Below are 72,089 nucleotides of genomic sequence, written 5' to 3'. Positions count from 1 at the left end.
ACTAAGGAGACAGAGTCTCCCAGAGAGGCCAGAGCCCACACCGCCCAGGCACAGCTGAGGAGAAGGGCACACAGCTGCTGCTCTGACCAGCTCTCTGTCTGGCCTGGGGCGCTGCTGAGACGGGGTGGCTTCCACTGGCTCCAGCCTGGGTGAGGATTTGAGGACCAGGACTACAGTCATTTCTTCCACCAGGGGGTGCTATCTGACATCTGCAAACAATCCTCAGAGCCTCCTCCCCCAGACACATTCCAGAAACAGACTCCCAGGGGTGGTCCTCTAGCTGCAGACTTGGCAGATACCTTGTGTCATTTGCAAATGAAAGTTCGCCACCCCTAGGTGAGCGGCTCTCCACCGCCAACATCTGCTGTCATGCATCGACATCAAAGGCAAGATTTCTTTTTTTTTTTTTTTTTTTTTTTTTTTTTTGCCTTTTCTAGGGCAGCTCCCGTGGCATATGGAGGTTCCCAGGCTAGGGGTCTAATCGGAGCCATAACCACCGGCCTACGCCAGAGCCACAGCAACGCAGGATCGGAGCAGTGTCTGCAACCTACACCACAGCTCACGGCAATGCCACATCCTTAACCCACTGAGCAAGGCCAGGGATTGAACCTGCAACCTCATGGTTCCTAGTCGGATTCATTACCCACTGCACCATGACGGGAACTCCCAGAAGGCAAGATTTCTAACGATGTCCCCGGTCTCAGGGCTCCACATCACCGGACAATCCCTCGGGGCTGTCTGAAATTGCCTGGACCTGGTTCTAGACCCTCCTCTCAACTGCAGGAGAAGCAGGGAGGAAGCAGAGCTTCAAGAAGCTACTGTGCTATGAGAGGCAGGCATCCCAGCTTGGGCCCTGCACATTCTCTCAATCTCAGTCTTCCCAGCTGAAGAAATGGGCATGACCACAGCAATAGTCTCACAGGCTTGTTTAGTGGGTATTCTGACAACATGTACATCAAAGAGCTTAGAAAAGACCAAAAGGCTAAACGCAGTTCAGGAGGTGACATAGGATGAGGACAAGAGTGATGGTGGCTTGTTCCTCGTAACAACCTGCTTCTTCTCAGAACAAGCAGTGAGGAGGAGCTTTCATCTGGCTGAGCAGTGATGAGAGGGTGTAATAGTTGGCTAGGGCGGCCATAACATGGAACCACAGATTGGGCAGCTTAAAAAACAAAGTTATTCTCCCACAGTCCTGGACACTGGGAGTCTGAGATCAAGGAGTCATCGGAGTTGGTTTCTTCCAACAGCCTCCGTCCTTGGTTTGCACAGCCGTCTTCCCGCTGTGTCTTCACAAGGTCTTCCCTGCATCCGAATCCCTGGCTCCCTCTTTATTTTTGGCCAAGGTTGCAGCAGCTTGATGTGGGATCTCAATTCCCAGACCAGGGATTGATCCCCGACCGCAGAGGTGAAAGACCAGAGTCCTAACCCCTAGACCACCAGGGAGCACCCCCAATCTCTTCCTATGAGGACTCTAGTTACATTGGATTAGGGCCCATCCGCATGACCTCATTTTGCCCTAATTATCCCTTTAAAGGCTTTAATTCCCAATACAGTTACACCCTGAGGGACCGGTGGTTAGAATTTCAACAGGTGAATCTGGGCAGTGACACAATTCATCCCACAACAGTTGGGGGTGTAAGGAGTAAAAGCTGATGGGACCTGGAGTAATCGTCCCAAGTTCAAATGCCTACAGAGGCCAGGAAGATAGAGAAGAAATGAGTAGGGCAGGCAGGGCAGGGCAGGGAGCAGGCTCTGGGCAGAACCCATCAGCATCTAGAAGAGAGACAGTCACCCTCAGCCTTGGCAGACTCTGTCATGGAAGAATCAGACATAGCGTGTTCAGTTTTTCTGATTTTGAAACCAGAAATCTGCTTTCTCATGTGAAATCTCCTGATTTTCAAATATAGGCTTTGAATTCAAATTTTTTTTCTTAATTTATTTTTATTTTTGTCTTTTTGGGGCAGTACCTACGGCATATGGAGGCTCCCAGGCTAGGGGTTGAATCGGAGCTATAGCCGCTGGCCTATACCACAGCCTCAGCAATGCCAGATCTGAGCCTCGTCTGCAACCTACACTGTAGCTCATGGCAATGCCGGATCTTTAACCCACAGGTCAAGGCCAGGAATCGAACCTGCATCCTCATGGATGCTAGTCAGATTCGTTTCCACTGAGCCAGACAGGAACTCCTAAATTCAGATTTTTTAAAAACAGTATGCAAAGTGTGTATTTACCCCTGAGGACCGGATCTAGTACAGGGGCCATGGCGTGAGCCTCTGAGACAGTAAGAGAACCCTGTACCGGGCCCAGCAGTTAGTATCCAGGGCCCAGACTCACAGATGTGGCCCCTTCTAGGCAAAGTGCCACCCAGGTTCTGATGTGTTTTTAAAAGCTGATTGTTAATGAGCTGGAAAGGAAAGGAATAAAAACCATCATGAGCACTCTAAGAAAGCATTTCTAACTCATGGATCATTTACTATTGATTATCGAAACGAATGCTATTTGAGCATGCCCTATGGCTGGTTTTAAAGCCTCTATATCTTTGAAGTTTTTAATTTATTTGGAAGCACTATAATAAGCAGCACATGACAATTACTTCCTTCAGTACACTCTGTAATCAAGATAAATTATCTTGCTATTGATGTAAATGGGATATGAAAATCTATAGCATTCTCCCGAGGAGTATAAACTCCACATTATGCTCACCACATTTGAATTTTGCAGTGAAATCATTTTGGGGTCAATCAAAAATACATTCCCCCAAACTTTTATTGCCAACCATCCTGAGTCACCTCCAGAAATAATTAACAAGCAATACCAAGACGGAACTATTTAGCCTCGTGTTGGGCTGCATTGCTATTATTACTCACATCTTGCAGAGCACATCATGGTCTCAGACCTATGGCATCATTTGACACGCGCAGGTATTTACATCTTATACACTTTTTGTAAATTTTTTTTGTTTTTTGTTTTGTATGGCCCCACCCGTGGCCTATGGACGTTCCCAGGCTAGGGGTCTCATCAGAGCTACAGCTGCCGGCCTACACCACAGCCACAGCAACGTGGTATCCAAGCCGTGTCTGCCACCTACACCCCAGCTCACTTCAATGCCCGATCCTTAACCCACTGAGTGAGGCCAGGGATGGAACTGGCAACCTCATGGTTCCTAATTGGATTCATATCCACTGCGCCATAACGGGAACGCCTTTATTTTATTTTATTTTTGCAATTCTTTCTTTTTTTTTTTTTTTTTTTTTTTTTGTCTTTTTGCCTTTTCTAGGGCCGCTCCCATGGCATATGGAGGTTTCCAGGCTAGGGGTCGAATCGGAGCTGTAGCTGCTGGCCCAACGCCAGAGCCACAGCAATGCGGGACCCAAGCCGCATCTGCAACCTACACCACAGGTCACAGCAACGCCAGATCTTTAACCCACTGAGTGAGGCCAGGGATCGAACCGGCAACTTCATGGTTCCTAGTAGGATTCGCTAACCACTGTGCCACGACGAGAACTCCTATTTTTGCAATTCTCAATCCCCATTGCCAAACAACCTCTTATGAAAATTCAAAATACAATTAATCACATGTGAGGTTTTTGGTCAACACATTAAACACAATTTACATTATTTCCCCTTCTCTCGTTTTTCTTTCTTTTTTCATCAAGTGCTTGGCTTCTTAGTCCGTTTTCCTCTAGCGAGTTTCTCCTCCACCAGAAAATATGCTGCCCGGAGCGCCTTTGTGCCATAGTCTTTGTTCTATCCCCACAGCCCATCCCTTTCTTCCATCAGTGGCGTTCACAGCCTTCCTTCTTGGGAATTGGCTCCATGCGCTTCTAGCAATCTTGGAGTTCTTTTATGCATCTAATCTCTCTGATTTTCTATTTCATGTATTGTCCTTTTATTCAGCATCTTCATTATAAAATCTCCCTCTTAATCCTCTCTCAGCCACACCTTTTCAAGTCATGTCTTCCCACTTCAATTCTCTTATCTCACCTGCTTAAATGACAGAGCCAGAAAGAGAAGACAGAAGGAAGAAGAGCGGGGAGGAGGAGTGACTTCAAATACTTCAGAATATTTGCCCCACTATATTCACTGGGATCTTACTGGGCAGAAGGATTAAGGGTGGCTTATTTTATATTTATGTTTCAGAATTTTACAAGTTGCCTAAGATGAGCATATACACTTTACTCCAGTTTCCCTAGAAAGCAGAGCCTGTGGCAAAGCTGACATCCTAAAGCTTTGTTGCAAGTATAATCCCAGAAAGCAAATATGAGGATGTCAGAGCAAGGCAGGGGAAAAGGAAAAACAAATAAATACTAAGTGGTGTGATTCCAAGCTGTCACAAACCCCCAACACAAGGCTGCTGACTGCTCAGTCACTTGGGGCCTCTTCTGAGTCAGCACAGCACCTCCTGCCTGTGGACTCCCTCTGCCTCCTCTGCTGCACCCAGGCCCTCCAGCTCTCCAGAGGTGTGCATCTCATTATCCAGCTCCTCCTGCAGCCCCTGGGAAAGCCAGAGTCTCTGTGGGCCGGGCCAGTGGGTACATAAAGTGCAACTATTTCTCCTGCCACATGGCCGGCAGAGCTGCTGGTGGGGAGCCGAGGCAGCAGCCGGACCTTCCAGACATATGACAGCTGAGCTATTGTTAGGGCTGCTCAGGCCAGGAAGCAAGACAAGCAGCCAAGCCCCAGTGATTGAATTTTCTTATATCTAAGAAAATAACAAGAAATATTTCTTTCAAAATATGCAATTAAATTTAAAAGTCTCTACCCTTTTAGTCTTTGCTTGCTCAAGGCTCCTTCAACATCCTCACATCCTAAATTGAAGCTGGACATAGTACTTTAACCCAGAAGTCATAAAACGCAGAGCTGAGTTCCCACTGTGGCTCAGTAGGTTAAGAACCCAATGTAGTGTCCTCGAGGATTCGGGTTTGATCCCTGGCCTCGCTCAGTGGGTTAAGGATCCAGCGTTGCTGTGAGCTGCAGCATAGGTTGCAGATGTGGCTCGGATCCAGTGTTGCTATGGCTGTGGTATAGGCAGCCACATTCTACCCCTGGCCCGGGAACTTCCATATGCCACAGGTACAGCCACAGAAAGGAGGAAAAAAAGAAAAGAAACACTGAATCCACAGAGTCAGGCCAGTGACAGTACTGGTGGAATAAGCCCAACAGAGGCCATGAAAGTGCTCAGGCTTCAGCAAGTAGACAAGACACACCCAGAGGTCATAAGTGCTCAGCTCCAGCCCGGGTTGTCATATCTGCTGATTTTTTTGCCAAAAAAAGTTAAAAGTTGAAAGTCAGGATTTATCTGCCAAAATCTCCTCATTTTTCATTGTTGACAACAAGTGTACATTTCTTTCTAATCCTTTGGGCCAAAAACACATGTCAGCTGGCCACGGCATTCATCTATTTGTCCACCACCTCATGACATCTGATCTTAAAAAGTGTGTCAAACATGGAAAAGCTTCATTTTCCCAACCATAGCATTGCCTCATGATGATAACTCTTCACATTTATTGAGCACGTTCCATGTGTAAGAGGCTGTTGTGTTGTACTCAATTTCCTCATTTAATTCACAGAGCTTCAAAGAGGTCCCCAACATGGGAGGGCCAGATGAAGATGGACCCCACTACTCATTGCTCCCCTGAACACTATTCAGCCCTCTGTTCCCATTTCTCGGGGCTTTTTCTGAACATGCGAGTGGTCTTCGGACAGAGCCTAAAGGCTCTCTGGTCAGCCTGGTTCCCAGTGGCCTTCACGTCCCTGCTTCCAGGCCACCATCTGCAGCCTTCTCCTCTGAAAACTGTACTCCCTGGAGGTAGAGACTGTGTTTTAAGCGTATCTATCCCCAAGGCTAATTTCATGTAAAGGAAGAGATCATCAAACCCATCAACTAGAAACTTTGCTTTCTTTTTTTTGTCTTTTTTTAGGGCCGCGCCCAGGGAGGTTCCTAGGCTAGGGGTCAAATCGGGGCTGTAGCTGCTGGTCTACACACAGCCACAGCCACACCAGTTCCGAGTTGTGTCTGCAACCTACACCACAGCTCATGGCAACGTCGGATCCTTACCCCACTGAGCAAGGCCAGGGATCGAACCTGCATCTTCATGCATCCCAGTCAGATTCATTTCCACAGAGCCATGATAGGAATGCCTAGAAACTTTGCTCTTGAAGCCCTGAGCAAGGCTGATGAAAGCTATTGGTCCCCACCCCACCCCTTATAGGCACCATTAAACCAAATGCTCCATCTGATTTTAAAACATTCTTGTGCCACTTGAAGCCCATCCATGAGCCTTAAACCTCCTGATCCAATCCCACATTCCATAGATCAGTCATTTCTGTCCCACAGAACTGTCTCAGCCCATCATGAGTTGGTGACAGATCAAGGATTCCTGACACTTGGTGTTTTATTTATGCTCTGTGGTTTACCGGGAATAAAAACCAAGGCCACTGCCCCTCCAAAACGGGGAAGAGGTACGAAATTTCATCTCGGGATGATGAAAACTTCTGGAGATGGGGGTTATACAAGAGTGTGAATGTAATGTCAGTGCATTTTTAAGTAAAAATGGTGAAAATAACAGACACTGAAAAACTTATGGTCTCCGGAGGAGACAGTTTAGGGGTTGGGGGGGATGTGCTTGGGTTATGGGATGGAAGTCCTGTGAAACTGGATTGTTATGATCATTATACAACTACAGATGTGATAAATTCACTCGAGTAATAAAAAAAAATTGGTGAAAATAGTAAGTTTTATATGATGTATGTGTTTATCACACACAAAGGCAAATTTTGCAAATTAACAAAAAGGAGGACTGTTTTCTAAGGGCACGAGAGTACATCAAGGAACTCCTGGCAGCCAGGCCTCAGGAAGAAACTGGAAACTGCTATTTGCCTCTCATCTCTGCGCCTCTCTTTACAGCTTCTCCCTTGTTCTGTTCTTCCAGCCTATGCCCCCTCCACAGCTCCCAAGTTATCATTGCCTCTGGTGAGAGACATTTCAATTGTCAACTGGAATTTCATGGCCAATTCCAGGCTGAGTGGCCAGATCGCAAGGGTCACCTAATGTAACCATGGCAACCATAGAAGGTGTCCATCACTGGGGCAATGGAGAAGAAAACAATGTGGATGAATATCGTGGAAATGAAACAATTAGAAGCAACGAACTCTAGGGACACAGAGCAACACAGATAGAGCTTCTGTTCTTGAGTAGGAAAAGGAAGACACAGAATGAGAGCAGGATCAGAGCCCCTCCAGTTTGAATGTACAGGCAAAGCGCTAGGATCCTGTTATAACGCAGCCTATTTCAGCAGGTGTGGGGCAGGGCTGCAGAGTCTGTGTTTCTAATAATCTCCTGGAGAAAGTGCTGGCCCGAGGGCCATGCTCCGAGTGGAGAGGCTCAAAGCACAAGCTCAATCATGACTTAAGACACAACAGCAGAAGAATTTGACCTGGTTCATTCAGAAGTACACATTCTCCAGAACACGTCAAACACAAGATGGGTACCTAGGAGTTCCCATTGTGGCTTAGCAGGCAGGTTCAATCCCTGGCCTCGCTCAGTGGGTTAACAGATCTGGCGCTGTTGAAAGCTACCGTGTAGTTTGCAGACATGACTCAGATCCAGCGTGGCTGTAGCTGTGGCGTAAGCCGGCAACTGCAGCTCCAATTTGACCCCTAACCTGGGACCTTCCTATGCTGCAGATGAGGCTGTTAAAAAAAAAAAAAAAAAAAAAAAAAAAAAAAAAAAAAATGAGGGAAGGATGTAGGAGTGGGATGAGGAGACAGGGAAAGCAAAGGTACAAAATGAGAGGGGGACCTTGTTGAAGGGACAGTGAGAATGCGCTAGAGCTGAGGAATATGAAAACCCAAGCTCTGGGCCAAAGAAGGGGTCGGGGGCGGGAGGCAAAGCAGGAAGGGAGGGGAGGAGTGATGAAGTGGAAGCAGCAGCTAGGCCACTGGGCCCCTCTCCTGTGGGAGCGCCCCAGTAAAGGAAGCTGAACAGACGCCCCAAACTGAGGTTCCCACCCCCTGGTCTGAGCCACCATTCACTGGGGAGCTTCCCGGCCAGGGTGGCTTGGCAGGTTTGCCTGGGCAGCCTTGCAGGCTTTCTGCTCTATACCCCTTCAGGGCCACTTGGAATGACAGCCCAGTTTTCACCTATAAGAAGATGACTTGGTGAGGGTGGTGAAATTTAAAATCCCACACTTCCTACATGAAGGCATTCAGTGTCTTTCCAGCATGTCTGAAAACCATCTGCATGGATTTATGCTAACAATGTGATTTGTGTGTACAATGCAAAAAATAAAAATCGCCAACATCAGTAACAAGGAGGCTAATAACTAAATATATTAACCCTTTTCTCCAGGATTTTCCAAAAAAGAGAGAGCTGAGGGCCAACAGCCAGTGACGCTGATAGGGCTACAACCAGGCCAGAGCAAGGGATGGTACCTGGCACAGCTCAGGCGGCCACAGAGATGTCCCCACATGGTGACATTGTGATCAATTCCTCCTGGCCCCAAGTCTCATTCTGTCCAATACGTTAAAGAGTCTGAAACACAAAAGACAGGAAGAAATAGCCTACATGTAGCAGGCTGCCAAATGGGGGCCCCTCACTCTGCCCTCCTCAAAAACTCCATCACATCTCTGTGTTTTCCTCACTTTCACCTTATTACCTGGCGAGGAGGGAAAATGGTATTTCAAACAAATCATTCAATCCAAGCAGCAATTTTTCAGTTCCTGGAGTCTCTCTGAAGTTGAAACATGAGCCTACATTTAAATGGATCACAACCCACTGATTCATTCAGGAGTGAAATAATCCATCATATTGTTACCAAATTCAGTGACCTAGGTTCTGTGTTAATCATCAGAGAGGCACTTACTGAGCACCTGCTGTATGCTTAGCAGCGTACTAGGCACTATGATTGACAGAAAAGAAGTGTTGGGCTTGGACTTTGTCTATTAGGTGTCCAGGATTTTGTCTATTAGGTGTCCACTATCTATCTAGAGAGAAAGGACTAACATACACAAAATAGAGCAATGAATTGTGTCCCTAAACATCCAGTGGATCCACTTCATGCTTCATGCTTCAGGCATGGCTGGATCCAGAGATACAAACAATGTCACCAAGACACTGTTGCCCTACAGACAGAGCCTTCCTACACATGAAGCTCTCACAGAAGGAAGCAGAGCCAAGAAAAAGAAGGCGAAGAGAAAAACTGGCAGATTCTGGCTGGACCTGGTCTTCTGAGCTATTATAACACTAGAGAAGAGAAAGCCCTTCTCTCCCTCACAGCTATGAGAAGAGAAAGCCCTTCTCTCCCTCACAGCTATGTCAATCCCCCAGGCAAATTCTGATCTGCTTTCTCCGGGTCACCCGCCCTTTCTCCCCACGTGAATCACTGGCCAGGCTACTGGTCAGTCTTGAGTCCTGTAACCATGCCTAAAAGAGCAAAGGGAGCCATCTGATCAACAGGCCCATCAAAATCACACGGAGTAGCAGGCTGTGAGTATTATTAAAGAAAAATCTGCAGGTTATCAGATTACCTACAAAATCACCTACACCACACTTCACGGGTCCTTTAATCCACAAGAGAGATCAGGGATCGAACCCGCACCTTCATGGATACTAGTCAGGTTCTTAACCGACTGAGTCACAACAGGAACTCCAGAATGTTTCTAAAAGTGGCAAAATTAAACACAACAATGAATCTCATTTGGGGTCTACTATATGGCAAGCACGTACTAGGCCTTTTATTATACAATATGTAAACCCAAAATTCAAGACTTTCAAGAGCTTCATGACCCATCCTTGCCTCCACTTTCATCTCTTGCCATGTGTCCCCCTCCTCCCATCCCTGGGTACTTCTTTTTCTATGATTTCTTATATTTTCCTTGGGACCCTTCCTCTTGCTTCTCCTCCTGCTGGCATTCCCTTCCCAGCTTGTCTGAGAGTGAACTCTACTCAGCCATCAGTATCCACCATGAATGCCTTTCTCCTCCTTGATGAAGGAGGCTGTTCAGTGTCATCGCTCTCACACAAGACTGAGCTCCCCAGGACAAGGAGTGACCACCACTGTGTCCCCATTGCAGAACCCAAGTGCTTTGTGGGAATCTGGCAAGTATTTCATTCATTCATTGAGCAAATGTTGGCTGAGCACGGACCCTGTGTCAGGCACTAGGGCAAGGGTTTAATATAATTAACTGACCCAAACAGACAAGAGTCTCTGCTCACAAGAAGTTTGATTTTTTTTTCACGTGTAGTTGATTTACACTGTTGTGTCAATTTCTGCTCTACAACATGGTGAGACAATCATCCATATATATATATAGCTTTTCTTTAAAAAAAATAAAAACTAGATAGAGACTCCTGTTTTAATCTTTTTTTTTTTCTTTTTAGGGCCACACCTGTGGCATATGGAAGTTCCCAGGCTAGGGGTCAGATCGGAGCTACAGCTCCAGGCCTACACCACAGCCACAGCAGTGCAGGATCCAGGCTACATCTGTGACCTACACCACAGCTCATAGCAACGCTGGATCCTTAACCCACTGAGTGAGGCCAGGGATCGAACCTTCAGCCTCATGGTTACTAGTTGGATTTGTAACCCGCAGAGCCACAACAGGAACTCCTATATTCCTTGTCTTATATTATCTTCCATCATGTTCCATCCCCAGAGATTGGATATGGCTCCCTATGCTATACAGTAGGACATCATTGTTCATCATTCTAAATTTAATAGTTTGTATCTACCAACCCTAAACTCCCCATCCCTCCCCTTCCCTCTCTCCTTCCCCTTGGCAACCACAAGTCTGTTCTCCATGTCTGTGAGTCTGATAGGTTCATTTGTGCCATATTTTAGATTCCACAACTTAGATTCCACATGTAAGTGATATCATATGGTATTTGTCTTTCTCTTTCTGACCTACTTCACCTAGTATGAGAATTTCTAGTTGCATTCGTGTTGCTGAAAATGGCATTATTTTGTTTCGAGAAGTTTAACTATTTTTCAAATCAATGAATGAGTACACTGAGCAGAGACTTGGAAGCTGGCTAGCTAAGCAGAAAGAAGCTGGAAGAGCTTATTAGGTGATGAGGGGAACAACGGCGATGGCCCAGAAGCCACAATGAGAATTAGCAAAATGCTCTCCAGGTGGCCCTGTCATATGCCCAACCTTGGTTTCCACAAAGTTGCTCAGAGGACCTCAGCCCCCTCATGGTCCAACTTGGCCCGCAGGGACCTAATGTGGTGTGGCTCCCCATCCATCCTTCTGAGAGCACAGTGAGCAAACCAAGAACCCCTATGAATAGCACTCTGGAAAAGTCAAGTGCCACCTGCCTCCTGAATCACACTTGACTTTTTGCTAAAATCAAGACAATTACAAGATTGTTCCTGATCCTCTTAAGTATGACTTGATGGCCCTTGAACCAAATTAAACATAGAATGGGTCTGGGAAGGGGAAAGATGACATAGGCTCCACCAAGTTAACAGAAGGATTTCACATCTCAAGAGGCAATGTCATGGCCCTTATAGGCACCAAATAAAAGACCAGCCTGGCTTAATCGGTGTTCACTTGTTTTTCAAGGAAGCTGTAACTCATGGTCATCTAGAGACCTAAAACATTTGCTTTTAAGGCAGTAGTGACCATTCAGTTAAGAGTCCTTTCACCATCAAGATGAGTCCCCTCTCTTTATATCAGAAACAGCTATGTTATCAATTTGACACCTATTCCTTCCAGACTTTTTCTATGCATTTCCACATACATATTAGTTCTTCTTTATTTAGTTTTATGTAAGTGATTTCATGTTGTCCTTTCATTTCTACAACTTTCTTCTTTTTCTACACAATAGCTTAGAAGTCTTTCTATATTAGGGCACATAAATCTACTCATTATTATTAACTTGTGCATAGTATATGGCACAGTAATTTTGTGCCATTATTTATTTGACCTTAAGTTCTCAGTAATCCCACAGTAATAAACATTTAAATAATTTCCACTTTTTCACTACAAACAATGCTGTGATGACCAGCCTCGTTTCTATCTCCTGCCCCAGCTACCCACGTTTTTCTAAAGTGGCTATCCACAGGTGAAACTGCTGGATCATGGAGCTTACAGGTTTATTTTAATAGATGCCACAAATTCTCACCCAAAGTGGCTGAATTTACTCCCCCATAGCAGCACGTGAGCATGCTTCTTGACTGTCCATGCTAATGATGCCATCCTCTTTCTCTGAACTTATTGGACATTTTCTGCTGAATCCCACCAGGCTGGGTATGACCAACAGTACCAGTGTTCCATTGAGATACCCCTGAATAAGGGGAACTTATGGCCACATAAATGCAGTGTCTGCACTGTGTACTCTAATTGCTCTGTAGTGTTCCAGGTTTCCCACCTCTCACCTGCCCATCCAGGGTATGCTCACAGCCTGTCCAGAAGAGGCTCTCCAGGTGAAGGGGGAGCACTGAAGTAGAGGGAAAAAACCTGGGAACTAGCATTGGAACAGTGCTTGCTAACGGGGCATGTGACCTGGAGCAGAGCTCGCTAATGCTGGGCATCACTGTCTCCCACCTATAAAATGGTACCTACCTCACACAGTCACTGAAAGACTCAAACTAAAATGAAAGAATGAGCAAAAGACATTAGCACCAAGCTGCTGGAGAGGCTGTCCGCTGGGTTAAACAAGAACGTTCTTGCGGAGCTCCCACTGTGATGCAGTGGGTTAAGGGTCCATGGAGTTCCCATCCTGGCTCAGCAGGTTAGGAATCCGACATAGCATCAGTAAGAATGTGGGTTAAGAATCCAGCATTGCCGCAGGGTGCGACACAAGTCACAAATGCAGGTCGGATCCAGCATTGCTGTGGCTGTGATGTAAGCCAGCAGCTGCAGCAGCTCCAACTTGACCCCAAGCCCAGGAACTTCCATATGCCGCAGGTATGGCCCTAAAAAGGAAAAAAAAAAAAAAAAGGATCCGGAGAGGGCAGCTAAAAAAAAATGCTCTTGGTGCCTCGGTTTCCGCCTAATATACCCCAAACTTAATTTGGGAAGAACAGTTCCCACCAAAAAAGGCTGAACAACCCTTTCGCCCTCCCATCCCATCAACAAAGGATAGCACCCAGTAACACCTAAGCAAAAGGTATTCAGTCACAGAGCAGAGCCGGGCTATACCCTCCCAAAGCAAGCGGACTGTGCTACCCCTCGTGATAAGTGAGTGGCTGACAGCTCTTCCTGTTCCCTAACCCAGGGCAGCGAGACCTCCCTGGGTGCAGCTGATGGAAACCCATCCTGAGATGACCTTAGAGCAGTGGTTCTCCACGTTGGCTGCACACTGGAGTCACCTGGGGAGTTTCATAAGCTAAGAATCCCCGGGTCCCCCACCAGAGACCCAGATTTAATTGGTCTTGAATGTAGCCTAGGAGAAGAGATTTTTAAAAGCTCCCCCAAGTGATTCTAATACGCAGCCAAGGTGAACAATTACTGCCTTAGAGGAAATGCAGATGTAAAATCTGCAATTAGGAATAAAAGCCTTCAACTCTTAGTAAATGTTGAACTTGGGTGATGAGACTGTGGGAGTGGCTATACTGTGCTTTATTTATTTATTTATTTATTTATTTATTTATTTATTTATTGCCTTTTGTCTTTTTAGGGCCGCTCCCACGGCATATGGAGGTTCCCAGGCTAGGGGTCTAATCGGAGCTGTAGCCACCGGCCTACGCCAGAGCCACAGCAACGCCAGATCCAAGCTGTGTCTGCAACCTACACCACAACTCATGGCAATGCCAGATCCTTAACCCACTGAGCCAGGGATCAAACCCACAACCTCATGGTTACTAGTCAGATTCTTTTCCACAGCACCATGACAGGAACTCCGCTTTCTATTTTTTTTTTTTTTAATAATTATTTTAAGTTCTTTTCATTATACCTGGTTTACAGTGTTCTGTCAATTTTCTACTGTACAGCATGGTGACTCAGTTACACATACATGTATAGATTTTTTTTCTCACATTATCACACTCCATCCTAAGTGACTAGATATAGTTCCCAGTGCTACACAGTAGGATCTCATTGCTTATCCATTCCAAAGACAATAGTTTGCATCTATTAACCCCAAATTCCCAGTCCATCCCACTCCTTCCCTGCCCCTGCTTGGCAACCACAAGTCTATTCTCCTAGTCCATGAGTTTCTTTTCTGTGGAAAGGTTCATTTGTGCCTTATATTAGATTCCAGATATAAGTGACATCATATGGTATTTGTCTTTCTCTTTCTGACTTACTTCACTCAGTATGAGAGTCTCTTGTTCCATCCATGTTGCTGCAAATGGCATTATTTCATTCTTTTTTATGGCTGAGTAGTATTCCATTGTGTATATATACCACATCTTCCTAATCCGATCATCTGTCAATGGACATTTCCATGTCTTGGCTATTGTGAATAGTGCTGCAATGAACATGCGGGTGTATGTGTATTTTTCAAGGAAAGTTTTGTCTGAATATATGCCCAAGAGTTGGATAGCTGGGTCATATGGTAGTTCTATGATAGTTTTCTAAGGTATCTCCATGCTGTTTTCCATAGGGGTTGCACCAATTTGCATTCCCACCAACAGTGCAGGAGGATTCCCTTTGTTCCACACCCTCTCCAGCCTATGCTCTCTATTTTTATATATGTTTTCTTTTAACTTTTTATTGTAAATAATTTTAAGGGAAGAAAGAGAAGCCCTAAGATAAGGAGCCCCTAGAATTGAGAGTATATAAGACCAATGAGAAACACAGAGAAATAGCAGCAGAACTTGAATAAAACAGCACAAGACAAAGATAAATCATGCCAGGCCAAGCGTTTCCACGATTCTCTTAGTAAAAAGGAATTCTATGCAAATAGCAGAACCCTGTGGAGTAGTTTCTGAGGTTCACTATACATAAAAACATGCAACAGGGTGTTCCCGTCGTGGCTCAGCAGTTAATAAACCTGACTAGTGTCCATGAGGATGCAGATTCGATCCTTGGCCTCAATCAGTGGGTTAAGGATCCAGTGTTGCCATGAGCTGTGGTGTGGGTCGCAGACAAAGCTCAGATCCCACGTTGTACTGTGGTTATGCTGCAGGCCGGCAGCTACCCCTACCCTGGGAACTAGCATATGCCGTGCGGACTGCCCTAAAAAAAAAAAGGTTTGAAGTAGAATATGATATTCTCAGTTAATTCCCTCTACTTTCTTCAGAGATTAAATTTGAGGAGGCTTAGCCTTCTGCAATTTGCAGGGCAGAGAACCAAAAAAGACAAGGCTACACAAAAAAGAATTCTGAAAATCTACACAGGGTGCCTTCTAGTCTGATGCCAAACACTAAATTTCATTTGTGCAGGAAGAAACCATAATGTCTGGAGGAGGCAAGAGTTTTGTTGAACCTGCAGGGCATTCGTCGGGAGCCCAGAGGGTAACTAGCCCGGGAGGCAGGTACTCTAAACCCAGGGTAACAAAGCTCCACTGGTCTCAAAAGGGTCAATGTGGTCCTCGAGTAACTTAAAGATGGTAACTTAACTGCCAGGACTACGTCAAACACCCTCTGAAGGAAGACAAAAAACTCCAGCCATCAGCAAGGTGACATTCACAATGTCCAACATTTAATTTAAAGATTATTTTGCAAGACAAAGATATGTGAACTGTCGGAGTTCCCGTCGTGGCGCAGTGGTTAACGAATCCGACTAGGAACCATGAGGTTGCGGGTTCAATCCCTGGCCTTGCTCAGTGGGTTAAGGATCTGGCGTTGCCCGTGAGCTGTAGTGTAGGCAGCAGACACAGCTCAGATCTGGTGTTGCTGTGGCTGTGGTGTAAGCCAGCAGCAACAGCTCCAATTAGACCTGTAACCTGGGAACCTCCACATGCAGCGGGTGCAGTCCTAAAAAGACAAAAGACAAAATAAAATAAAATAAAATAAAATAGCACCTCTATCTCTCCAATATATATATGCAAGCAATGTTAAGCAGAACTTTTTTAAGTTAAAAGTTCCTTTTTTAAGGGTTGCTACAAAACAAAAAGAAATACACTAATACTCTTAATTTGGGGGCGGGCCAAAGGACAAAAAAATAATTCACAAAAGAGAAGAAAATGAAAGTGACCAACACTTGGGCGGGGGGTGGGGTGTCAACTGCTCTTATATAAATAAACGAAAAGTCAAATAATGTCCAATTGGCAAAGATGTTTAAAACTCCATTATTCAGGGCTGGAGATCACACCGGAGCACAAGCCTCAAGCATCCACTCCAAATGAGAAGGTCAATCTGGGTTCTTATTTTCTGGAACGTGAACCCTGGCCCCAGTGACACAGCTAGTAAGTGCTACTGACTCACTGGCCCAAAGTCACCATAGCTGAGACAGGACAAAACCACAGCCTCCTAACGCCAGTCCAGCCTGGCTCCCCCCCGCATAACCTTGTCATTCAGGGAGATGTCACCGTCATCTCACAGGCAAGAGGAGACACGGTCACACACGGGGGTGGGGCACCAGGATGCCATGTCCCCTGAATAGTGGCCTGTAAATGGTGGCCCATGGATGTGTGGCAGCCACAGCTCTAATTCCTAGTGGTGTTCAGAAGCCGCATCTGGAGGGTCCGGGGTTTGCGTGCTTCCTGCTCCTACCTCCCATCAACCCTGAAAGGGCAACCCTGTGACAGCCACATCTGAGACACTCTCTGGGGACCCCGAGCAGAACAGGGCCACTGCTTGGCAGGAAATCAATACCTGATAGGCTCTGGTGTTTCCCACCATGGCAGCTGAGACAGAGAAGCTAAATAATTTGCCCAAGGTCACACAGCTAACAAGTAGCACACGTCAGGCCTGTCAGTCTTTTCCACCCCTTCGGTAGTTCCCAAAATTCAGCCGCTTGCCAGTCACCTTCCCAATTTTGTCCAGATCTTTGCATGCCTTCTATTATTATTTACCTAAAAAAACCCACATTTTTCATTGACTTAAAATCAGATTCTTTAAGATTTGGCAGAATTCAAAAGCGATGTGGTTTATGAAAGAAAAAAGGAAAAAGTCATAGGTTTAATGAGTATTAAAAAGTAGTAAGTTTTAAAATGAGACAGATTGGGGGATGGGGGGATGCACTGAGGGTTTGGGATAGAAATTCTATAAAATTTGGTCGTGATGATTGTTGTACACCTCTAAATGTAATAAAATTCATGGAGTAATTTAAAAAAGGAAAAAAAATAAAGGAACATACACAGTGGGGAAAAAAGTTGTTTTCTATCTTTTTAATTCACATTAAAATAAATCACAACTATTAAAATTTTTGCAACTGTCTGTCTGTTCTAAAATCACCTCCCCAGGGACCAGCAGTCGTTTGCAACAGCCTCAGTAGGCTGGGGCCTCCTCTGTGTCCAAACAGCTCTGTGGATAAAATTGCACGCTTTTAGTGGGCAAATGTGTGAGCTGTGGTTTCTGCTCGTTGTTCATAGGAAATTGGAGTGAGAACCAGGCAATTAACTCAAAATCACCTTCAAAGGGAAGAGGGCTTGTGGACGGATGCACCTTGTAAGGAAAGCCCTCAGCCCAGACAGTCAGGCGGGCAGGCAGCAGGGGCCAGCCCAACAGGCCTGCAGCTCACAGGCCTCCCCTTTACAGCAGGATCTGTTTGGACCAGGGCCTCTTCATTTCCCTGCCCTGGGATGTGCTAGGTTTCAACAACTATCCTCTAGCCCCTTGACTTCCAAGACTGGCTGGAGGCCTCCGGCCCCACTTCTCTGCTTTCTGCTTTGCAGAGTAAGAATTGTTCTGTCTCTGGCTGTGCAGTCTGATTACCTATCCAGAGGTGGCTTCCTTCATCCCCACTGGACTCCCAGATACCCCGTCAGTTGTCATCTTTCTCTTTCAAGTTGGAAAATAAAAAGCTGTAGGATGAATCTCTCTCTCTCTCCTCCCCCTCCTTCCCCCTCTCCCTCATCCTGAGGGTCTCAGACCCCGTCCTAGATGGAGGAACCTGGAAGAAGGCTCCTCTCAGGACTTCCTACGTGATTCACTCCCCCTGCCCTCAGTTTATAACACCGCGGGCTGACCACAGAAATAATGAAGCTCTCCTACTTGCGGCTTTTCCCATCTGTCCAGACTTCTAATTTGAGTATCCAAAACAACAAGGCTTTTAGAGGAGGGTTGCCCCCTTTCCTTCCTGAATGTCTGTATTCCTCACTCTGCAATCTCTGACCATCATAACTCAGGAGCCTAAAGCACCAGGTAAAATCTCTCCCTATGTCATCTTGCACCTGTCGCTCTCTGAAAACTCAGGAATCAAAGAGATTCAGAAACGGTGCTAGCTTTTCCTATCCAAATTCTATCTGCGCCTGGGAACAAAAGCAATCTGGATAGCAAGGGAGTCTGTCTTAAACTCTGCGCTGCTGCAGTCAAGCAAACTATCTGTGGACAGTTTCCAAGTGACCCCCTCATGGCAGCTCACTAGGATCAAATTCTCAGAATATTTTCCAGAGGGAATTCTGGGCAGGGCCAGAGCCCCAGAGGCACAGGTTAAAGTTGGGAACTTTGGGAATGCGACCCTTGCGATAGTCTCACATTGGCCAACCCCAGGTTTAACTAACTAGGTCAGTATCTCTGCTGAAGACTCTTTAGAGCCAAGTATATCTGACCTGCACAGCCTTTGTTCACACACCTATTAACACCTAACTTGTGTCAAGACACACTCTTAGAAATGTAGGATTGGGGCTTTTCACCAGCACTTTGTCCTGAGACACAGGACTGCAGTAACCCCTAACCCATAAAGTACTCTTGTGAAAATTAGAAAAAAAGCCTCCCCTTCTTCAAGGCATATTTTGCCGCTATCACTCTCAGTTGGAAAATTGCAGTAATGATGCAGCTTTTGTTAGACCATCTTTCCAAAAGGCTCCTTTCAGAAGTTAGATGGAACTTTACTGCCATCTAGTGGACAATCACTCAAATAGCTATCCTAATCTGCAATCTTGAAGGCAGCCCCACGAATGCCCATGCCAGCTCTTCAGGGCAGCAGTCTGTTCTCCCAAAGAACTGCAACCTGCCAGGTCTGGGGAGAGGCCCAGGGATCTGAATTTTCAAGAAGCTCTCTGAGTGATTCTGAGGTATAACTCTGATAAAGAAAAAACTTTATCAGTGACATTTTGCACACAAGCCAGGATGGGCAAGAAAAGAGCGGCAGTGTAGGCCATTCTTATACTTGCAGGTACATAACACATGAGTGATAAAATCATGATCTGTTACCCTGGAGAGAAAAAAGTATTTTTTGGCAAGGCCCGCAGCATGTTCCTGGGCCAGGGATTGAGCCTGCACCACAATAATGACCCAGCCACAGCAGCGACACCACCAGGTCCTTAACTACTAGGCCAACAGGGAACTCCTAAAGTATTTTTTTAATGGACTTTTTAAAGGTTCGGACAGAAATATGGTTTTTTAGGGGGAAGAGTGTTAGGATTTGGGGGTCCTTTGCAAAGCTCTGAGATAATATTTTTAAAAGTAGCCAGGCTCACATTCTTACTGATTCTACTGAACAAGGAATCACAGGGAAGAACCGTGATCCTGGACTGAAGTGTCCCTACTGAGTAATGTGACCCAAGGCACTTGACAGAGTGGTCTGCGTAGGAGGAGGTATCGGGCCCTGCACCTACTAGATAAGGTAAGTGACACAGTCTCTTTTAGTCCCAGTTTCCTCTTCGGAGAAAGGGAGGCAGGGTTTCGCCCTGCCCACCTCAAAGAAATGCTTGGAGAATAAATATATTGTGAAGGTGCATTATAAACTCTAAAATACTGCATCAGTAAGAGCGGATTTTTATTGCTCCAAGACGCAAATAAGCCGGGGCTGATTGAAGATGACAAGGTCACCTTGGTATACAATCCTGTAAAAATCCTTTCCTGTCCCCAAGTTGATTTAGTGAGCTTTGTTTCCTGAGATTGTAGAGAGAAAAATCCTTTCTTCCCTCCTGCCAGAGTCATCTGTCTGAAACGTAAATCTGACCGTGTTCCTGCAGCTCCTTCTCACCTGTCAGATTTCAGATGAAATGTCAGCTCCTCCGGGAGCCGGTTCTGACCGGCCTCCCTCCACAGCCTCCCTGGTCACTCGCTATGCAACAGCCACTGCACTTCTGTCGTGACACTCACCGCTGTGTCAAACTGCTTTATTCTTTCTTTTCTGGTCTCTCTGCTCTCAAGAGAATGCAAGGTCCCTGCAGGAAGGAACGGATGTGTTTATATGATTGACGCTCTCTCCAGCAGAGGTAGCCGATCAGCCCTCGGAGGGCGTTGTGGAATGAATGACCTACCTGCCCTCCTGTAGGAGGCCCCATCCAGGGGGATTGGTACCTAGAAGCCATGTCTGAGTGTGACCGGACCAGCCCTTGGTAGGAGGGGCCAAGCTCCCATCAACCTGGTCTGGGGCTTGAACAGAAAACAGGAACATCAGGGGTTATGGAAAGACCCTGTTTGTCCGTGTTCCGGCCTGATAGAGAAAACCAGTTTCCAGGGAGGAGAGGGAAAGAGAGAGAGAAAGAGGAACTAGGAAACCATGAGGCCTGATTTTTTCCAGGCCCTGACTCGATTCTCAGGGAGCCTAGCTGCTCATAGCCTCCGTAAGAGCCACAGGTTCCTTGCAGTAAATTCCCTTTTCGGCTTGAGCCACATTAAAATCTCTTCCACTAGGAGTTCCCGTCGTGGCGCAGTGGTTAACGAATCTGACTAGGAACCATGAGGTTGCGGGTTCGATCCCTGGCCTTGCTCAGTGGGTTAGGGATCTGGCATTGCCATGAGCTGTGGTGTAGGTTGCAGACACAGCTCAGATCCCACGTTGCTGTGGCTCTGGTGTAGGCCGGTGGCTACAGCTCCAATTCAACCCCTAGCCTGGGAACCTCCATATGCCGCGGGTTCGGCCCTAGAAATGGCAAAAAGACAAGAAAAAAAATCTCTTCCACCAGATGAGAGACCTTGACACCCTAGGACTGTTTCTCATTCACTCCTGAATCCCAGGGCCTTGCATAGTGATGGGTGTGAAGTAAACAGCTCAGCAGACACCTCATCACTGGACAGAGGTCACTTTTTCATTTTCCACTTACACTGTTCCCCAGTGTTCCCATGTCATTGGATAGGTCAGAGGTCACAAACTGGTTACCCAAGTGTGGAATCAACCCACAGACGTATTTGGTTTAGTTTTAATTCTGTTTTAGCCTATCCAGTTTAGGAAGGAAGCAAGGAAGGAAGGAGAAAGGAGCCAACTTTTTTTTGTGTGTGAACTAATTTTCATCTAGCTGTTATGAAGTAAAATGACAGTTATTGGCCTGGATTTTATTTTTATTAAAATATAGTTGATTTACAATCGCCAATTTCTGCTGTACAGCAAAGTGACTTAGTCATATATAATATATACATATACATTCTTTTTATTATTATTTTATATGATTTATATATTTTATATTATATTTATTATATATATATATATTTTAAGGCCAAAGTGTAGTATCTTTTATTTCTTTCTTTTTTTCCCAAGGTTTTTCTTTTTTATTACTCAGATGAATTTATCATATCTGTAGTTATATAATGATCATAACAATCCAATTTCACAGGATTTCCATCCCATAACCCAAGCACATTATATATATTTTTTAAATAGAGAGCACTTCATGAATTTGCATGTCATCCTTGTGCAGAGGCCATGCTAATCTTCTCTGTATCTTTCCAATTTTAATATACGTGCTGCTGAAGTGAGCACATACATTCTTTTTTATATTATTTTCCATCATGCTCTATCCCAGGAGACTGAATATAGTTTCCTGTGCCACACAGTCAGACCTTGTTGTCAGGAGCCAATATTTTCAAATGAAAAGACTTCACATAAAAATCCACATTTCCAGCTTCTCTTCAAATATCAAATTTTTGGCTGCACTAAACTCTAAAAGCCCTTCCTACTACATCTTCTTGCTGATGGTCCAGGGAGAAACAATCCATTCTCTCATTTGGGCAGGAAACAAAATCCAAGCCCCAACCGTCCCAAAGACAAGTGAACAAGATCATGAAGCCTTTTCTCTCTCTCATTATTTGCGTCTCAGGTAGACAACTCCGCTCCTTCCCAGAAACAGCCCCCAAGAATGATAACACAGAGGCTCAGCCGTGGATCCTGGCGGCATCCGCCTGGAGACAGTCACAGCCACAGCGTCTGCTGGCTGGGGTCACCCCTGAAGCTAATCTGCATACGGCTTTTGGCCTTGCTCACTCAAGAAAGCTGCTGAGACAAATGATGGTGTCAAAAGCAAGCTCATTAAATTTTTGCATTGCTCGGCTGCCTGACCCTTGCTTCCTCAGGCACTCAGAGACTTTGGGTTTCTGCCTGGGAGGCTCAGTCCTCACGCCCCTGAGACAGCAGACAAGCCCCTCAGACACAAGGGGAAACGATGTTGGCTTCTCCATCCATACCAGAGTGCATTTCCCGCTATACTGTGGTCTCGGGCTGGAAGCAAATCTTGAGCCAGGGATCTGGGGGCAAGGAGGACCTGGGAGGTGATCCTAGAAGTGTGGAAGTGAGGCAGGGGAGCGAAGGCAGCCAGTGGAGAGCACGTGGGGTGACCTGGAGGCTGGCACTTGCTATCTGTCTCTGCACGGATTGAATCACGAGCCACGTCAGCTGCCGACCCTCAAACACCCCTGAAAGGAGCTCAGGGTGGAGATCAGGAGGGAGGCACTCTGGGCTCTGGGACAACTGGCAGAACAGGGCTTCAGATCATTCAGGTCATTTCAGGAGATTTTATGAGCCCCATTCTTGCATGTCCACGTATCCAGAAAAGCATTAAAATCCTTCATGGTGGAGTTCCCGTCATGGCACAACCAAAACAAATCTGACTAGGAACCATGAGGTTGCGGGTTCGATCCCTGGCCTCGCTCCGTGGGTTAAGGATCCGGCTTTGCCGTGAGCTGTGGTGTAGGTTGCAGACATGGCTCGGATTCCACGTTGCTGGTGCTGTGGTGTAGGCCGGTGGCTACAGCTCCGATTCGACCCCTAGCCTGGGAACCTCCATATGCTGCAGGTGTGGCCCTAAAAAGACCAAAAAAAAAAAAAAAAAATCCTTCTTGGTGACGTCTGTTCCTCATGACTAGCAGCAACCTTCTGTAAAATGTATGCTAGGTTGCATATTCCTCCCACTTCACCAAAATCACCTATACCCTGACCTTCCCCCCTACCTCTTTGGAGTGGTATTTCAGAGCTACCTGGAATGCTGCCTCCTGGGCTCTAGTCCTCATTTTGCCCTAAATAAAACTTAACTCTCGGATTCCCATCATGGCTCAGGGGAAACAAATCTGACTAGAAACCATGAGGTTGCGTGTTCAATCTTTGGCCTCACTCAGTGGGTTGAGGATCCAGCGTTGCCGTGAGCTGTGGTGTAGGTCACAGATGTAGCTCAGATCCCAAGTTGCTGTGGCTGTGGTGTAGGCCAGCAGCTACCGCTCTGATTCAACCCCTAGCCTGGGAACCTCCATATGCCTCAGGTGCATCCCTAAAAAGCAAAAAAAAAAAAAAAACACTTAACTGTCAATTTTAGGTTGTGCTTCTAAGTAGACATTATCAACTGTGGGCCCCTGGAGTTCAAGGTCACTGGAAAACTCTGAGAGACCATGTGGAACGGGCTTCAGAGTCGTCTCCCCTGTCCCCAGGGGAGCTGGGGTATTCACCCTCCAGACCCCATCCACCACAGGCTGCTCCCAGGGCCACTTACTCGCAGCACCTCTTCCCAAGATGGAAGCTGTTTGGTGTAGGAGCCACCAGAGACACATGCTTACTAGAGTCTGGGGCAGGGTGCTGACAGCCATCACCAAAGCTGCTCTGTCCCAAGCCCCCACCCCAGCTTCACAGAGCAATCCAATCCCTCCCACAATCACAGAACTGGTTATGGGGAGACAAATGTGACAATTAAATACCACATCATGGAAATTAAGTGTATGTGGAACCGTTTGTTTGCCTGGCACAATCATTTTCTTTAATTGGATCTGAGAAAGCCAGCTCCTTCCCTGCGTTTTACAAACCACCAGAGAAAAGCCTGACTCGGTGAGTTTCCCTCCTGCTGCCTCCTCAAGCTTAAAAAAGCTTCAGACTGGATTGAGCCTCCTCATGGAAATGCATTAAAAGTGGAAGAAGTGGGAGTTCCCATCGTGGCTCAGTGGTTAATGAATACGACTAGGAACCATGAGGTTGGGGGTTCGATCCCTGGCCTCGCTCTGTGGGTTAAGGATCCGGCGTTGCCGTGAGCTGTGGTGTAGGTCACAGACGCGGCTCAGATCTGGCGTTGCTGTGGCTCTGGCGTAGGCGGACAGCAACAGCTCTGATTCGACCCCCTAGCCTGGGAGCCTCCATATGCCTCGGGTGTGGCCCTATAAAGACAAAAAACATAAAGTGGAAGAAGTGGACATTAGATGCCGAGCCAGCTGTTCTCATCTTTGCCGGATCCACTTGGGACCTGATGTGTTGAAATGCTGCAGTTCCCAAGGCACACAGCTCCCCCAGCCCCTGGCCCTCCCAGGCCTGAGCAGTTTACCCATCTGCAATGTTCTTCCTTTGTCGCTTGGAAGGCTGAGCCTTATGGTGGGGTTAATCTCTATCGTTTATCACTGGAACATTCTTCATTCACATGCTAGTTTTTGCATCTCGCTGTCACTTCAAAGGAGTTCACCAGATGCTCTGGAAGAGTATACGGTATTTTCTCTATAGAGATGCTCAGTTCTCAGTCGCTCGAGGGTTTCCCTCCACATCAGAATTCCAGCCCTCACCCAGTTCTCCACCCCTTCACAGCCACTGACGTCTCATCAGAGAAGCAGTCACTCAACTCTCATCAGTGCAAAAAAACAGTCCTGGGGCTGCCATTAAAAGGACTTTTGATTACACGGTCTAACTCACAGATCCGGATTCCAGATCTGCAGCATGTGATTCAGTTCAGCAGTCAGGCAAAGATCCTGCCTGTGCCCAGGGCTGAGTGAAATGCTCTGGACAGAAAGCCAGGAAGACGCCATCTCTGCCCCCGAGAAACTCACAGCAAGGTGAGAAGATGGAAAAGGCAGGCAGGACAGATGTGTGAGATTACAGCTCTCTCTGTAAGGAAGCAGTAGGATTTGGCTGCCAGTTAACGTGGAGGGTGAGGAAAACTCCCAGATGCTGGCTTGGGTAAAGAAGAAGCTGGCAGGACAAAAATAGAAACTGAAAACCAAAGACAAGAAGCCGTTTGGAGTGGGACGGAACCGGAAGGAAGATGACGGCAGGAGGAGCGGCTCTTAGGTCCAAGTTCATTTTCTTCTTTCAACAGATGCCCTCTATGTGCTAGATCCTTCCAGACAGGGAGGAGACAACAGGAAACCATACAGCGTATTTGTCTTTATGGAGCTGACATGCTAATGAAAGAAGACAGAAAATAAACTAGGATACTAATAAGGATACTGTCTTCAAAGGGAAATGGAAAATTCTGAGTGGGTTACTCAGAAAGGTGTGACAATGGCTGATTGGTTTTACAGCTTGAAGAAAACAACTCTTGGGGGCTAAGACTCTAAAAGTATTTACATTACTTTTAAGACACATGCAAGAAGTTTGACTGGATAAAATTCTTTGAAAATACATTTTATCCAGGAGTTCCTGTCGTGGCGCAGTGGTTAACGAACCCGACTAGGAACCATGAGGTTTCGGGTTCGATCCCTGGCCTTGCTCAGTGGGTTAAGAATCCGGCGTTGCCGTGAGCTGTGGTGTAGGTTGCAGACGCGGCTCAGACGTTGCTGTGGCTCTGGCGTAGGCTGGCAGCCACAGCTCCGATTGGACCCCTAGCCTGGGAACCTCCACATGCCGCGGGAGCGGCCCAAAGAAACAGCAAAAAGACAAAAAAAAAAAAAAAGAAAGAAAGAAATGATCTAATAAAAAAATTTAAAAAAAAAAGAAAATACATTTTATCCAAAGTGATGATTTTGTGAAATGATTTTTTATTCTCCAAGCAATGAAATCACAATTTTTGAAGTGAATTTTTTATTGTACTCGTAAAACGTGTAATAGATCCTTGAGTCTCTAGCCATTGTTTATCAATTATGACCAACAATAAAATATTAATTGGAATTTAAAAAAAAGAAACAAGATGTTTTCACAGACGACACATTAAGTACCTTGGTTTGGTTGTCTTTGTGGCAATGGGAGAGAAAATAATGAGAGTTGGGAAAGCCATAAATAGTCTATAGCAAGACTTCTCAACCCTGGATGTATTTTAGATCACTTGGGAAAGTTTTTTAAAATATGCTAATATTTGAGGATTTATGAGAAACAACACTAAAATCATAAGCAATAAAAGGAAAACTTGATAAACTGTATTTCATTAAAATTAAAATTTTGGCACTATAAGAGATTCCATCAAGAAAGCGAAAAAACAATCAGAATAGGAGAAAATATCTGAAAGTCATCTATCTGATAAGGGACTTGGTATCCAGAATATATAAAGAACTCATACAATTCAATAAGAAGACCAATTTTTAAAACAGCAATAAATATTTTGAATAAACTGAATAAACATTTCTCCAAAGAAGATACAAAAGTGGCCCATAAGCACATGACAAGATGCTCAACATTATTAGTCATCAAGAAATGCACGCCGCATAAGATACTGCACATCTTCGAAAACGGCTATAATCAAAAAATGTCAACAAAAACAAGTGTTAGAAAGGATGTGCAGAAAAGGGAATCCTTATGCATTACTGATAGGAATGTAACATGGTGCAGATGCTTTGGAAAACATTTTGACAATTCCTCAAAATGTTAAAGAGAGTTACCAAATGACCCTGAAATTTCATTCCTAGGATTCCACCCAAGAGAAATGAAGTTATATACCCACACAAAGACTTGTATGTGAATGTCCTTAGCATCGTTATTCATAATAGCTGCAGAAACACGTCAAATGTCCATCAATTGATGAACAGAAACACAAAATGTGGTATGTCCATTTGCTGAATATTATTCAACAATATAAAGAACTAAAGTACTGACACAGGCTCCAACATGGATGAACCTAGAAAACATGCTAAGTGAACGAAGTCAGTCATATAGGACCACATATTATATAATCCAATATATGAAACATCAAGAATAGGCAAATCTAGGGAGTTTCCTACTGGTGTAGTGGTACTTTCACTGCTGAGGCCCAGGTTCAATCCCTGGCCTGGGAACTGAAATCCCACATCAAGCCAGTGCACACCGTGGCCAAAAAAAGTCAAATTGAGTTAAAAAGAACAAGCGAATCTTTAAAGACAGAAAATAGATCAATATTTGCAAAGGGCTTGAATGGGAGCAGGAGAGTATGGGGAGTTAAGAGACATTATCGAGACAATAAAAATGCTCTGATTATGGTGATACTCATAAAACACTGTCAACATACTAAAAATCTTGGAATTGAACACTTTATTTTTTTAAATGACTTATTTTTTTTCCATTATAGTTGGTTTTCAGTGTTCTGTTAATTTTCTACTATACAGCAAAGTGACCCAGTCACACATACATATATACATTCTTTTTCTCACACTATCCTCTGTCATGCTCCATCACAAGTGACTAGATATAGTTCCCAGTGTTTACAGCAGGATCTCATTGCTTATCCATTCCAAATGCAATAGTGTGCATCTATTAACCCCAGATTCCCAATCCATCCCATTCCTTCTCCCTGCCCCTTGACAACCACAAGTCTGTTCTCTAAGTCCATAAGTTTCTTTTCTGTAGAAAGGATTATTTGTGCTATATATTAGATTCCAGATGTAAGTTATATGGTATTTGTCTTTCTCTTTCTGACTTACTTCACTTAGTATGAGAGTCTCTCATTACATCCATGTGGCTGCAAATGGCATTATTTTATTCTTTTTTATGGCTGAGTAGTATTCCATTGTGTATATATACCACATCTTCTTAGCCCATTCATCTGTCTATGGACATTTAGGTTGTTTGAACACTTTAAATGAGTGAATTTTCTGGCATGAAAATTATATCTCAACAAAGCATTAAATAATTAAAAATAAAATATGCATAATTTGAAATGCATGTGTGCATGTAGGAGTATATCAGTGCCTAGGCCAGTGGTTCCCAAACTTGGCTGAATCATGGGGGACTGCTCACAACACATCCCATGCCAGTTAAATCACACTGTTTGTTGGGAGTAGGAGTCCCCAGGCACTTCTTTTATTTTTTTACTTTTATTTTTTTCCATTATAGCTGGTTTACAGTGTTCTGTCAACTTTCTACTGTACGGCATGGTGACCCAGTTACACATACATGTATACATTCTTTTTTCTCACAATATCATGCTCTGTAAGTGACTAGACATAGTTGCTGGTGCTACACAGCAGGATCTCATTGCTAATCTCCCAGGTACTTCTAAGGTGCAGTCAAGTTTCAGAACCACTGGCCCAGGCCCACACCCACAGAGCCTCTGAGTTAACTGGTTAGGGAGAAGCTTAAAGGCTCCCAGGACATTTGGGGGGCAGTGCCTGAGAACCACCAGCAAGGGGATGTGGAAGCTGACACCACCACAAGCATTTCACCCCTCCCCCACAGAGTAGCGTCCATGCAGCGTGGGGAGGTAACATCAGCTAAGGGGGCGGGGGGTTGGTTGTTTTAAAGGTCATTCCATTCCCTGGACAGTGACAGCATCACAAATGGACATGTGATACACTAGGAAAGACTGGGGAAGGGTTTTCTCTTGCTGTTAAGAAAGAACAAGAAGCTGAGTTCTCCCTCCTATTAAATGTGACTGAAAGGCATGCAGCACCCACAGTTGACACTGATGGGAAAAATAAATCTCAAGATGAAGCTGGCACCGTAGATGCAGAGAGTTGGAAAAAACTTAGGGCCTTGGTGCCTCCAACAAACCAGGTCAACCAACCCTGAAATCCTCACAGTCTCTGGGCTGCCTGGTATGTTAGCCAATAGATTTCCCTTCTTATTTAAGCCAGTTTGAGTTAAGCTTTCTTTTTCTTTCTTTTCTTATTTTTGGCCATGCTTTGCAGCATGTGGGAAGTTCCTGGGCTAGGGATCAAATCCACATCACAGCAGCAACCCAAGCCACTGCAGTGACAACGGCAGATCCTTAACCCACTGCACCACAGGGGGAACTCCGAGTTACATTTTCTATTACTGCCCTAAACTGATGCAGACAGGCATAGATGGTATATCTTGGGAGGAGTGTATTACAGCCAATTGAGACCAAAGAACATAAAGCGTTCAGCCCATGAGAATCTCATAGAAAGGATTTGCGCACAGGGAACGGCATGTACTCAGGCCCTGAAACAAGAATAGGCTTGGTATGTTCAAAGAACAGAGAAAAAAAGGCCCAGAGTGAGTCAAGGCCCAAAAAAGGCCAAGAGCCGGTCTGTCAAGTAATAAAAGGTGATTCTGAGCAGGGAAACATTTGACATCTTGAAGGGTAAAAGTGGCTCAACTGACTTTTTTTTTTTTGCTTTTTAGGGCCTCTCCTATGGCATATGGATGTTCCCAAGCTAGCGTTCAAATTGGAGCTGCAACTGCTGGCCACAGCCACAGCCACAGCAGCTCGGAATCCGAGAGGCATCTGTGACCTATGCCACAGTTCAGGGCAGCACCGGATCCTTCACCCACGGAGCGAGGCCAGGGATCAAACCAGAATCCTCAAGGATACCAATGGGATTCATAACCTGCTGAGCCACAACAGGAACTTCTCGACTGACTTTATTGCAGAACACTCTAGCTGGCAAAAAAAAAAAAAAAAAAAAAAAAAAAAAAAAAAAAAAAGCAAAAGACGTCCCCGCAGTTGGTAAACTTTGCGTTCTTTGCGTTTACTTCGGATGGAAATGATCCCATTGGAAGGAAGACCATCACGAGGCAGCTTCCCAGCCATGATGCCCTTTGACCATCAGTGTGCGTAGGTGAACTGTGCTCTGGTTTTTAAATCAAGAAAGACTGGTAGGGGGCGAGTGTGCGTGTAAATAGTTGGTGACTTTGCTAAACCAAAGATGACAAGGAAAAATTCAGAATTCTCCTAGACCATAAAGGACATTAAAGTTGCAAGTCTTTATTCTCTGAGAGCATTTCTAGGCTTCACGGTAAAACCTCAGGCCTGCATTCCCAAGTGATTTTCCTTCATCTAAAAAGCAACAAGGGCATTCCCGTTGTGGCTCAGCAGTAATGAACCCAACTAATATCCATGAGGATGCAGGTTTGATCCCTGGCCTCCCTCAGTGGGTTAAGGATCTGGCATTGCCATGAGCTGTGGTGTAGGCCAGGAGCTACAGCTCTGATTTGACCCCTAGCCTGGGAACTTCCATATGCTGTGGGTGTGGCACAAAAAGCAAAAAATTTAAAAAGATAAAAAATAAAAGGCAACAAGAAGGAGTTCCCGTTGTGGCTCAGTGGTTAATGAATCTGACTAGCATTCCTGAGGATGCAGGTTCGATCCCTGGCCTTGCTCAGTGGGTTAAGGATCCAGTGCTGCCGTGAGCTGTGGTGTAGGTCACAGATATGGCTCGGATTCTGCGTTGCTGTGGCTGTGGCATAAGCCAGCAGCTACAGCTCTTCTTTGACCCCTAGCCTGGGAACCTCCACATGCCGCAGGTATGGCCCTAAAAAGCAAAAAAAAAAAAGCTACAAGAAGAGAGAGCATGGTCTTTAAAACAATTTTTTTTTAATTTTAAAAAGGTCATTTCTCAAAATAGCTTTGAATATTTCATAGCTTCGAAGCTAGGGAACTGTCTCAAAGGAAAGCTTAGCACCATCTGCCCTTGTCTTAGTTCTCAGCTTTGGCTTCTCAGGAGGCAGGCTTCACTAAATAAATAGCAAAGAATCCAGATTATTGAGCAGTTTAGAGGCTCTCAGTCTTTGAGGAGGTTGCTGGTGCTCTCGCTACTCCCGAAGAGGAGGTGGAGAGGAGCTTGCTGGACAGTCCCCAGAGCACTGGGAAGACAAGGGCAGGGAACTGCTGACCAAGCCAGGACTCCTGGGTCCACTGTGGCCTGAGACTAGACAGGATCTGAAGTGAGCCCCGGAACCGCTCTCTGAGATCAGTTTCCTTGTCAGCAGAGTTGAAGTGAAACGTGCTCCAGGGTCTCAAGGACTTCTTGGCACCCGAGGAGCTGTGCCGAGGGCAAGGACCAGGCCTGGAACAGGGACACCACAAAGACCAGGGACCTGTGTTTGGAGGGAGTGCTTCTTTGCAAGGGCTCATGAGACTCAGTGGCCTCAGTCCATCTGTCTCATTCATGGAGAACCTCCAACAGGAACAAGTGATGTCTACGAGGAATGATGAGGAAGTTACTAAGAGGCTTGCTATTGGCTGAAGTTTATCAGCAGGTTCGATAGTTTCAACCTGAGTCAAAAGCCATCTTCTCATTTTATAAGATGATAATGCTGGTGACTGGTGTGTGGGTCTCACTAAATGTCTTAGCCAAGGGAGCTGGGCCCCGGGTCATTACCACCATCAGCATCTGCAAGTTCCACTGAATGCATCCTTGTAACCCCTGCTGAAAATCAAATCGCATTTTAATAACCTCTCTAGCCCGCTGTTGTCTCCTGTCTTTGAAATGTTCACGGAAGGTCCCAGCAAGAAATAGAAATTGCCTCTAATGCTCCTGGTTGGGTGGAGCAGGGCTGGGGCCGCGTGCTCTGCAGCAAAAGCGCCGTGTTGATCAGAAAGCCAGCTTCTTGACTGACGTTATCTCCTCCTGGGCAGAAACCAATTTCAGCGAGAACTTTGTAATTTGGAACTCAAGGATATAAGATGCATTCAGGGAATCATTTTCCCTCTACAAATTACAGGTTTGTCATTTAAGAGGTTTAATATCCCTGAAAGGGCCTGGCTTCTTCTCCTTTTTTTTTTTTTTTTTTTTTTTTTCTTTCTGAAAACTGCCATATTGATGCTCTCAGAACAGAGACTTAGAAATGAGAATAATGGCCTGTACTTCACACCAACCAATCCATTGTTCTTTACAAAGGGGCAGAAGAATTATGCCAGACCACAAATATTTATGTATTCAGCAAGCTGTTGAGTGATTAGGCAGAGTGTCAGACCTAAATGTCTGGCTTGCAGGAGGTGCTTAATAAGTATGCAAAGGAAGGAAGGGAGGGAGGAACAGCTAAGGAGACTCTACAGCAGGAATGCCCAAGCTTTGAAGACTCTCTCTTCCAAACAGCCACACACCTAGCAACGCACAGTGTTTAAGTCAGAACTCTCCCATGATGCACTGGGGGCACAGCCTGGGAGGAGGGCACAGGCAGCAGGTGCCTAGAATGAGAAGAGCTGGTTCAGAGGCCACACTCTTGAGTCAGACTGAGTCACACCAAATCCTGCTCCTGCTCTTACCGTTTATGTGACAACAGGCGAAATACTTCATCTCTCGGAGCCTCTGTCTCCTCCCTTAAAAAACGGAGATTATTCCTATTTTAAAACATGCTTGTAGGTAGTTTACTCAAAACCCATCCCTAACCCCCTTCCCCTCTTTCTCATTGTTAAAGACTGAAAAACTCAATAGTGCATCCCCTAGCCTCTTGCTCTTTAGAGGGGAGGTGTGGCCTGGGGGATAGTCCGTGGGTTCATGGAAAAGCCATTGCCTTCCTGATGCAGGAAAGCTGCTGGTTTGTCTTCTCTAGAAGTCAGCCTCCTGAGGGCAGAGGCTAAATTTTCTCATCCCATGAGACGCCAACTTGCCAAGCCCTCGGTTGAGAGAGTGCTGGCCTTCTTGGAAGACTCAACCTGAAATCAAGCATGGCCTGAGCTGCATTCGACTGTGCATTTTTTTCTGTCGCCTTTAAACACAAAGGCCAAAAAGTAAGCTGTGTGGTAGCCTTTGGAGAGGCTGTCAGAGAGAACTATAAGAAAATGATTATTGACAAAGTAGAGGATAATGAAGGTGAAGGGAATTTGAAAGCAAATTTGCAAATGGGGGAAATAAAACAATTTGTCCAGCACTCCACCAAATAACAATGTGTTTAAAAAAAAAATATCTGTTGGACCTTTTTATTGGGTTTCTGTTTTAATTTCAAATTCAGCCACTCTCTCTAGGACCTGTGGGCCTGTGCTTATGATTAAAAAGACATTACAGCATTCTTAGCTGCCATAAAGCAACATAAGAGCAGTGGCGTAATTACACATGACTTCCTCAGAAATATATAGCTGCTTTCTTGGCTCTGCGCTTAGTGAGCTCCCGCAGGATCCATGAAACCACAAATATGGACCATTTCTCCTTGAGATCCCCTGCCGGGATCGAGATTTCTCCCCATCCCCGACTGCTGTCCTCTCTCCAAGGTGGTATTTCTTCACCCAGCACCTTTGCAGACAGATCTCCAGCTTCTACCAGGAGTGACTCGTACCTTAGGCTGAACTGACAGCTAAGATTTAGAGCCTAAGGAATAAGAGTGAGCACTTCACAGTTTACAAAGTGTTTTTGACAGATAGCGCCTCACTTGATTAATAAAGTGCAATACAAATGTGAAGTGTTTTTTTTTTTAAATTAGCATTGAGTATTAATTCTGGTCCCCAAAGATTAGCAAATGCTTAAATATTAAGCAACAGTATAACATTCTCCCAGAGAGCCTTGACAACTGAACATTTGTTTTATATTCAAAAAAACACATCATTAAGAAGGGGTAAGAGGCACAGAAAGCACAGCACAATTCTTTTGTTAGTAGTCCTGATAAATCCTCATTGCTTTTCTAATAAAGCCCCATGTGGGGCAAATGCTAAACTGAGAGCAGTCTGGTCAGGCTTCTGACACCTCTGGTGCCTGCAACTCCTTGGCCTTGAAGTTGCATCACTGCATGGAGACACACATTGTGGTTTGGCACAATCTGGTTGCCCTTCTTGGTAGAGCTTCCATAATCACCTGTTTATCAAATTATTCTTTAGAAGATCAGAGTGGGAGAGGTCAAACCAACTGAGAAGCTCCGAGACATTTTTAAACCCTAATATCAGCACTGGTCAAACACGAGCTAGATTATAGGGCAGTTTTCAAGAACACGTTCGTGCCTTGCTCCCATAAACTCTGACCGTCTGGCGCTTAAGATTAAAACGAGCTATTTGTTTGTAGGGATGGCATAAGGGCCTGGAAGTGACAGCAAGTAATCCTGCCAAGCCTCTGACCGGCATTGTGCCCCGGGACTCTGGAGCTGTCGCACCCTGTCTGCCACATCTGCAGGACCACGCTTGCATGCCCACCAACCCAACGTCCACTGGCCAGATGGCATTCCTTTGCCCTGAGGGCTTCCTCTTGCCCCTGGAGCCCATTCTGCCTGTATTATGTAACAGGCCAGAAACACTGGGGAACTCAGTTTCCCAGAAGCCAACCCTAGCCAGTGACAACAGACACACAACCCAGCTCTCTCCATCCCTCCTGCAGGGTAACCTCTTCCAAGAGGCCCCAAATGCTACCCAAAGTGGAGACTCAAACACTCACCCTTGGGGGCTATGTCCCCTCCTCTGACTCACTGCCACCTCCCCTAACAGTGCTGCCTGGCTTCACGTCCCACATCAACTGCTTGCCTTGGGAGGAACTCAGACTAAGACACCTCTACCCTTACTGAGGTTTGGGATGCAGGGCACGTCTCCAGGCTGGAGAGGGCACAACCCCGTGCCATCACCTCCCGGAGGCTGTGATCCTGCTGTGGTTATTAGGAATACACGTGGTCTGACCTTAGAGATGAAATCGAAGGTTAGATTATGCTTCATAGCACACAGCCACAGTCACCGCATCATCTGGTTTCCAGGTGTGTACTACACCTGCCGGGGGGGGGGGGGGCATGCAAGAGGGGAGAGGAGTGTGTTTGTGTGTTTTCCAGCTGCCCGTCTCTCTACAAGCAGCTCCCCTCCGGCTGTTGTTCCTCCTGTCATCCTCTGTAGGCTTAGAGGGAAAATCAGGAGGCAGAAGAGGATCTTGCAATCACAGAGCTGTGAGCCGTGACGGAATCGTAAAGCTCCCGTGAGCCCCTGTGTGAGAATAAAGGAAACTCACATCTTCGACAGGAACACCAGCGCCTGTAGCAGAGGCCTCCTCGGTAAATTCAGTTCTGTAATTCTCTTATTGTGAGAAGATAAATGGCATTCTTATTTTGTGAATTTGAATCCTCACATTGCATCTGAGCACACGACATCAGCATCAAGCTCATGAACACTCCCCGACTCTCCATTATATGGCCAGACCTGTGCAAGATTAGAGACACCAGGATAAATATGACACAGTCCCTGACCTTGCAGCAGCGAGCGGGAGACAGACCATAAATAGATAACGTGGCATGAAATGATGAGTGCTAGTGATAAAAACAACGCACCCAGGAACTGTGGGGGGACTGAGCCTGCCAGCGAGATTCGTAGGGGGCTTCCAGACGTAAGTGACAATGAAGCTGAGTCTTGTGTGTAGACAGTTAGCAGGTAAAGTGGCATGACAAGAAGAAACAGAGTGAAAAAAAGCACAGAATCAAGAAAAAGAAGTGTAGGGTTAAAGAATATCATTGAATACCAACTGGTATACTAGCAATGTTGCTGCTTTAATACAAGAATAATTGATGTTCCTTTTTTTTTTCGATGTTCTGTTTTAATATAAGTACATTAGAATTTTACAATGCGGAGTTCCCATCGTGGCGCAGTGGTTAACGAATCCGACTAGGAACCATGAGGTTGCGGGTTTGGTCCCTGTGCTTGCTCAGTGGGTTAGCGATCCGGCGTTGCCGTGAGCTGTGGTGTAGGTTGCAGATGCAGCTCGGATCCCGCGTTGCTGTGGCTCTGGCGTAGGCCGGTGGCTACAGCTCCAATTGGACCCCTAGCCTGGGAACCTCCATATGCCGCGGGAGCGGCCCAAGAAATAGCAAAAAAAAAAAAGAATTTTACAATGCTTTTTTTTTTTTTTTTTTTTTTTTTGGCTTTTTAGGGCCATACTCAAGGAATATGGAAGTTCCCAGGCTAGGGGTCAAATAGGAGCTACAGCTGCCAACCCATGCCACAGCCATAGATAGCCACACCAAATCCACTCTGCATCTTTGACCTACACCACAGCTCACAGCAAAGCCAGATCCTTAACCCGCTGAGCAAGGCCAGGGATCAAACCTGCATCCTCATGGATACTAGTCGGGTTCGTTACCGCTGAGCCACAATGGGAACTCCTACAATGCCTTTTTCAATTAACAGGTGGCGTACAATACTCAATAGACAACCTCGACATTACCCTTGAGCTTCAGATGAGCCTCCCCAGAGCTTGGAGATGCCAAATGCAGGGTGGGGAAGTGAGGGATGCAACAGGTGAGGTGAGGGTACAGGGAAGAGAGGGATGGGGTAAAGTGAAGCATAAGGGAGGCCAGAGGGGGGAGGTGAGGGACCAGAGAAGGGAAGGGTGGGGGAAGAGCCACCGAACCATCGTCCTGCCAGTGCCCTCCAGTACCTGTGCCCTGAGGGCTGTGGAGTCTTCTCTCTCTGTCTTTCTTCTCATATATATGTATACATGAGATATATATCTCTTTCCATCTCCCCTCTTCATGTAACGAAATGTGAAGGCAGCCAGCATTTGTCACACGGAGTTGTATCCCTGGATTAGCAATAAACTGGACTCCCCAGGACTTGTCATTAAATTCCCACAACTGCCTCTCAATTACCACAGGATTTTATTCATTTATTATTTATTTATTTATTTATTTATTTATTTTTGTCTTTTGTCTTTTTAGGGCCACACCTGGGGCATATGGAGGTTCCCAGGCTAGGGGTCTAATCGGAACTGTAGCCGCAGGCCTACACCACAGCTCACAGCAACACCGGATCCTTAACCCACTGAGCGAGGCCATGGATCGAACCTGCAACCTCATGGTTCCCAATCGGACTCGTCTCCACTGTGCCACGACGGGAACTCCCTACCACAGGATTTTAAATGGCTGAGGTAACCTCCCTGATTTGCTTTTTTTTGGGGGGGGGGTGGGATCATGGAGATGGTGGTTCAGTGTTAATGGCAAATTGAATAAAATGGGCTTTGCGACATTTGTAAAGAAAGAAGGAAAAAGTGAAAATGGAATAAAATTAATAAGCTCCAAGTCAGTATAATTTCCTAGCTAGGGAGTTCCCGTCGTGGCACAGTGGTTAACGAATCCGACTAGGAACCATGAGGTTGTGGGTTCGATCCCTGCCCTTGCTCCATGGGTTAATGATCCGGCTTTGCCGGGAGCTGTGGTATAGGTTGCAGACGCGGCTCAGATCCCACGTTGCTGTGGCTCTTGCCTAGGCCGGCGGCTACAGCTCCGATTGGACCCTTAGCCTGGGAACCTCCATATGCTAGGGAAGCGGCCCAAGAAATGGCAAAAAGACAAAAAAAAAAAAAAAAAAAAAAAAAAAATTACTAGCTAATGCTAAGGAGGCCTGCTATACAAACCTATCACTAAGTCCTCTCCTTGCCCCAAACAGTTTGCAGTGCTTCTCCAGTTTGCCCCAAACTACTCGACCCTCTTCTTCCCACCAAAAGCTTCAGATCATCTCAGGAAGGCCTCTCCCAAGCTGGTAACCTCATTTCCATTTTGGAGAGACTCCGTGCCTAGAATCACTGCAAGGCGAGGGTGACCACGCCAAAGGTCCGAAGCATTCAGATGCCTGTGAAAAACATCTGCTTGCTTCTCATGGCTGGTTTTACACAAGATAGAGATGTCAGTAAATACACACTTTTTAAAATAGCAGTGGCGTTCCCGCTGTGGCACAACAGGATGGGTGGCATCTCTGCAGCGCCATCATGCAGGTTCGATCCCTGGCCCAGCACAGTGGATTAAAGGAGCTGGTGTTACTCCTGCTGAGTGATAGGTCACAACTTCGCAACAGTGGCTCAGATTGGATCCCTGGCCCAGGAACTCCATACACCACAGGGCAGCTAAAAAAAGGGGAAAAAATGTTTTTAAATTAAAGAAAATAAAATGGCAGTAATTTTGGCATCACTTAGCAACACATGATGGCGTACCTGTTGAAAACATAAATGTCAGTATTTAAAGAAGGAGATTTAATCAACAATTTAATGAACAGGAAGGGGTTTGGTTTTGTTAAGTAAAAGAGATGGTCCCTAGCCTCAAGATTTTTCCCATATTTGTGGAGATAAACAACAGTTTATCACAGGGAACAATACCAAATCTTTGCCTGCCTTGTAGATGGTATGGACTGGAAGTCGGAGGTCTGGGAGGGGTACGGGGGCAGCAGTAGGAGGTGGGGGAAGAAGAATGGGGGCTGATGTGTCCACGGAGATAAAGCATTTATGAATAGAGCACCTTGCAGTTTACAAACAGCTTCCATTTTCCTCAATCACATCAAGGAGCGAGCAAGGAATATTCTGCTCTTATCCCAGCTTTACAGACAGAATGCAAAGGTGAGAGAGGCCCAGGGCTGGTCAGCATGAGAAGCAACAGCTCTGGAACTTGAAAGCACAATGCAGGAGGGCCAGCATCTGAGCCCTTTCCCCAGAAACTAAACCGATGCCTCAAGGGTAACGCAGGGACCCACCTGTATGAGATGTGTACCTGCTGCTTCTTAAAGGAGTGGAGAATCATACACCAGAAGGAGCAGGTGAATCCTACCCCCACCAGCCCTGCAACCTCTGGGTCTCTATCTCTGCCCATTCCCTCCCTTAAAACTCCAGTTTCTCACTATCCAATGGCCCAGACAACAGAGCAAGCTTCCACTAGAATGGCTGAGCACTGCAGAGAAAATCTTTCTTCCCCACAGGAAAAGGGGCTTTCAGGGCCCGAGTCTGAAATCCACTTTGTGAAAATTCAGAATTGAAATCCTTACTTCATTTGCCTCTTTTGAAAAGATCTGTGAACATGCATTTGGCCGAGGTTTATCTTGAAAATGCCTTTAGACTTTCATATTTACAACACAAAACGATTCAGTTTTTCTTTGATGGCACTTGAATTATTTCAGCTCTCTGAACCAGTCCAACACTTCTGTTTTGTTTCCTTCCTCTACACACACACACACACACACACACACACACACACACATGCAAAGCCTGCACTCACACTGCAGGCTTTTCATGCAGACTTGACCCAGTCAATGCAGAGAGACTAGAAGCAATAAGTACTGGGCTGTGCCTCCTGCTGTGTTTGCATCTTCACCATTTAGTTCTAACTCTTCATCTATCTCCCTCTTACTATTTTTGCTTTTTTAGGTCTTCACCTGTAGCATATGGAAATTCCCAGGCCAGGGGTCAAATCAGAACTGTAGCTGCCTGACTATGCCACAGCCACAGCAAGCCACACCTGCAACCCATGCCATAAGTTGTGGCAACACCAGATCCTTAACCCACTGAGCAGGGCCAGGTATCAAACACACATCCTCATGGACATTGTGTCAGGTTTGTAACCCACTGAGCCACAACAGGAACCACCCCCCCCTTACTATTCTCAGGACACTTTACTTTTAGAAACTCCAATCTGATGCATCATTAGACCACAAAATTCTGGGATAGAGGGCAGCTTCAGGTCACCCAAAGCATGAATCATCTCCCACAGTAGCCGGGCCCAAGAGTTCCTCCAGCGACAAGGAACTTTCTCCCTCACGAGGTCATCTGACTCCTTTTCTCACATCCCCTGACTTCAAGGGAGTAGGTAGCTAAAGTTCTAGGCCTGGACTTGCTCCTAAGCCTGGGTGACCTAGGTCACACCTGTTCCTATCCTAAGCCTCATGTTTCTCATGAGAGATTGGAGCAAATGATCTTCCTAATCAATACATTTTCATCACTGAGAAACTGTCCAAATATTCTCCCTTATTTTCAGCCTTCACACCTTCCCTAGAGCAGCTCCCCATGGTCTAAGTTCTGCTCCCCATGGTCTAAGTTCTGCTCTCTGGGGTTGCACCTCATCCACATGCAAGAGAGTCAATTGCTTCATCTTCTCCTCCAGGCTAGATGCTCCCTCTCTCCTGGGTACCTCTTGTGCCCATCTCACATCCACACAGCCCACATTTTACCCCAGCTTGTGCTGCTGAAACCGGCTCTGGGATGGTGTGGATTCCTCCTTATCTCCACTGCTCCATGGTCCTCCTGCTTCCTGCCCTATGACACCCCACTGTGAATTCTGCAGGACGCTACGCAGGTCATTTTGGACCAGAGTGACTAACCATCCAGGTTTTTCTAGGATTGAGGGGGTTTCCAGATTGCATGATTTTCAGTTTGGAAATCGGGACCATCCCAGGCAAATTGGGACACGTTGGTCACCTTAGCCTGAGTTAAGGAAGGCCTTAACATCCAAGGACAACCATCAACAATGGGGGACTCAGCTTGCTCGTGGTTGATGCTCCCCTCCTATGGCCCTGGAGAGATATTTTTGAGGTCGGTTCTATACTTGCTGTTCCTCAGAAGACCCTGGAAGGACTAAGCCTCTGTTACCCACAGTGGTAATCTACTCGAAAGTCTTTTTTTTTTTTTAGGGCCACACCCACAGCATATGGAAGTTCCCAGGCAGCTAGGAGTCAAATTGGAGCTGTAGCCACTGGCCTACACCACAGCCACAGCCACAGCCACTAGGGATCCAAGCCACCTCTTCGACCTACACCAGGGCAATGCCAGATCCTTAACCCACTGAGTGAGGCCAGGGATCGAACCTGCGTCCTCATGGATACTGGTCAGATTCGTTTCCACTGAGCCATGACGGGAACTCCTGAAAGTCTCTGTTTGCAAAGACTTCCTCCCTTCCCTGCCTTGCTCTCCTTGCTCTCCACACTCATATTTCTTGGGATCACTTCCCATAGTAAACAACCAAAACCCAAAATCCCTCCTTCATCTCAGGCTCTGCTTTGGGAGAAAACGCCAGGCTCAAGCAGTTCCTGGGAATGTTTGTTAATGAAGAGGTTACAGGGCTGCCCTCTTTAGATGCTGAACTTTTGGTTCTAAGGTCCAAATAGCATTCTGTGGGGATAAAGCCCACCAAAAAGTTCCCTAATCCTCTCCAGCTTCTTAGTATTTTTGTTTGCACTCAAACCCAGCTGGCTGACTGCAACAAATCACTCCTGTAGTAGTTGGTTCATTTCTTCAAAATATGGGATTTGGGGTTACATCTGAGAAGCACACAAGGGATCTGGTCTCTGATCAAAATCAAATCAAAACACCTCCTATGGAGGCATAGCAGGCATTTTATTTCCTGACAATATTTCTCCCATCTGAATTCAATTTCAGTAAATGAAATTCAAGTAGATATAGGTGCAAGAACTGAGAATAGCATGACTTGTAGTTTCTCAATAAAAAGAAAAAAAGAAAAAGCATTTTATCAGTAGAAAAGTGAGAAGAAACCCACTAAACTCTAACCAGCAGTCTGAGGCAAAAGAAGCTTTTCTCTCAGTAGGATAAGAAAACAAGGTAACTGTGTATTTCTCAATTATCCGTCGCTATCCTGCAGTACCTGGTGTGGATCATCTCAATTCCTTAGAGCATACCCTTGTCATGTCCATTTTATGGATGGAGAAACTGAGGCTTAGAAAGTTTAAGTCACTTGACCAAGGTCACACAACTAGTGATCAGCAGAGCTGAGGTTCAGACAGGCTCACATCCCCTTTCATGGTGTCCACTTCCGACCTCTGGGTCCTTGCTCAGACTCCTCCCTCTGCAAGAGGAATTCCCTTACTCACCACCACCTCCAGCCCCACCTACTGACACTCTGCCAGTTCTTCCAGGCCTAGATTTCATGTCACCTGCCAAAGCCTTCCCAAGCCACACACTGGATGCCATCGCTCCTGCTACTGAATTTCCACAGGTGCTTCCTATATGTACTGTGTAAATGCCTACAGCAAGCATGTAATGAGCACATACCAGGCCCTACACTAAGCATTTCACAAACATAGGCTCTGTATCAAGTCTTATCTCAAGTTACTGTTATTTCTCCTATTTCATAGTTGAGGAAAACAAGGTACAGAGAAGTTAAATAAGTTAGGACCACTCTCCCATTCCCTCCTGATTCCAAGTGAGCAAAAGGAGTTTCCAAAAAAGACTGAAGAAGCCTATACAGCCAACTAAGGCTGATGGAGCCCAGTTAGCTTATAGATCAGCCCTGTTGCCCAAAGCTCCTCCATAGTCTCTGGGCACTGTAGACTTTCCCTCCTGGATCTTCCTCCCATGGGGCCCAGCCTCAGTCTTCAACCAGCAGATATGTAGTGAGTGCCTGCTCTGTTCCAGGCACTATTTCAGATCCTCAGAAATTTATCTCCTGTTGGGATGCAGACACAGAAGACAGGTATAAAAGCACATAGAGAAATAACAAGACATATTATTATCTGACATTCTCTTTTTACATAAAAATTATTCAGAGCTTAATAAAGTGCATCCATTTCCATAATTGATTAGGACCCAGACATTTTGCAATTTCATAAAACTGCAAAACTGCTAAGGTATATCATTTTCTGTCCAGAAGAGAAAATAACCCCCGTATCCAATTTTATTGCCTCACAGTAAAAAAACAGAAAATAATACAATAAAAAATTTAATCTAATTTTGCAATCTTATCTTAGTATATCTTTTTCCCCCAATGAACTAAAGGTAAAATCCCACTTTCTCAGAGTTCCCTGGTGGCTCAGTGGGTTAAGGAGCTGGCATTGTGACTTCTGTGGCTTGGGTCACTGCTGAGGCATGCCTTTGATCCCTGGCCTAGGAATTTCCACATGCCATGGGTGCAGCCAAAAAGAAAAAAAAAAAAAAAATCAGGAGTTCCCATAGTGGCTCAGTAGAAACAAATCCAACTAGTAACCACGAGGTTGCCGGTTCGATCCTTGGCCTCACTCAGTGGGTTAAGGATCCAGCATTATCATGAACTGTGGTATAGGTCACAGATGCAGCTCAGATCCTGTGTTGCTGTGACTGTGGTATAGGCTGGTAGCTGCAGCTCCGATTTGACCACTAGCCTGGAAACTTCCACATGCCGTGGGTGCGGCCTTAAAAAAAAAAGAAAAAAATCCTCTTTCTCATATTCCTCTTTTGAACTAGCCTTGTCATTAATAAGTTAAACAAAATGATGTCACATGCATAACATTGAACTATATGAGATTTATGTTTTTAATATTTTTAGGTATATACATTGATTATCATATTCAGAGGATTAAAACAGTAATGTGATCATGAGTGAATGAATGGCTCCTCTAGAACTGCGTGGTCAAGAAAGGCATCTCAGAGGAGGTGTGTACATGAGCTGAGGTACTGAAAGGAGCTGGACACAAAAATGAGGGAGATCATTCCAGGTGGAGGAAACAGCTGAGAAAAGGACCAAAGGAGGAAAAGGAATTGGTTGCCATTGGGTTGGGGTGGAGCTGGGGGAAGGGGAGGAAGGGATTCCGATTTCTAGTGTCTGCGCATTTCCGTGGTGTAACTACTCCTACCATTTTGAGCCATAGGAGTGGCGTACGCAAGGCACTGAACACATAGCTGGGAACCAACACACAGGAGCCATATAAGCCGGAACTAACACACAGGAGCCATATAAGCCAGTCCCAGCAAACCACTCAGCTGTTCCCAAAAAAGAAATGAATCTTTACAGCAAGCATTGCTGGGAAACCTGCACAGCTGCCTGCAAATCAATGAAACTAGAACACACCCTCACACCACGCAAGAAAATAAACTCAAAATGGCTTAAAGACTTAGACATAAGACAAGACACCATCAAATTCCTGGAGGAGGAGAGTTCCTATCATGGCGCAGTGGTTAACAAATCCAACTAGGAACCATGAGGTTGCGGGTTCAGTCCCTGCCCTTGCTCAGTGGGTTGACGATCCAGCGTTGCCGTGAGCTGTGGTGTAGGTTGCAGATGTGGCTCATATCCTGCGTTGCTGTGGCTCTGGCGTAGGCCGGGGGCTACAGCTCCGATTCAACCCCTAGCCTGGGAACCTCCATATGCAGTGGGAGCAGCCCAAAGAAATAGCAAAAAGACCAAAAAAAAAAAAAAAAAATCATGGAGGAGGACATAGGGAAAACATTCTCTGACATCAACCTTATGAATATTTCCTCAGGTCAGTCTCCCAAAGCAACAAAAATAAGAGCAAAAATAAACCAATGGGACCTAATCAAACTGATAAGCTTTTGCACAGCAAAGAAAACCAAAAAGAAAACAAAAAGACAACTTACAGAATGGGAGAAAACAGTTTGAAATTATGGAACTGACAAGGGCTTAATCTCTAGAAAATACAAGCAATTTATACAACTCAACAGCAAAGAAGCCAACGACCCAATGGAAAGATGGGCAAAAGACCTGAATAGACGTTTTTCCAAGGAAGACGTACAGATGGCCAACAAGCACATGAAAAAATGCTCACCATCACTGATTATTAGAGAAATGCAAATCAAAACTACCACGAGATACCACCTCACACCAGTCAGAATGGCCATCATTAATAAGTCCACAAATAACAAGTGCTGGAGGGGGTTAGGAGAAAAGGGAACCCTCCTGCACTGTTGGTGGGGATGTAAGCTGGTACAACCGCTATGGAAAACAGTATGAAAGTACCTTAGAAATCTGTACATAGAACTACCATAGGACCCAGCAATCCCACTCTTGGGCATATATCCAGACAAAACTTTTCTTTAAAAAGACACATGCACCCACATGTCCATTGAAGCACTATTCACAATAGCCAAGACATGGAAACAACCAAATGTCTATGACAGATGATTGGATGAGGAAGATGTGGTGTATGGAATACTACTCAGCCATAAAAAAGAACAAAATAATGCCATTTGCAGCATCATGGCTGGAACTAGAGACTCTCATACTGTATGAAGTAAGTCAGAAAGAGGAAGACAAATACCATATGATATCACTTACATCTGGAATCTAATATATGCACAAATGAACCTTTCCACAGAAAAGAAACTCATGGACTTGGAGAAGAGACTTGTGGTTTCCAAGGGGGAGGGGGAGAGAGTGGGGTGGATTGGGAGCTTGGGGTTAATGGATGCAAACTATTGCCTTTGGAATGAATTAGCAATGAGATCCTGCTATGTAGCACTGGAAAATATGTCTAGTCACTTACGATGGAACATGATAATGTGAGAAAATAGAATAAGTACATGTATGTGTAACTGGGTCACCATGCTGTACAGTAGAAAAAAGAAACTGTATTGGGGAAATAATTTTTAAAATTAAATTAAATTTAAAAAAAAAAAAAAAAACGAAAGAAAGAAATGAGGCCAGGAGAGCAACTGAGACAAAGGAGGCTTAGGAGATGAGGTCAACGAGCAGGCAGGGGGCAGATCTTGGAAGGAGAGCTTAGGAAGAGTTTAAATTGTATTCCAATTATGATGGGAGGATTTTTAAATACAGGAATGACACTGCCTCTTCTTTTCTACCTTCTTGATGTTTCTCTTGAGAGGAAGGGGGAGGAGAATAAGTAGGAACATAAATTTCTCTCCTAGTTTTATGCATTAGCAATGAACATGCCCAAGTATCTCACCTCCTACCTCCTGAGGCTTAGCAACAAATACCATGCTGCATAATTTTCTTCCTTTTCTCTCAGTAGCAAACATTCAATTTTGGAGGAAGAAGGTTAGGCAGTTCATTCTTTTAAGATAGTACAGAAAAGGAACTGCGTAAAAATGTTTAAAAAGGCATTGTGCTGTTTCAAACTGTTAGAAATGGTCGCAGAGGTAGTTTAAGACCTTTTAAAGAACAATTTCTATCCGCATCAGCTGGCTGACTGCCTGGACCCCAGAGGTGGTGGAGGAGAAAAGCAGCCGCCATGGTGCACTGACTGCTCTGCTGCCCAGAGAAGGTGTCCAGGTGATCTCGGTCCCAGAGTTGGGACCAACACTGGGAAAGCAGGACCTGCTGCAAAAGCTGTAGAGGAGTTCCCTCACCCTGGGGGTTCATCCCTTTTGACCTGGTAGATTATTGGCTCAGAGACTGAAGGGCCTAAGCACAGCCATTGCTTCTCTTTCAAGTTTTACTCTCAACTGAGATCTAGAGCTGCAACCATAGAACCCTCCCTTTTCCAGGCTGCCCTGCACTTCCTTCCTTGGACTATGAGCTCCTCATATATTATTCATTTCTATATCTTCCACAGTGCCTATTGGGTAACAGGTAAATAATAGGTGTTCATTAAATACCCATTCACAAGCAAGCAAATTTTACTACAGAGTCCCTATGTGGCCAGGACCAGATTAATTTCTAGGTAGTCAGAGATGAACAAGATACCACTCCACTATCAAATGAACAGAAAGGCACTGGAGTTCCTGTCGCAGCACAGCAGAAACAAATCTGCCTAGTATACATGAGGACACAGGTTCCATCCCTGGCCTTGCTCAGTGAGTTAAGGATCCAGCATTGCCGTGGTGTAGGTCGCAGAGGTGGCTTGGATCCCTAGTGGCTGTGACTATGGTGTAGGCCAATGGCTCTAGCTCCAGTTCGACCCCTAGCCTGGGAACCTCCACATGCCGAGAGTGCAGCCCTAAAAAGACAAAAAAAAAAAAAGTGAATAGAAAAGCAGCAAGAGGAACAGAGAGATAAAGGGAAGAATTACACTCTGAGAGTTTTCCAAAAGATTGACAAAATGACAAACAGAGAAAGGGAGCCAAAGATAGATATAGAGAAAGAGTGAGTACTAAAATATGAGTTCATGATAAAGTTATGGCCATGGTAAAGGAATAGGAATGGCTGTCCTGACATTTTTCCAGGATAACATCATTGAGCTGTGCTTAATGGTGTAGAAACTCAACAGCCTAAAGCATGGGCAGGAGCAATCCCAGAACGACTTTCCAGTGAGCTTCCTGGCCTTGCTTGCATGGCCTGGGTAGCATCAGAGTGGCCATCAACCTATTCAGAACCTGAGGACCCAAAATGCCATCATGCCCCATATGATACAGCATAAGGGCGTGTGGGATGCAGCACTAAATGGCATCCTCGTCCAACTCTGTCTCACAGTGGTTTCCACATGGTGGTCCTTGCCTCCCCTTCCTGAATTTATCATTGGACTGACTCTGGAACCCAGAGGCCACATGCTGCACAAACAATAGCTACAGACCCTCGCGTCGGCTCCTTGATTTATGGAATATAAGCTGTGCTGATAGGAAAGACCAAGAAGGACACCTTGAAATGGCCCCTCATCCCCCAACTCTTGACCAAATAATAAATAAAAAACAACATATCACATCCTGAAAAGAAGAGTGGAGAGCAGTGCCACTCTCAAAGATTTAAAAGACACAAACATAGTGGTCTCCGTTAAACTCACAAGTCCGGATCCTGCAAAGACAAAATGGGTCACAGCAGATGACAGTAAACGACTGTGAGTGAAACCAAGAAGTAGCCCTGGTTACAACTATGCTGGATGTGGTATCTTTTCCAGAACATGACAGCACACCACACATGCAGAATGCAGCGACTGATTTGGCAAACACATTATTTCAACACCCATCATGCAGGAGGCTCAGAAGCAGTTAGTGTTCTCATGGATGGACACCAGGATACATTCGGTCTTACCCTCCACAGGGCCGTGCTAATCCTGCTTTCTACCGCAATAGAGTCTGAGGATAGCAGATGATAACATATATATATATATACACACACATATATATTTGGTCTTTTTAGGGCCACACCCACACATTTGGAGGTTCCCAAGCTAGCAGATGAATCAGAGCAGTAGCCGCTGGCCTACACTACAGCCATAGCAGTGCAGGATCCGAGCCGGGTGTGCAACATATACCACAGCTCACGGCAATGCCAGATCCTTAACCCACTGCTCAAGGCCAGGGATTGAACCTGCATCCTCATGGATGCTAGTCAGATTCATTTCCACTGAGTCACGGCGAGAACTCCTAGTCCCCTATACTAATGATGTGGGAGAGGGGAATTTCCTCTTCTATCCACCTTGAGTTCCAGTGCTGGGACTAGTAATAAAATTGACACAGATTAATGGGAGAATAAGAAACACATTTTAATTCATGCCCAAGGAGGTCTCACAGAGACAGGACTTAATAAGTAGCCAAAGTAGGAAGCTTTTATATTTTTTAGACAAAGAAATGATATGTTCGAGAGGAATTGACCAAGAAACTTAGGTTTGGGTGCTTAAATTAGTAAGGAATGTAAGAAAATTTAGGCTTGGACAGTAAATTCATAAAGAAGTAACAAGGGCTGAGAAGACTGTATAAACAAGTCTGACTAGCATCCATGAGGATGCAGGTTCAATCCCTGGCCTCACTCAGTGGGTTAAGGATCTGGCAAGCCTGAATTTTCTCTGTTCCTAGTGATAAGGATGTCTTCCTACCTCCCAGGACAAGGAGGCCACTTTTCATAGGGCAGATTTATTTCCTTCTTTCAGGGAGACAGGGAAGAGGGTCAAAGTGTTCCCCCTGCACTGGCTGTCTCTTAAGTAAATTTGATTCAAAATAATCAATATGCCATTGAAGCCGATTATGAGGTGGCATCCCCTAGGCCCCAATAAGGACATAATGTTAATTGGACCTTGCTCATTGGAGCAAGAAGGGCAAATATTCTAGATATCTCATTAAAATACATGATTTAAGAGTTTCCATTGTAGCTCAGCAGTAACGAACCCGACTAGTATCCATGGGATGCAGGTTCGATCCCTGGCCTCGCTCAGTAAGTTAAGGATCCAGTGTTGCCATGAGCTGTGGTGTAGGTGGCAGATGCGGCTTGGATGCAGCGTTGCTGTGGCTGTGGTGTAGACCTGCAGGTAGGGCTCTGATTTGACCCCTAGCCTGGAAACTTCCAAATGCCTCGGGTGCAGCCATAAAAAAATTAAATAAAAACAAAACATGATTTAGAAGGTAGAAGATAAAACCCAACAAAAATCCAAGGACCTGTTGGTGAAGCTGTTTTTGGTGCAGTGGTCTGGGACATTCTGGAATATCACCTCAAAAGCAAAAGACAAGCTATTGAAGCTTGAACCTTCAACCACTAAGAACCAAGCACAATAACTAGATAATAAGGTTTTAGGAGGACATAAACCATGCTTGGGAATACTACTTTGACCCATTTATTGAGTAACACAGAAATCTACCAGTTTTAAGGGGCCTAGAGCAAGACAGGTCTGCAGAAGATTTAGATTTGGACTGTTGTCTAAGCAGCCTCGCTTGGACCACATCACTTGGCAGAATCTGTGGTACTAAAGGTATTTGTGATGGTGAAAGAGGTTGTGTAGAGCAGAAGAGTTTCAGTGCAGACCCTATAGTGCCAGAGAAAGGCAATGCCATCCACAGAAGAGAACTTAAAAAGGGCTCCTGGGAGTTCCCATCATGGTGCAGCAGAATCCAACTAGGAACCATGAGGTTGTGGGTTTGATCCCTGGCTTCGCTCAGTGGATTAAGGATCTGGCTTTGCTGTGAGCTGTGGTATAGGTCGCAGACGAGGCTCGGATCTGATGTTGCTGTGGCTGTGGTGTAGGCTGGCAGCTGTAGCTCCAATTCAACCCCTAGCCTGAGAACTTCCATATGCCGCAGGAGTGGCCCTAAAAATCAAAAAGAAAGAAAGAAAGAAAAAAAAAGAGGGTCTCCTGGACTGCTGCTGATCCCTTGTAGAGTGTCTGAAAAGGGGATATTAAGTGGTCTGACCTTACTGCCAGAACTTCCCATCACCTGCTAGACTTTCAGGCTCACCAAGCTGCAGGTCAATGGTGGGCCCAGCATCAATTCATCATTAGATCTTGCTTGGTTAAGGGCTTGGAGGAAGAAAGATTGGAGGAGCAGGGGAAGAGCTACGTCTGTCGACACAGGAGAGGGATCACAGAGGGTGAGGATCTCAGTATTATAAGCTAACACTCATCAGAAAGCATCCACTGCAGAAGAGACAGCAAAGAACCAAGTGGACAGGATGGTTCAGCCTGCAGATGTCAGCCAGCTCTGAGCTCAGAAGGCACATCATGTCACTTCCACCACAGTCCACGTGTCGAGGCATTCACAAAGGGCCAGCCAGGTTCAGGAAGAGGATGTGGGTCTAACTGTAAAAAGAGCAGGGCAGATGAGAGACTCTATGGCCATCTTTGAAAATACAGTCTGCCACAGCAGTGAGCAAGGAAATTAATAACATCCATAGTCAAGTTTAAATAGTTGCCAGCGATGAGATTGTGAGGCCTGATAAAATTGAAAAGAATGGAAAATTTTAAAGCATGAGCACGATGTAGGAAAAAATAATTAAAATGCAGACTAAAATTCCAGATGATTTCAAAATACTGTGGGTATTGGGGATGGAGGGGGGAGAGAGAGTGTACAGTATGCTAAAGGTAGAGATTAATTCTGGGCATTAAAATGAAACTCTGTTCACATGTATCAGTTAAATGTATAAAGCTCTTGTCTAATACTATGTCATTAAAAAAAATTTAAGATCAACCATTAGGAGATTAGAAATAAGATGAAACTTCAAAGCGCTAAAATAATCTAAGTAACAAAAATCACAATAAATGTGAATTTCATCTTCATTTTAAGGAGAGATTTCTGAATTGGAATATTTTAAAATCAATTTCTATGTTATTTACAAATGCCTAAATTTTTTAAAGAGACAGAAAAATGTTGAAAATTAAAGATATATAGCTATATACCTAAAAAACTCTAACAAAAAGAAAACAGGAATGGCAATAGTAAAGCAGTCAGAATAGAATTCAAGGTGAAAAGCATCAACTGGGAACGATTCAGATATGTTATATATAAAAACTACAATCCCCCCAAAAAATATTATAGTCATAAACCTTCATGACCAGAGCAGCATAAACATTGATATTTATAAAGCTAAAACTCTTGGAAATATTAGATAAATTGACAAACCACAGTCTTGGTGAAAGACTTAAAAACCTCTCTAAGAGATTAAGATATTAATTAGACCAAAAAAAAGATTAGGCCATGGAGGATTTAAATAAGACAATGACTTAAATATCTCTTATGCTTTATATATGAATTGTCTGTATCTAATTCAGTTAACTGTATAGTTGTCTTGCTAATATGAATTGCACCCAGTAAACAGACTGCATGTTTTTTTCACATACTTGTGGCACTTTTTAAAAACTGGCCTTTTATTAGGCCAAAGCAAATTCCAATTTCCAAAAGGCCAAAATCATAGAGGCCCCATTCACTGAAAGGATTCAATAAACTTAGATATCACAAACATCTCACTTGGAAATAACTCTTAGCTTAAAGTGACTATCAGGAGCTCCTGCTGTGGAGGAGTGAGTTAATGATCTGACTTGTCTCTGTGGTGTTGCCAGTTGGATCCCAGGCCCAACACAGCGGGTTAAGGATCTGACATTGCTGCAGCTGTGGCGTAGGGCCACAGCTGCTCAAATTCAATTCCTGGCCCAAGAACTTCCATATGCTCTGAGTGGCTGAAAAAGGAAGAAAATAGAGTGTCAAAACTGACATTATGAATAATTAGAAATAAATGACAGTGAAATTACCAAAGATAAAAATTTATAGGATATGGCCAAAGCCATATTCAGTGACAGATTTGGTAATCGTTGCACTTATTCCAACACAAGAATGACCAAAAATAGAGTCAAAGTTCAACTCAAGAAGGTACAAGCAAAACAAACAAACAAACAAAAAACCTAAAGAAAAGCATAGTATCAGCATGGATGATATTAAAAGCTATGGGATTAGATGAGATGATGCAATGCAACTAGGTAGACAGGGCCCAGGACAAAGCTGCAATAGTTTGAGCTCTGCAGAGGTGGAGGTCCGGCAAAGGAGTCTGAGAAGGATGGGGAGCTCTGGGAGAGGAGGTGTGGATAGGAGGAGAATCAGAGGAGATTGGTGTCAAGGGAGCAGCGCTTTTCACGAATTAAGACCATCTCTCTGCTGAGAGATCAAATAAGACCTGAAATGTGTGCACTGCAGGCAGCAACGTGGACGTAACCAGGAGCTCAACAAGCAGGGTGTTGCAGAGAGAAGCCAGATTAAAGAGTGGGGCTGAGGGTAGCAGAGTGTGCTCAGCAGGGAGGGCATCGCATTTTTAAAGAAGGAAAATCTCCCCCATCCAAGGTGGTGGTGCATTTGGATTGAGTCACGGTGTCTGGTTCATTGCAGGGCTTCTGATACTATCTGTCCTCACTCCTCACTTTTATGTGTTGACTGGAAATGCTGTGGCTGTTTCTCTTTTTCAGAGTGAGTCTGGGGTACCAGCAGAGCTCCTTTTACATTATTTGTTAGAAAAGCAGATACGACTTATTCTCTTTGAATGAAACTCCTTTTCTAGAAAGGGAGGCAGTCAACATGGTGGTTGAGTTCCAGTTTCCAGAGTCAAAGGGTCATAAGTGAACCTCTGAGCTGTGTGGCCACTGGGGACTTTCATAAAGTCTCAGCCTCAGTTTCTTCATCACTTGTTGTTAATTAGACTAGTACCTGCTTCATCAAAGCACATAAGTGCCTGGCACCTATTTTAACTATCACTTAAGTTCAAGAATTTCTCTATGTCTTTTTTTTCCCCCCAGAAACTGTTCTTTGCATGATAAAATAAAAAAGCGCACACCCACTTGGCAGAATGTGGATGCCAAGGCTCGGATGGCCAGATCAGTCATGGGGACTGATGGTGTTGGGACTGTTTTGCCTGCAAAGTGCTGGAGACACTTCCATTGGCAGCTCCTTTGCTGCCTATAGCACAAGCATCTCCCCCGTCTCTGGCTTTGACTTCCCCCAAAATCCCAGGAGATCCAGGCTTAGGCTCCCTTAGCCCAATGAGAAGGAGACAGTCTGATTTTTTAGGTTATTTTCTCTCCCAGGCCCCCAGCACATGGGGGGGGGACATAACAATTGCTGCTTAAATAAATGATCTCACAAGGGGAAGAGCACCCAGCACCTATGTCCTTGCGCTGCCTGCCAGGCCTGGCGTCATCATGATTAACACAGCAATCCCCAGCCGGAGCCAGGCCTCTAGCCTACCACACACCCTGACTGGGTGACTTATGGCTTTATATTTTTAAATTGGCCTCTCCAGCACTGTCTGATAAATCAACACACAAGTCATTAAATGGTTCATTATCCCAGTAATATGATTCATTTTTTGTGCCAAGAAATGCAAGAGATGTCAGGAAACTTAGAAATATCCCATTTGAAGCCATGAGTGCCCATCCGCGTAACAGATTAACTGGATGAAAGAGACCAGTTGGACACAGAGGTCAAAGACAAGGCTCAGCAGGTGGCAGCTTCCCTCTAGCAGTCCTTGACCTCCTGGTGAAAAATGTAAGTCAGCTTCTCACTAGGCAGACTCCATGCCCTGCCATACTTCTCTCTCTCTCATGTGCTCAGAAAGCAATTAGGCTGATAGCAGGAGTCTGGTATAGAATTAGCAACAACACAGGGTCAGCTAAATCACTTCTTTAGAAAGAATATCGAGTCCAGGTGCTACAGGACAAGGAGCAGTCCCAATTTTGCCATCAGGTATGAAACTCTGGATATACCACCTGAAATCATAACCTTTTGGTTTTATCATCTGTCATACCAGCAAGGGACTCTTCTTGATTTCCAACTTCTTCCTAGGTCTAAGATTCTATGATTCCAGTGTGTTGAGGGAGAACAGAGGAAGGGAGAGTTCAGAGCTTGGTTAGAGTTGAAATTTAAGTACATCTGGTGGAGTTCCAGCTGTGGTTCAGGAGGTTAAGAACCCAACTAGTATCCATGAGGATGTGAGTTCAATCCCTGGCCTTGCTCAGTGGATTAAGAATCTGGTGTTGCCACAAGGTGCCAGTTGCAGGTGTGGTTCAGATCTGGCATTGCTGTGGCTGTGGCTGTGGCTGTGGTTGTGGTGTAGGCTGGCAGCTGCAGCTCTGATGCCACCCCTAGTCTGGGAACTTCCTAGTCTGGTATAGCCATAGATGTGTATCTAAAAAGAAAAGGAGAAAAGAAGAGTTCCTGTTGTGGAGAAGCAGAAATGAATCTGACTAGTATCCATGATGATGCAGGTTCGATCGCTGGCTTCACTCAGTGGGTCAGGAATCTGGCGTTGCTGTGGGCTATGGTGTAGGTCACAGACGAGGCTCAGACCCTGTTGCTATGGCTGTGGCATAGGCTGGCAGCTATAGCTCTGACTTGACCCCCTAGCCTGGGAACTTCTATATGTGGCGTGAAGTAAACAAATAAATAAATAATTGAAAAAAAATGAAAAGTAAATACATACATACATACATACATCTGGTGTATGAGATTAGACCAGAGACCCCTCCGCCATAAATTTACATCCACAATTTTGCCTAGTTTGCTGATTGCATCAGAAATGCCCTGAGAAAGAAAGCTGGGGCCCTCTTTGGATTCATCTTATGTGTTTCTCTTCTCTCAATGATGACAGTTCTGCACTCTGGGTGGTTCAGTGCCTGAAGGCAGTTGCTCCATATGTTTTGTCCAACTCTACAGTGGGTTTTGGTGGGAAGGCAAGTTTAGTACTAGTGACTCTGTCATGGCCAGAGGTCCTCTGGGTGCCTTTTGAAACCCTTGACCCTTATTCTTAATCAAAAAGACAGCAGGCCAAGAAGATGGTGGACTAGAGTCCCAAAGAACCATCTTACCATCAAGTTTAAATTCAGGCCTCTTTTGTACCAGGAGGGGAAAGGGTGTGGCTGATTATACAAACTTCTTGGTGCTGGAATCCTTTCCTCTCGCACCTGTCCATGTAGGTCAGGTCATGATGTTCCTGTAAACCACCAACGAGACAAATGTTAATCTCTTTTCTGCAACTTTTTAAACTCTATATGAATGGAAGAGTGTTATATCTTTTTTCAGCCATGCAACAGCATGCATAATTTCCCCATGTCAGGGATTGAACCCACACCAGAGCAGTGACCCAAGACACAGCAGTGACAACACCAGATCTTTAACCTTATAGGCCACCAGGGAACACCAAGGGTGTTGCATCTTTAAAAGTCAAGCTTGGGGAGCAGAGTCTTAAAAATGGGCCATCATGTATATTTCAGGTTTGTTCTCTGTTATGTACATAGAAAGAGAGAGAGGGAGGGAGGTTATAAGGAACTGGCTCACACAATTATGAAAGCTGAGAAGTTCCACAATTTGCCATCTGCAAACTGGAGACACACATCCAGGAAAGCCAGTGGTGTTTTCTGTCTGAGTCCAAAGGCCTGAGAACCAGAGGAGCTAGTGATGCAGATTCAAAGTCAGGTCCGAAGGCCTGAGCACCAGGTGTGTTGCGTGCAGAAGAACATTGAAGACCCAGCTCAGCACCCTGGCAGGAGGAGCACAATTCTTCCTTCCTCTGCCTCTTTGTTCTGGTTAGGGCCTCAACAGCTGGATGAGACTCACCCACTCTGAGAAGGACAAACTGCTTTACCAAGTCTGCCAATTCAAATGATCATTTCATCTGGAAGCACCCTCTAAGGCACACTCCAGACACCAGAACACCTAATGTTCAGCCAAATATCCGGGCACTCTGATCCAGTCAAAGTGACGAATAAAAGTAACTATCAAGTTTAGTTAATTCATTCTTTTTTTTTTTTACACTTTTATTTTATGGAGGTACAGTTGATTTACAATGTATTAGCTTCAGGCTCACAAGTTAATTCATTCATATGTAAAATTTGTAATAAATTTTATCATTCATCTAAGTCTAATTTAAGAGTTCGTTATCCCATGAATACAAAGAGGCTCATATTAGAAAATCCATTGATGTAGTCCCCGTGGTAGCTCAGTGGTTAACAAGCCTGACTAGTATCCATGAAGACACAGGTTCGATCCCAGGCCTTGCTCAGTAGGTTAAGGATCAAGCATTGCCATGAGGTGTGGTGTAGGTTGTAGACATGGTTTGGATCTGGCATTGTTATGGCTATGGTGTAGGTCGGCTGCTACAGCTCTGATTCGATCCCTAGCCTGGGAAACTCCATATGCCACAGGTGCATCCCGAAAAAGACAAAAGACAAAAAAAAAAAAAAAAAAAAAATCCATTGGTATAACTCACCACGTTAACAAATAAGAATTATATAAGTGAAAAAAAGTATTCAGTAGAATTCAGCCTATACAAATGATAAAACATCTCTTAATAATGAACAAACTAGGAATAAAAGTTTGATTTAAGGTATTTACTTTAACAGCTATAGTGAACATCCTTCTTAAAGATGAAAGCTGTAAAGCTTTTTTACTAAACTCATGTTTGACACAAGGTGTCAAGTTTCTCCACTTTTATTCAATATTCTATTTTATTTATTTATTTTTCTTTTTAGGGCCACACCTGCAGCATATGGAATTTCCCAGGCTAGGGGCTGAATCAGAGCTGCACCTGTCAGCCCATACCACAGCCACAGCAACACCAAATCCCAGCTGCATTTACAACCTACACCACAGCTTGCAGCAAAGCCAGATCCTTAACCAAGGATCCCAAGGCGAGGCCAGGGATTGAACATACGTCCTCATGTATACTAGTTGGGTTCTTAACCCACTGAGCCACAACAGGAACTCCTCAATATTCTATTTGTAAATATTTCTCTCTCTGGTATCTCCTGGCTTGATCTCAAGGCAACCTTCAATCTAAAAATAGAAACAGGATGGACAGAAAGAGCACCAAGAAAAGCCTCTGGTTCAGGCTCAAAGAGAAGGAAAGAGTCTCTAGCATGGAAGCAGTCACAGCCAGAACCCTCAGGAGCCTAAAACTCTGAGAGAGAAGAGCCTTCCTATCTAGGCAGAAGAGGGAGAGTCTCAAGAAGGTGGGGGCAAATCCCTCTTATTCTGTTTACATCTCTCCTTCCAACTGGTTGATCTTAGCCATATTTTCAGAAACTGGGTGTAAAAGCAAGGTAAATAAAAATCCTGAAATTCTGGCTGGAGAAGTAAACAGGAGAGCCCCAGGGAAATAAAAGCTACCAGAGAGACTGCAGAATAGGAGGGTCTTGGGGAACAATGCCATTAAGTTGCTTATAAACTCCTGGGATCAAAAGCTATGCATGCATGATTTTGATTCTAAACAGCCCACCAAGACTAACAGATAGACCACTCCCCACATCCAAGGCTGTCACTGGGTGGTGCGTATGTAGGACAAATTCTCATAGGCGTGCAAAGGCTTTGAAATTAATATTGAACCACATCCCATAAAACTACTCAGAATTTTACAGCTAAAACTTAATCATGTTGATTGTCTGCTAAGACAAAAATATTCTCCCTAAGACATAAACAAGACCTGGGATTGTGGAGTTGCCCTTGTGACTCAGCAGTAATGAATATGACTAGCATCCATAAGGATGAGGGTTCAATCCCTGGCCTTGTTCAGTGGGTTAAAGTATCTGGCATTGCCGTGAGCTGTGGTATAGGTTGCAGATGTGGCTCAGATCCTATGTTGCTGTGGCTATGGTGTAGGCTGGTGGCTATAGCTCTGATTTGACCCCTAGCCTGGGAACTTTCCTATGCTGCATGTGTGCCTCTGGAAAAACAAAAACAAAAACAAAAACAAAAAACAGTGTTGCATACAAATTGTCCAGGACATGGTGTTCCTGTTGTGGCTCAATGGTAATGAACCCAACCAGTGTCCATGAGGATACGGGTTCAATTGCTGGCCTCATTGAGTGGGCTAAGGATCTGGCATTGCCATGAGCTGTGGTGTAGTTCACAGACATAGCTCAGATCTGGCGTTGCTGTGGCTGTAGCATAGGTGGGCAGCTGTGGCTCTGATTCAGTCCCTAGCCTGGGAACTTCCAGGGTGCAGCCCTAAAATAAAAAGACCAAAAAAAAAAAAAAAATGTCCAGTATACAAACCAAAATCCCATGGCAGGTGAAGAACCAGGGAAATCTTAAATCACACAGGAGAAGACAATAAAGAAATGCCAACAAGGAGATGTTGGTACTCACTCAACACTGAAATATTCCAACACAGAAGTTGAATTTACCTGACAAATATTTTGATAATAATGATCATACCAGAATACTCTTTAAATAACCTTAAAAAGAAACAAAAGATAGAAAGCCTCAGTCAAAAATAAAACATATGCGATAATATATAAAATACATAAAAGAACCAAATAGAAAATTTAGAACTAAGATATATATGAAATTTTAAAACTGATTGGATATGTTCAAAAGCATGATGGAGATGACAGAGGAAAGAACCAGTGAACTTAAAGATCAATAGAATCCAGTTTGAATAGAGGAAAAAAATACTGATTTAAAAAATTCACGGAATTAAAAAATAAAAAATAAATATATAAATAAATAAATTTTTAAATAAATAAATAAAAATTCACAGGGTCTAAGGAATCTGAGGGACAAAAATAAAAGTCCAGGATTTGTTATCTAAGACATAGAAGAAGAGGATACAGCATTCAGTGCAGAAAAAATATTTAAAGAAGTAATGGATAAAAACTCTCCCAACTGGCAAAAAGCAGAGAAGCCTAAATAGTGAAAACTCAAAAAAAAAAAAAGACACATAGACTCATCACAATTAAACTTTGAAAACTAGAGACAAGAAAAAATACATAAAGTGGCCAGAGAAAAACACTACATCACTTAAAAGGGGAAAATAATACAAATGACAGTGAATTTCTCATCTTATCTCATGAAGGCTGAAATAAAAGAACTATTAACAAAGAATTCTTTTTTTTTTTTTCCTCACCCATGGCATGTGGAAATTCCAGAGCCAGGGATTGAACCTGTGCCAAAGCAGTGACCTGAGCTGCTGCAGTGACAATGCCAGATATTTAACCCACTTCACCACAAGGGAATTCCTAACCAAGAATTCTATATCCAGGAAAAATATCCTTCAGAAATGAAGATGAATGTGAAAAGATGCTCAGCGCTGCTGGTTATTAAGTAAATGCAAATGAAAATCACAATGAGATACCACTGCACACCCACAAGGGTGGCTATAATAAAAAAGAGAGACAATAACAAATGTTGGTGAGTATGGAGAAATTGGATCACTCATACATTGCTTGTGGGAATGTAAAATACTGCAACCATTTTGGAAAACAGTTTAGCAGTTCCTCAAAATGTTAAGCATAGAGTTGCCATATGACCCAGTAATTCCACTCCTAGGTATACACCCAAGAGAAATGAAGACATATGTTCACATAAAAACTTGTACATGAATATTCATAGCAACATTATTCATAATGGCTGAAAAGTGGAAAGAACCCAAGTGTCCATCAGTTGATGAATGGATAAACAAAATGTGTTACATCCATACAATAAAATATTACTCAGCCATAACAAGGAATTACATACTGATACTCACTACAATATGGTTGAAAATGAAAGACTTTGTGAAGTGAAAGAAGCCAGATCGAAAAGGCCACACATTCTACAGTTTCATTTATATGAAACATTCAGAAGAGGCAAGTTGATAAAGACAGAAAGCGGATTATTGGTTGTCAGGGGCAGGGGGAAGAGGAGAATGCATATAGGCTGCTAATGTGTATAGGACTTATTTGGGGCAATAAAACTGTCCTAGAATCAGATAGTGATGGTGGTCCCACAATTTCGTCAATATACTAAAACCCACCAAACTGTATGCTTTAAGAAAGTGAATTTTATGATGTGTGAATTACGTCTCTTTTTAAAAGGTGAAATAAAGACATTCTCAGTTAAAGGACTAAGAATTCACTGCCATCAAATCTACTCTATGAGAATTGCTAAAGTTCATCAGACACAAAGAAAGTGTTACCAGAAACTTAAAAGAGCGTAAATTAAAGAAGAGAAACAGAAATTGAAAATATCTGAAGGGGACTTCCTGTTGTGGCACAGCAGAAACAAATCCAACTAGTATCCACGAAGATTCAGGTTTGATCCCTGACCTCGCTCACTGGGTCAGGGATCCAGCCCTGCTGTGAGCTGTGGTGTAAGTTGCAGACACAGCTCGGATCCCGTGTTGTTGTGGCTTAGTCCAGCAGCTGTAGCTCCAATTCAACCCCTAGCCTGGGAACTTCCATATGCTGAAAATGCATCATAAAAGGAAAAAAAAAAATCTGAGGAAATAGGGTAAAATATTCTTTTCCTCCTGAGTGCTCCAAAATGTGTTTTGTGGTTGAAAATAAAATTGGTATGAGTTCCCTGATAGCCTAGCAGTTAAAGATCTGGTTTTATCACTATAATGGCTCAAGTCACAGCTGCAACTCAGATTCCATCTCTGGCCTGGAAATTTCCATATGCTGAGAGTGTGGACATTAAAAAAAATTGATGAAAAGGAGTTCCCTGGTGGCCTAGTGATTAAGGATCTAGCATTGCTGCAGCTGTGGATCAGATTCAATCCCTGGCCCAGGAACTTCCATGTGCCACAGATGCAGCAAAAAAAAAAAAAAAAAAAAAAAAAAAGAAAGGAAGAAAGAAAGAAAAAATTGGTGAAAACTTGAACAGATACTATGCCAAAGAAGATTTAAGGAAGACAAACAAGCATGTGAAAAGATGCTCAACATCATTAGTCACTAGGGAAATGCAAGTCAAAATCATGATGCTGTCCACTACAAACCTATTACAATGGCTAAGTTAAAAAATAATGCCCATACCTGACAATACCAAGTGATGCAACAGAGCAACCAGCACCTTTAAATATTGCTTGTGGAAATGCAAAATGGTACAGCTCCTCTGGATATCTGTCAGTTTCTCATAAAGTTAAAACATATATTTATCATATGACTCATCAGTTTTTATAACTACATATTTACTCTAGAAAAATGGAAATTTGAGTTCATACCAAAATCTCTATAAGAATGTTTATAGAAGCTCTATTCATGATTGCTAACTGGAAACAACCTAAATATTCAATGGATAAATTGTTATATAAATAACCAAAGCTGGCCTCTGTATTTTGTCCCCTAGGTTGTTTATTTCTTTATTGCAGGTTGAGACCAGTTAGCTCAAAAGCCCACCTGCAATAAACTCAAATGTATACACAGGCAATTATTTTAAAAATAACTCAAACAAGCAAATTCTTAGCCATTTAGAGCCTGCTTTGCATACCCTGCAAAACCTCACTCAACAGATGTTAACTATTGATATGACAGTGCCCTTTAGAAGGCCCTGGGCTGCTGCTGCCTTTTGGGGTCCTCTGACCCAGAGACTCCCTGCCATGATGCTAAGCAACATCACCTAGACACATGAGCCCCCTCTCCAGCCCCTTCCCCCCTGGGAGTTTTCACATTCTCCTCCCTTTCTAGAAGGTGGCGCCCTGTTCGCCATAAGCCTCAGGACAACGTCCTGCTCTGAGACTGTCTCAGAAAATCTTGTTAAAGCATCACCTACTAAAGTTTGTTGTGTGTTACTGCCCCTCATGGGCAGATCTTTTTCCTAGCTCAGCCCCCATATGCCCAGAACCCTCCACCTGAATGGATGTGAAAACCATGGCACATTCATATAACAGAATACTGCTTAGCAATAAAAGTAACCAACTATTGATGCATTCAACAATGTGAATGCTAAGCCAAAGTAGCCAGTATCCAAAGGTTACATACTATCTATAGGACAGTCTCCAAAATAAAAAACTCTATTGATGAAGACAGATAGTGCTTGGCAAGGGTTGGGATGCAAAGAAACAACACAAGGAAAGTTTTGGAACTTTTGAGTCCTGACCATGGTGGTGGTTACACAACTCTACAGCAGTATTAACAGTCATGGATCTGCACATCAAAAAAAAAAAGTGTCAATTACAAAGGAGGCAAGACTGTGCAATGGGGAAAATTCAGTCTCTTCAATAAGTGGTGCTGGGAAAACTGGACAGCTACATGTAATAAAATGAAATTAGAACATTCTTTAACACCATGTACAAAATAAACTCCAAATGGATTGAAGACCTAAACAAAAGAACAGAAACCATAAAACTCCTAGAAGAAAACATAGACAAAACACTCTGACATAGATCATAGCAATATTTTTTAGATCTGCAAAAGAGGGACAGGGCAGTAGAGGGAGAGGGGATTAAGAGGTACAAACTATTAAGTATAAAACAAGCTACAAGAATATACTGTACAACACAGGGAATATAGCCAATATTTTGTAATAACTATAAATGAAGTATAACCTTTTAAAATTATGAATCACTATACCATACTTCTGTAACTTATAATATTGTACTTTACCTTGATACTAAAATGAAAAATTAATGAAAAGGAGTTCATGTTGTGGCACAGCAGAAATGAATCTGACTAGAATCTTTGAAGATCTGGGTTCTATCCTTGGCCTTGCTCAGTGGGTTAGGGATCCCAGTGTTGCCATGAGCTGTGGTGTAGCTTGCAAACTTGTCTCCGATTCAGCATTGCTGTGGCTGTGGCAGAGTCCAGCAGCTGTAACTCCAATTCCACCCCTAGCCTGGGAACTTCCATATCTTGCCAGTGCAGCCCTAAAAAACAACAAAAAAAAATTAAAGAAAAATATACAAAAAAGTGTCAATTCTACTGTGTGATAATTTTAAAACTAATCTTTTAAATAATTGACTGTTTAAACCAGGAAGAATAACATTGTATTTTATCATTTATTATGTGCACAGATGCATAATACATGCCACAATAGCATAAAGGACCATAGAAGAGGAAGAGTTTTACTGTGGAAAGTTTTTGTATTTACATGTACTGGTATGTATACAGTAACACTCAGAATATACAATGAAGTTTAGTTAAAACATCAACAGATAAAATGAAACACTAGAAAATGTGTGATTGATCCATATGAAAAAGAAAGAAAGAAAGAAAGAAAGAAAGAAAGAAAGAAAGAAAGAAAGAAAGAAAGAAGAAAGAAAGAAAGAAAGAAAGAAAGAAAGAAAGAAAGAAGAAAGAAAGAAAGAAAGAAAGAAAGAAAGAAAGAAAGAAAGAAAGAAAGAAAGAAAGAAAGAAAGGAAGGAAGGAAGGAAGGAAGGAAGGAAGGAAGGAAGGAAGGAAGGAAGGAAGGAAGGAAGAGAGAGAGAGAGAGAGAAAGAAAGAAAGAAAGAAAGAAAGAAAAAGAAAGAAAGAAAGAAAGAAAGAAAAAGAAAGAAAGAAAGAAAGAGAAAGAAAGAACAAACAAACAAGTAAACAAAACCAGTTGCAAAAACTAGGAAAGCAAACAGCAAGATGATCACTTAAACCCAACCATATCAGTAATTATATTTAATGTAAATATGCTGAACATTCCAGTTAAAATGCAGTAATAGTCATAGTAGATATAAAAATGCAACATACTAGACATAAAAATGTTTCCTTCGTGGCTCAGTGGTTAACAAACCCGACTAGGATCCATGAGGACGTGGATTCAATCACTGGCTTAGCTCAGTGGGTTAAGGATCTGGCATTGTGGTTAGCTGTGGTGTGGGTCGCAGATGTGGCTCAGATTTGGCTTTCTGTGGCTGTGGTGTAGGCTGGCAGCTGTAGCTCCTAATGGATCCCTAGCCTGGGAACCTCCTTATGCCACAGGAAAGCACAAGCAAAAAAAAAAAAAAAAATTGCAACACCCAACACTATTCTACCTACACATGACATGCTTCATACACAAAATCAGATTATTTTAAGTATAAGGTGTAAGCCGATATTAAATGCAAATAATAAACCCAAGAAAACTGAGGCTCTATTCATGTCAAAATAGATCTCAGAGGAGTTCCCATTGTTTAACATTGGAAACGAATCCTACTAGTATACATGAAGACACAGGTTCTATCCCTGGCCTCGCTCAGTGGTTTGGGGATCTGATACTGCTGTGCGCTGTGGTGTAAGTTGAAGATGCAGCTTGGATCCCACTTGGGTGTGACATAGGTCAGCAGCTGTAGCTCCAATTCAACCCCTAGCCTGGGAACTTCCATGTTCCACAGGTGCAGCCCTAAAAAAAAAAAAAAAAAAAAAAAAAAAAACAAGGAATATTACCAGATACATTTCATAATGACTACAAGATCAATTCATCAGGAAGACATAATAATCCTAAATATAGAATTTCAAGATATATATAGAAAATATTGACAGAATTAAAGGGAGAAATTGACAAATTCATGCTCATGGTTGGAGAATTTAGGAATTCTTTTTCAGCAATTGATAAAACAATTACATAAAATGGTAAAACACTAGAAAATTTAAGCACATTAACAATTGGCTGATTAACAATAGATATTACAACCATAAATGCAAATATATATCTTGTTCATGTGCATATGAAACAGTCACTTGGATATAATATGCTGGGGCATAAAATAAGTCTCAGTGGATTTAAAGGGTTGAGTTCTCATTTGTGTGTTCTCTGACCATAACAATATTAAATTAGAAATCAATATGAATAAAATACCCATAAATGTACCAAATATTTGGAAATTAAACAACTGCTTCTAACTAATGCATGAGTCAAAGGAAAAAAAATCCCAAGAAAAATTGGCAAAACATTGTCTGAGCTTTTATCCTGCTTGCAGCTGCCAAGTTAGCCTGCCACAGTTTCATGCTGGCAGAGGATACAATACTCCTCAGTTAGAGACAAAGTAATAACAAGCAGCATCAGCTTCCTGTTCACCTAAGCTCTCCCACTGTCCCTCCTGTTCCATGGGGTAGATGTGGAGCAGCCCAGGTTTTCTGTGATGCTTGAGGAACTCTGAGCTTAGAAAACCCTGAAAGCAAACCTGTCCAACCTTTCCTTAAAGGGAGATATCTTTATTATATTAAACAACAAACAAATCTTTCTTCTGCCCAGAGAGATGCTATCTCTATTATCTAACTACTATTCAATGCCAATGTCTCTATTTGCAAGATGTGCAGATATGCAAGAGAACCATGGAGAATTATATGAGAAACAGAAATTCTAAAATATTTTAAACAGAATACTAATGAAAATAAGGCATATGAAGTTTTGTGAGATGCAGCTTAAGCAATTCTTTGAGTGGAATGCATAGGTTTCCATGCTGATTATATTAGCAAAGAAGATGGCCTTTGAAACAATCTAAGCTTCCACTTTAAAAGCCTAGAAAAAGAAAAGCAAATGATTCAAGGTAACTGAAAATTCTTATATTTTACATGAACATTTATAGGAAGTAGCAAATAGAAGGCAGGAACTAATGTAAATAGAGCAAACTTCAATATAATAGAAATATAAAATAAAGAAAATATAGTCAAAAGTTTCATCTTTTTAAAGATGAATAATAAAAAGCAAGAAAAAAATAAATTATTACTATTATAAATGAAAGAAGGGGATATCATTGCAGACTCCAAAAATATTAAAGCATATGGTGATGTCAATAAATTCAAAAACTTAAATGAAATAAAAAATTTTATTGAAAAATACGACTTTGCAAAACAAAACAAAAAGAAACAGAAAATCTAAACAGCCATATCTTTATAAAAGAAGTTCAATTCATTATCAAAATAAAAAATTTGTGAAGAAAACTCTGAAAACTGGGACTAAAACATAAATTCCTCAATCTGAGTGAAAGAATATCTATGAAAAACCTACAATGAAGTCATCTTAATAGTGAAACATTAAATGCTATTCCTTAAAGGATGAGACAAGGCAGGATTATACATTCTCACTACCCTTCCCAATCTTACTCAACAGAGATCCATCTAGTTCAATAAGCAAAGAAAAGAAATAAAAGGTATAAGAATTCAAAATAAATAAATAAAACTCTTTATTTATTTATTTATGATTGTTCTCTTAGAGAAATATAAGTAATCTACAAGAAAATTTAGAAGCTCACAGCATACCCTCCCCTGTCTAGCGTTTAAGTGGAGGGGGCTAAAATTGGAGACAGGCCTGGTGTCTCTTTCTTTCCACGTGGGTGGCCACCCAACACAACTAATCTATCTTCCTCCCAGCCTGACAGTCTCAAGGTTTCTTGCATGACAGCTGACTTCCAAGAAAGAGGAAGCAAAAGCTACTAGTCCTTTGAACAGCAAGAGCTAGAACTGGCAGAATATCACTTCTGTCACATTTGACTGGACTAAGCAAGTCACATGGCAGCTCAGATTCAGGGACAGGGAACAGACTCTGCTTGATGTGAGGAGAGCTGTGCTCGTCCAGGGAGAGAAGGAGTTAATGGCATTCATCCTTGGGGGTGATCTGCCCCCATGTTAGCCCACGTCTGTGTGCCCAACACACAGTGAGGTCAAACAAACCAAAATGTTGAAGTTTGGAGCAGAGAAAGGTTTACTGCAGAGCCATGCAAGGAGACAGGTGACTTGTGCCACCCAAATATCCCCAACTCCCCAAACCAAAACTACAAGACATTTTTAAAGGCACAGTGAGGGAGGGGCATGGTTGGTTGTTGTAAACTTATTGCTGCAGAAATCCTTTGTTCTTTCAGCTGTCCACAGAGGTCAGGTCATGAGTTTCCTGTAACTCTCCAGCAAGACACGTGTTCTATTTCAGGCAGAGCTGAAGCAGAGGATATGGGGGAAGGGACTGCCCAGAAAGGCCCCATGGGGTCCTGCTTGGTTATAATTCCCCCCTTTTCTTTGATTCTCCTCAATGTTGAGGAGAACAAATGTTAAACAAGAAAAGGAATAAGAGAGGTTAATGATAAACTTGACAGAGGTACCCACAGGGTCCTGCTCAGTTGTACCAGCAGACACCGCTTTGAGAGTGGCCAGTGGCATCTGGGTCTGACATCTCCACTCCCTTTTTACTTCCAAATGTATTCCTCTCCTCAATGGCCGAAGCAGATATCACCATTTTAGCGCTTTTCTAGATATGAGAAGATGGAAGAATTTGGGCTTATGAAATCTTCTGAAAATATCTGTCTGAAGGCCTGTTCTGTCAGTTTTTCCCAGAGCACAGAGGGTCTCATTCCTGTATTCCTTTCAGGGGATGCTGAAGGTCAGTGACTGCAGTGGCTATTGACCTAATCCTTCTAGGGGCAGATGGCAAGTGCCACTTTTTAGTTGGCAGGGCCCCTTCAGTGTCATAAACTTGACCATGGTTTGGGGGGCATTTCATGACCATGGTGCTATGAATGCTCATTCCTATGTCTGGCAAAGATTTCATGGATGGGCCACTCAGTGTGCTATTACTGGACTAGGCCTTATTAACAGTAGCCACCTGGACCACCTGTCTTACTAGTCTATTATGGTCTAGGAAAATATTCCTGCTTGTTGCTTCTTCCCACATCCAGAGTTACATGATTACAATCATGGATCTCATATTGAATTATGTATTATCAGAGGCTCAGTTACACCTTTGTTTATGCAAGAAACAACAATTTTGTAAAACAGGCAATATAAGTCATAAGTTGTTGCAAATATCTCCTGGTTTCAGAGAGGATGTGTTAATTTCTTCTTTCCAGCACAGCCATGCACAGGATGGTCCCTGTGAGCTGAAAAAAGTTATTTTAGTTTAACAATCAAGCACAGTGGCCTTGTTCCCTGAGATGGGCTGTGGTGTGTAGGATAATATACAAAGGCTAAACTAAAAGAAACAGATCTAATATAGAACCAGATCTTCTACTTCCTACCACAGTTCCCCACTGTCAATGTCCATTCCACTATCTTATAGCGAAAGAGGCAATGACCACTCTGGCTACTTCCTGCTAAACTGGGGCAATGAAGGGCAAGTATGGCATGGAACAGATTGGCCTTGGGCTGGGAATATTTCTTTGAATCTTTAATAAATAGCACAATTCTCCTTCCTTCTTTATCTACAATTATTTGAAACTGACTTAGCTCTGTTGCATCTAATTTGTAATTGAACTTAGGCTTTTGATTTCAGTTCCCCTATCTATTAACTTTCAGACTGTCATACCGATACTAGATTCCCAAGATTAAACAAGCATGTTGACATACTTCTGCAGCTATAATGAAGGAACTCTCTGGAAGGTAGGTCTTAAACAGTATATTCCAACTTCAATTAACAGAACCAGAATTTGATATTCATTGAAATAGTCCCTTTCTCTCTAAAAATACCCTCATTTTAAAATCAAATACAGCCAAATTAAGATTAGTTTGTTTTCAAAATAGGTACAATTAGATGACCATAATTTACTCCTTTGAATTGGCTATGCTGGAATTTCTTTCATAAGGAGTCTCAGACTGAAATTTTAAAAGGTCTCTCAGGGCCAAGACAGCCATGCCAAGGAACTATGAGATTTCACCTTACAGGTTTGGGTGAAGTCCTCCCTTTTTTAAGGTCCCCAAAACGCCTTTTTTTTTCCTCTTATTAGAAGGTGGCCTCTCTAATTTACCTGAAAAAGCTGTTGGGAATCTAAGAATTTCCAATCCCTGCAGAGGTTAGGCAGAAAGAGAGGACAAACACTTCGACTCTGCCCACAAGGGTATAATCCACCAAACTACTGCAAGTCACAGCTGGCCCAAGGGGAAAAGATTTCCCCACATCTAAAAAAAATACAGATCAAAGCCAGTAACATCTCAGGCAAAATCAAAAATCATCACCATTTGTTAGTTTGCACAACCAATCCCTCTTATCAATGAAAACCAGTTTCGATTAAGACTTTCAAAATATCTTACCTAGTTTAGCCAAATGACCTAAAAGTTATCTGAAACTTGTTTTTGAAAAAGGTCCTTCTTGAAAATGCAACAGTTTTGCAAAGTATAAGCTTAACTATTAAAGACTAAAAACAACAAGGTTAAAGATCTGATCACAATGCTTCAAGTTGCTGGGACATACAACATTTTTTAGGGCCGCATTTGCAGTATATGGAGGTTCCCAGGCTAGGAGTCGAATTGGAGCTACAGCTGTCAACTTACACCACAGCCATAGCAACGCCAGATACAAGCTACATCTGCAACCTACACCACAGCTCATGGCAACACCAGCTCTTTAACCCACTGAGTCTGGCCGGCGATTGGAGCCACAACCTCATGGTTCCTAGTCGGATTTGCTCCCGCTGCACCACAACTGAACTCCCAACATACAAAAGTTTAAGATGATAACTAAAATTATAACATATCAGGATGCATCCAGATTTCAGAAATCTTGTATAATTTCTAGAACATCTATATTAATAACATTTATTCATACTGTATAACCTGAGGAAGCTTATCACTCATTTGACAATAGTTTCTGTGTAATTTAGCACACCAACTAATCCTAGTTAAATATATATGTGTATGTATTTTTTCTTGAGATGCCTCAGGGACCCTCTGACAACCAAAATTTAGCTGGAAAAAAAAAAACTTTAATCAGAATTCGATAGGAAGTTTGTCAAAAATAGCAGTTTTAAAAACATTTGGTCAGATAGAATCACAGTTCACGATGAATACTTAAAAGCAAATACAGATCACTTAAAGGCAAAGAAGTTCACAATCTGTTATCAAAAGCAGCATTCTAAGCACTCAACACCAAATCCCTAACCCACTGAGCGAGGCCAGGGATCGAACCCATAACCTCATGTTTCCAGTTGGATTCGTTTCTGCTGCTCCAGGATGGGAACTCCTGGAGAAAGTATTTTAGATAGACATTTAAAAAAAAATTATTCCTACAGTGTTTACCTAAAAACTTTTATCTCGCTTATATTTAATTACTCATAAAATTTCATCACACCAAGCTATTTTTCTTGACAAATTGGTAACATATATAACAAGATTTTATTTAATTTCTAATACACCTAAGTGAAGTCATCAAGCCAGCTTTCTCTAACTGCATATGCAGACAGAACCAGATTTGGAATTTCAAGAGTTTCGTCTTAAACAATTTTCTCCAGAGTCTAAAGAATACAGTGGCCATGCAGTATTTTAAAAAATCTTCTCTCTCTTCTCTTCTAGAAGCATACTAAGATCTCTTAGTTTTGCAAAATGACCTTAGGGGGACTATCAAATGGAACAGAGCTCTGATTATCATGGCAGGTGTTATCAAATATCAGATAAAAGCAATGCAAAAGAGTCTCTCAGGATCACAGGTCCCTAGCACCAAAAAGGGAGAATCCCATCCACTGCAAAGGGAAAATCCCAATCAACACTCTGCCACGGGCAAAACCCAATAATACAATAGGAAAGGATAACTTGCCTCATCATAGGCAAGCCCAGTTACCAAAGAGGGCTCAACCGACCAACCCAAGTACTATACCACGCACACAGACAACACAGGGTCAGATGAGGGGGACCCCAGAAGCTACATTTTCACTCCCACTCCCAGACAGAGGCCTCCAGAGAGGCCTGGCTCCAAAAAGAGAGACTGAACCACTAAGGACTCACCCTAAAATGATACACACAAACCACAAACAGCAAATAAGCTATGGTCATACAGACAGCAAATCAGAGGAGGTGTGATCTAAAATTCCACTTCCACTTCCAAGTGGAGGAAACCTCCAGACTGGCCCAGTTCTCAAAAGAGAACAAGCCCAAAGGGGATCCCCTCCCACAAGGGAAGCAGCCCAAATACAGTGGAGAGAGTTCCCAACCTGCTGCAAGCTGAGTGACTTACCCGCAGTTACACCACATGTGGACTACAGCTCTGCATGTTTCTCGGCATCAAACAGTCTCCGAATGTGGGCCACTGGTGCCTGCCAGGGACAGCTCCTCCAAGATCCCTGGAGTGAAGTGGGCTCAGGCCCGGAAAGGGGCCACCCGAGCTGGGCCAACCCAACATGGGCACAGACTTCTAGGGGGTGCACAGAGAGGCCAAACAAACCGAAATGTTTGAGCAGAGAGTTTGAGAATTGGGGGCAGACAAAGGTTTACTGCAGGGCCAAGCAAGGAGACTGGGTACCTTGGGCACCAAAAGTCTGCCAACTTCCCCGAACCAAAATTACAAAGCATTTTTAAAGGCAAAGCGAGGAGTTCCCATCGTGGCTCAGTGGTTAACAAATCTGACTAAGAACCATGAGGTTGCGGGTTTGATCCCTGGCCTCGCTCAGTGGGTTAAGGATCCGGCATTGCTGTGAGCTGTGGTGTAGGTCACAGATGCAACTCGGATCCCTGGCGTTGCTGTGGCTCTGGCGTAGGCCAGTGGCTACAGCTCCGATTCGACCCCTAGCCTGGGAACCTCCACATGCTGCGGGAGCAGCCCAAGAAATCACAAAAAACAAAAGACAAAAAGAAAAAATGAAGGCAAAGTGAGGGAGGGGCATGGTTACTTGTTGCAAACTTCTTTGTGCAGAAATGTTCTTTATCCTCGCAGCTGTCCACAGAGGGCAGGTCATGATGTTCCTGTAAACCTCCAACAAGATAACATGTTCTACTTCAGAGAAGAGATAAAGCAGAGGATTTGGGGGAAGGGACTGCCGGGGAAGGCCCCATAGGGGCCTCGCTACCCGGGAGTGGAAATCTCACTCCTTAGTCCTAGAGGCTGACACACAAGACCTCGGGGGCTGCTCCCAGTTCTACTAAACAGGAGGACGAGACCAGTCCAAGACCTTAGGGAGGAAAGCGCCCTCTGCCTTGCCTGCTTCTCTCCCTTGCCTTCCTCTGGAACCATGTGTCTCCACTTTAAGTGCTTAACAGGCCTGGACCCAGACAGAGGGAAAAAGACAGACAGGGCTACACTTGGTAAAGGGAGCCCCCCTCCCAGTCCTACCAAGGGCGCAGGGGATCGGGGCCCCTTTGGAATCGGGGCCCCTTTGGAATTGGGGCCAAAGCTCCACCTAAAAATTTCACATTTGTCATGTTCTCTGAGCTCTCAGGGACCTATGTAGCAAAGGCTGTGTCAGGACAGGATTCTGGGTCTCAGCCAAAAGCCAGGACAATCTCCCCACTTCTGTGCATGGATGTGTGTTTTTGTGGATACGCCTCTGTCCTTTGAGGTGCTGTGAAATGGAACTCTGCAACCCCAGGTGGAGAAGGGGGCGGTGGTGCGCATTCCTCTTTCTGACCCAGAGCAAAAGCTGAGTGATGGACCATCTCACAACCTGCATTCAAGGCAGTTGCCCTAGCGCCTTTTTCTTTTTGTTCTTTCTTCTCTCTTTTTAGGGCCATACCCACGGCATATGGAGGTTCCCAGGCTAGGGGTCTAATCGGAGCTACAGCTGCTGACCTACACCACAGCCACAGCAACACCAGATCCGAGCTGTGTCTGCAGCCTACACCACAGGTCATAGCAATGCCAGATCTTTAATCCACTGAGAGAGGCCAGGGATTGAACCTGCATCCTCAGGGATCCTAGTCAGATTCGTTTCCACTGAGCCACAATGGAAACTCTTCCCTAGCTCTTAACTGGGGCCATTTTGCCCCCCAGGGGAGGTTTGGCCATATCTACAGTCACATCTGGGAGGATGCCGCTGCATGTGGTGAGTAGAAGCCAGGGACGTGGCTAAACACCCACTGGGGACTAAACAGCACCGCAACAATAAGCTGCTGGTCTGGACAGCTAGCAGGTGCCCTGCATGACCTTCACCTGCTTCTTTTGCCCTGACCTAGCTGCCAG

At 44.0% G+C, this 72,089-nt stretch overlaps 1 long non-coding RNA gene and 1 other non-coding gene across 2 annotated transcripts; both read right to left on the bottom strand.

Moving 5' to 3' along the window:
* Window positions 1-21,595: 21,595 nt before the first annotated feature.
* Window positions 21,596-21,702, bottom strand: LOC146402308 (U6 spliceosomal RNA). Its single transcript, XR_014808762.1, has one exon. It is a non-coding gene; the product is annotated as a U6 spliceosomal RNA (small nuclear RNA).
* A 13,360-nt stretch (window positions 21,703-35,062) lies between these two features.
* LOC106510507 (uncharacterized) lies at window positions 35,063-70,282 on the bottom strand. Its single transcript, XR_014805963.1, has 2 exons — window positions 70,152-70,282; window positions 35,063-35,146 (listed from the first exon to the last, which is right to left on the bottom strand). It is a non-coding gene; the product is annotated as an uncharacterized LOC106510507 (long non-coding RNA).
* Window positions 70,283-72,089: the final 1,807 nt, after the last annotated feature.

This window comes from Sus scrofa, chromosome 6 (assembly GCF_054392235.1).
Source record: "Sus scrofa isolate SSC_HxYL_T2T_F1_AM1 chromosome 6, Sscrofa_HxYL_maternal_Yorkshire_Landrace_v2.0, whole genome shotgun sequence".
NCBI lineage: Eukaryota > Metazoa > Chordata > Mammalia > Artiodactyla > Suidae > Sus > Sus scrofa.
Note: the sequence above shows the minus strand (reverse complement) of the source record. Positions and strands in the feature narration are given on the sequence as shown.